Source organism: Pollachius pollachius, assembly GCF_949987615.1.
Source record: "Pollachius pollachius genome assembly, chromosome: 12".
In the NCBI taxonomy this organism is placed as follows: Eukaryota; Metazoa; Chordata; class Actinopteri; order Gadiformes; family Gadidae; genus Pollachius; species Pollachius pollachius.
Window position 1 is genome coordinate 1,122,359 of NC_136945.1, and position 72,089 is coordinate 1,194,447.

At 43.2% G+C, this 72,089-nt stretch overlaps 3 protein-coding genes across 4 annotated transcripts in view; all 3 read right to left on the reverse strand.

The window, feature by feature from the left end:
* optc (opticin) overlaps positions 1–5,502 on the reverse strand; it is a gene marked incomplete at both ends in the record, with an annotated part of 10,763 nt that extends 5,261 nt beyond the window's left edge. The window contains 6 exon segments of the mRNA XM_079747606.1: positions 453–655; positions 1,087–1,245; positions 1,333–1,501; positions 1,905–2,105; positions 5,324–5,478; positions 5,481–5,502. Of these exon segments, the coding sequence (XP_079603732.1) occupies positions 453–655; positions 1,087–1,245; positions 1,333–1,501; positions 1,905–2,105; positions 5,324–5,478; positions 5,481–5,502 (909 nt within the window).
* Positions 5,503–55,666: 50,164 nt separating this feature from the next.
* On the reverse strand, positions 55,667–58,074 carry golt1a (golgi transport 1A; the record flags this gene model as incomplete). Its single annotated transcript, XM_079748611.1, has 5 exons — positions 55,667–55,708; positions 55,914–55,977; positions 56,467–56,645; positions 57,735–57,826; positions 58,050–58,074. The coding sequence occupies 5 exons, from the start codon at positions 58,072–58,074 to the stop codon at positions 55,667–55,669; spliced, it is 402 nt and encodes a 133-aa protein (XP_079604737.1).
* Positions 58,075–71,337: 13,263 nt separating this feature from the next.
* plekha6 (pleckstrin homology domain containing, family A member 6) overlaps positions 71,338–72,089 on the reverse strand; it is an 82,695-nt gene continuing 81,943 nt past the window's right edge. For both annotated transcript variants that reach the window (XM_079747784.1, XM_079747782.1), the window contains exon 26: positions 71,338–72,089. This exon is cut by the window's right edge and continues 1,915 nt beyond it. The gene's annotated coding sequence lies outside the window, so the exon portion shown is untranslated.

The following is a 72,089-nucleotide window of genomic DNA, read 5'->3' on the forward strand; positions in this document are numbered from 1 at the left end:
CTTTCTTTTATTTTTTGGAAATCTTAAAACATATTGCTATGTTTAATGAGTGTCCTTGTGCCCTTCATGTAAACTGAGTATCCAGATTTATCTAGATATGTACATGTTACTGTTTACAACTTAGATATTCCTCTTGTTTAAACAGGGATTCATGGTGTGAGGTGGATTTTAAGTCATATTGTTTATGGAGAATCTGCGAAATGTTGCTATTAAAGCTTGGGATGGATCTCTGCTAGCAATTAAAGACATATGGCAGGCCTATAATTTTTGCCAATTAAACCAAATTTATTGAACAAATAAAACAAGTTTTTGAGAATGGGATTGGTAGCTGTTGCTAATTTCCTCTTCATCTTTTGATTATTTCCGACCCCGAGCCAGGACCCCAATGAACCTAGAAAAAAAAAAGAGGTGCATGTACAGAATTGTACATGGACCTCAATGCATGGGATTACCTTGAATCCTTCCGGATGCATCCCAGCAGAAGTCAGTTGGTTGTTGCGGACGTCGATGTGCCGCATGGTGACGGGAAGCCAGGGCAGGGCCTGTAGGAGGTTGTCAGACAGAACGATCTGCTCTAACTGTGGTGAACTCCGGAACACGTCCTGCTCCATGTCCGAGATCTGGTTCCCTGTAAGGTCGATTCCTTTCAGCTTGTCTATCAAATGGAGACAATGTTGCACATATTTTTATCTATATTTCATGTTTGAACTTTTTTTTTCCCCTACAGAGAGCGAGAGAACACGAGGGTTCAATCCATCGTCACCTGGACTCATATCTGGACATTCCCTTGCCGCTCAGGGACAGACAGATCAGTGGATCCCTCAAAGGAAATAAATCAACCCCACTAACACTCAATGTTAGCATGGATGTTTTCAGTGGCATGAGAGCTCCATTCATGAAGGTGTTGACCGGTAAAACATGGGAGCTCTGAGACTCACCCAAATGTCTGTTTCTACAGGAGTACTTTAGAATATATAACAGAACATGTTGATTTATACAATAACACTATAAATAAACACAAATAATGACAACAGTGACCACAATGATGGCATTAAGAATACTAAGTCTTAATGTTCTCTGTCTTACTCAGGTTGATAAAATCTGTGTTCCTGACATGCTGGATCTTGTTGAAGCGACCGTAGAAGTGGGTGGTGTCCTTGGGGAGGGGTGGGATTGTCTTCAGGTCCGAGTCATCGCAGTACACACTTCCACTCAAACACACACACAGCAGGCAGGTGGGCATGCCTTCAGACGGAGTACAGCATTGGTTCAGCTGAAGTGGAGACACAAACCTATGAAGTGCATCACTTTGTGTTGTGTGTCCAGACTCACCCAGGCCGGTTTCGGGCCCGAAGAGGCCGGGTCCCTTGAAGTCCAGTGGGACCGGAGCAGGGGCCAGGGACGGAGCAGCTGGGGCCCCGTCCTCCTCAGAGGGCTCAGAGGGCCATTGAGCTTGTGGAGGGTCTTCCGGTTGTGGAGGAGCCAGTGTACCAACCTCCATCTTCTCTCCACCCAGACAGTCACAAGAAAGATTTGGAAGTCAAATTACAATTAAACAGATCTATTTAAAGTAAATATGTGTACTCGATAACTCACTCTCCCAGTTCATCCAAAAGTCAAGGTGCACTTTTCAGAGAGTAAACACTTATAATACAAATATTCTGATAGTACTTCACATTTAATGATGTAAAAATGCGTGACATAATGCAAGTGTTTCCCGGTCAAGGTTAATGTTAAAGGGGAATAATCAAGGGTACCAATTCACTGATTATACTGTATATATTTGTTTATTTTTTAATATAATTTTCTATTAAACAGAACTGTAATACACACAAATAACTGCTTCAAGCATGTTATTGACCTGTCTCTATTTCCCTCGGCTAAACGGCGGTGGACACTCTTACCTCTTGGTCCAGGTCATCATAGTCGTAACTCTCTCCAAAGCCATTGGGGTCTAGGTTGTCCCAGTCCGGCGCATTGTTCAGGTCATAGTCGTCCCCTTCGATGTCCCCAACACTCGGTCGGGGGATCAGGAGGATGAGGAGCGCGGTCAGAGGAACCACGAGGGGGTGCAGAGCCATCATTTTGTCATGCGTTGAAGGTACCTGTCAGCAGAACATGGAATGAGAGTCGTCTTAACGTGCTTCACTCTGACCTGGCTGGTCCGGGGTTAAGGTACAAGTTTTCTGTGAACTCACAAAATGATTTCCGTACCCTCACATCGAAGTATACGCCAAACTATTAGGTGAATAGCACGATTAGGAAGGGTATGAATGAATTGTGCACCGATCTTCTTCCATGGGTGTTTAGTCTTTTTTCTCCTAAAGCTGCACAAAGCGGCGCTTCAAAAAGAACGCACCCCTTTTTTCGGGCGTACTAGCCCACACCGGCGCCGACTAGACGCCATTGTTCTATTCCCTAGTGTCGCCGCCCCTGAAAAAGCGTTTTTTTAAAGCTGTTCGGTACATGCCGGCTTGATACAAGGTCCTGCACATATGGAGATTGTTGATGCACTAGGTTAATAATTCCACAATGCAAAAGGAATGAGCAATGAAAGCAGTGGTGTAGTCTATTTTATATATATGCTGTGATGATTCCCTCCCAGCCTCGCACCCACCTCGTGTGTGGCGCTTATTGGGTGTCGCACCACACTCCCTATCGCAGGGGTCTACAACCCGCTGCATGGATTTAAGAGTGCAACGCTTATCAACACTCATGGAAAGCTGAATAGGCTTATCAGTTTTAATAATATGAACAAATAGAACACAAAAATGACAAGTTGTCCTTTTGTGTATATAGTAGCAATAGCACCTGCTAAACAAGGTCAAAATCTACTCAAAATAATTTGATGAACTGTTTACAACCATGGCTAACCAATGCATAGGAAGGAGATGAAAGGAGATTAATGTTCCACTGTTTCAATTGCTCTAATTATAGCTTTAACTGTTGTTATCTAACGTACACTACAGTAATTGAATTGTGTAAAAGTCTGAAATTACTTCACCTTAAAAATGACCATGAATTAGCTATACTCTCATTTGCATAGTAATTAACTTTATGAATGTATTAAATTGTGTATGCCCACTGCATGATGACTGACATTTACCTAACTTTCTTTCCCTCCACTCCAACCAAGGTTTTTAAATTGACACTCAGTCCGAAAGGTTGGTCAGGGGTCCTCGTCTAAAAGTAACAAGGAGATATACAGTGGGATCAAAACATTGTCTTCTGTTGACTACTTGTTATGTGGTATGCACATTAATATAGGGGGACTGGACACACACACACACACACACACACACACACACACACACACACACACACACACACACACACACACACACACACACACACACACACACACACACTTTTCTGTTGTGTCTTTGCTAGTCACCGTAGCTCTGGTAGTGGCGTCTGCTGCTGCAGGGTCAACCGAACGGCAGCAGTAGATTTTGGGCTTATAACTAGCTAAAACACTGAAATAGTCTAGTATGCTTTTCATATTATAATGTTGGATGTCATTGTAGCATGTAGCCTGGGACTCTTTAAGTGTTTGTGTTGTGTTTTTTTTTTATCGTTGTAACCAGTTGATTTAACTGTAAACTTTCAATCTGTGTGGGTGGCCAATCACAGTGCGAGAGGGAGGGGCTTGGCCCGCCAACTAACATGCAGAGATGCAGGGGGAGCTTCGCGCTTCAACAGAGACAGGGCAGAGCGTGAGCGCGCAGGGGGAATTTTATGAATGGTGAATGTAGGAGATAACTTCCCCTGCTAAAAGTATTTTATTGCAGTTATACCCAGACGGTATTTGCGAAAAATAAAAACTGAAGTAAAAGTTCTGTCACAAAACGATTGATACGTATCCGTGCACATTTTTAAGTGGGTATACGGAAATCGTTCAGCGTTCCTAGTGGGTATACGGCGTATACCTGCGTATCACGTAGACTACACCACTGAATGAAAGTAAATAAAGCGTGTTAAGTGACTAAACCGTAAACAAAGTGCCCGACAGTACATAAAGTAACTATGAATTAATGTGACTATCGTTGTAAGCACAAACAGAGGATCATAGGCATCAGGGCCATATATGTAGTCATTTCATCAATATAGGATTAGTTTTGTAGGTGATAATTACTTTAACATATTTGAAAATGAAAATATATGCATTGATCAGTGCTTTTAGACCTGTTTCCAATGGCTTTGTTTGTGCGAAAGAACGGGCTGCGTTCAATGAAATCAAAGCCAAAACGGATTGAGCCTTCTTTTTATGTCGACGATTGAGCCCCGTTTATAAACAACCCTTCCGGGTTTTGTCCGTTGGCTTGTGTCGATACGTCAAGTGTCGATACATCATCTGTAAGCGCAGGACCCCGAGTCGATCTGGTACCCACACCGGCTTTAGGCTCTATACCTCTACCTGCTTCATTGGCATCTACTATTGAAGATTTCAATTTCATTTAAAGATTTTGCTCAGATACTATTACGGGTCAACAAGTATAACTTAAATTCCAAAAAAATGTTTTATCAACTTTTATTACTTATTCACTTTCTCTTCTTAATCTCGACTCCTTTTGGCTGATTAAACATAGAGTATATGGTGGAATGTATCCTGGCATATCATTGTAAGAGAGCGGTTAAAAAGATGTTGACCTTTGTGTCATAGTAAAGGATTTTAGGAATAAACAAACGTAATACCTAGAATGTAACACCTAAGCACATCGGTCTACTTTATTAGCAATCAGCTCCCTTTGTCTACTTTAGTGGCCCATAAACAGCTGTATGTTAGAGTCAACAAGGACGTTCCTAAGAACAGATGGGAGCATACACACACACACACACACACACACACACACACACACACACATGAACACAAACATCAAGGGACTGGGTCCCCCTGGGGCCCTGGGTGGACCGGGGTCCACCCAGGGCCCCGGTCCACCCAGGGACCGTGTCCCCCCAGGGCTTGGATCAGACCGGGCCCCGGTCCCCCAAGGGACTGGGTCCACACAGGGCCCGGGTCTGTTCAGGTCCTGGGTGTGTTCAGGTCCCGGCCCCCCCAGGGACTGGTTCCACCCAGGGCCCGGGTCTGTTCAGGCCCCGGGCAACCCAGGTACATCATCACAAAGAAACACATTGTTCCACAAGCCGCCTTGATGATGAACCGCCTTAAACCTCCTCTTTGTGGAGAACGGTCCATCTGTCAACTTGTAATGCAAAGCAATAACCTGCACAGAATCGAATTACAGGCAGAGAAGGGATTCAAGGGGAACCAGAAACCGACCCCCATCAGGATCAAAGCCAAGCCCAGGGTCGCGGTACTCACAGACTCGGTTCTTCTGCGTCTTGCTCTTTGTCCTTGCGGGTCCTTGGTTCCTCGGTGTGGGGAGCGGTCAGACGGTTTCCCAGGGGAGGAATTTACTAGTTGCTTCCTTGGCCACACTGATAGGTGTCTGAGCGGTAAAGCCAGGTCATTATGGGAGGACAGTGAGGCTCCGTGGTCATTGTGGGAGGGAGGAAAGTTAGGCTCCGTCTCTCTGCTTCGCTGTTCCATTCAACACACACATAGGAAGGGACCAAAGCATCACCGTCCTTACCTCCAGGGTATATCTGTACATCGTTGATTAAGACAATGTAAATATATAAAGAATAATAAAAGACGATGATTTAGTTGATAAAAGATGATTTAGTTGAAAGGGAGGTGTGTTGACATGGAGTATGGGATGGTCAAAGTAAATACAGTTTAGCCCTCTTTACACAGGGACTACAAGGTTGAACGTGAACTGGTGGAATTCAGTCTGAGGCCTTCAATCTAAAGTATTGATCACTGTGGTTGATTTTTTTCTTTTGAATAAACAAGTTTTCTTAGCTGTGTAATCTTTCCAAATCTCCAAGTCTCTACTCTTGGTAGATGGTACCGATGGCATACAGAAGTTCTTTAGACATTTGTGATGTTTTTATTCCTGACCCTTTTTCGTAAATTGCATATATCATCAATGCAGAAACCAATTTAAAACACAAGGGGCCCTGTGGCCCTTCTTGGTTGTGCTGAACAAAGTACTTACTAAATTACATTTTTATACACCAATAGAATGCATGACAGCAAAGGTTAGCGTCTATGTTGGCTTCCTTACAGACGTAGCCTGGGAACCGGACGAACTGCCAGCTCATGTTTTATTTTCTTTTGCATATATGACTCTGGTCCCCTTCCCGTTCAGACAGGTTTCCAGCGGTTCTGGCCTGGGTCGGGCCAATCACAACCATTTATCTTATATGGGTCAGGTTTAAAACAATGTTTTGAAAACGTTGTCCACAGTGGAGCACTATGGGGTAAAAGTAGGACCTTGAAATAAGTTACGAAATGAGTCTCTGACACAACAGTTTTGAGAGATAAATAGGACTGGCTTTAATGAGGGAATGGCATAGCTATTTAACATCCTAATCAGCCTCTGGACTCAACTGGACAGACCTACAACTGTTTAGAGCAGTACAGTGTGTAGCGCTGAGCTGATTCAACTTTTCCAAATCCTGTTGCCGACACGACAAACACATCTTGTCCTCAAAAGCTTAACGCATGGGGAGGCCATCTGCCAGAGCAAATAAAACATGAGCCCGTAGATTCTGCTGGTTCCCAGGCTGTAGATCCCAGGGCAACGTCCATTCTGTTAATAAATGGGGTTTCAATTCGCTTCCTAATTTTGTCCCATCCTATTTAAGATGCAGTTTAGTTGCAGTTCAGAAATAACATTTATTATTTACATTTTGATTGAGAGGAGAATTGCACGAGAAGGAGATGTGTATCATTTCCCAAGGGACAACGGAAGAGATTAGGCATTTCTGCAGAGTAACCGAAAAAAAAACAGTTCCAACTGCCTGAAGATATCATTTATTTATTTAGGGTTTATTCATTACCTAAATGGTCTCTTAACAAACGTGCATGCATCGTCTCCTCTATGCAACCACCCTCTAGCAACTCCTTACTGGAAGGGGTTCTCTTCTGCACTTCAAACTCTCCTCTGAGTGATGAGCGATCTTACGAAATAGGAATGTTAGGAATGTTGCTTACTCTAAGAGGCTTGATAACTAAGGGCCCTGAAAGACTCAAGCATGGATTGTCTAAACAAGGGAACCCATTTTAATTTTTTACATGTCAACCTAAAAAGGTTTGTGTCGAGAACGATGAAGCATCCTCTCGAGGGGCTCTCGTTTATCACCACGTGGTAGTGATCATTAAGTAAGAGAGGATTGGTTTCAAGGGGTAGGCCTACCATCTTGGCCTGTGTCCTGAGCAATGCTTTAATGATACCTGAGATGGCTGCAAAAGGGTACAATAACAGCTGTACAATAATGCTAACTAGCTGCACACCACTGCTATCTAGCTGTACACCACTGCTAACTAGCTGCACACCGCTGCTATCTAGCTGGGCACCACTGCCAACTAGCTGCACACCACTGCTATCTAGCTGTACACCACTTTTACCTAGCTGCACACAACTGCTAACTAGCTTTACACCACTTTTACCTAGCTGCAGACCACTGCTATCTAGCTGCACAACACTGCTAACTATCTGCGCACCACTACTGACTAGTAACTGGATAAAGACTTTCTGGGTTTGAGTCAGAAACTTTCTGGGTATGAGAGCTTCTCAAAGCTCTGTGTGTCCAACCTTGTGAGACCATCCTGATGTTCAAGTGGTCCTTTCGCAATGTTTATCAGCCTGACCTGGAGAGCAATGGACTGGCGCAGCCCAACTTTGTTAAAAAACTGGAGAAAAAGACATTCTCCTCTGAGAAAAGCATTCAGCATAGCGTTCCTTTTTCAAGATGACCTGAAACTCCCTCCCTAGAGCACCGAGTGGAACAATCCTTTTTACATTTACAGTTAAACAGGCTGGAGGCCATGCTGACTTGCGGAGTGTAGAAATACTAGAACCACATCAGTGTCCAAGAACATTCTCTTTTCTTCCCACAGATATATCCTCTAAACACTTCCATATGTTGGGTATGGGTAATCAACTTCCATCCGCTAACAACACCAAAGGCGTATAATGGTATGTTAGGTGTTGGCTAACAGCATCATGAGATCATCAGTATCTCGCAAGTTCACATTCTGTTTCTCTCTGTAGAGCAGTCTAGGACCGGTACAATAATAAAATGTCCCATCAGCGCTTTGGGGAAGGATTTCAGTTCATGGGACTGTGACTGTGCATCTCTGGGTCCACCTGTTGTTATGTTTCCCTGTGTTAACCTGTGTTCAGTGGGAGTGGGCGTGAATGCACTTCTGTAGCAGTGAACAGTGGGATTATTAAGGTTTATGTTTACATTAAACCATGTTAACATATTCTACTAGAATTCCCAAATTAAATTATTAACCACAAAAAAAATAATAATATGACCCCTTTAATACCATTAGATATTTGAAGTGGTATTTCATAGTTGTTCTACAAAAGGAGTTTAGACTGGTTGCTTTTTAAGGGGGTAAATCTATCCTTCATTCCCCCCTGGGACATGTACTTGGAAACAATATTGGCCCCTTTGTGGGGGATGGAATGCAACCGATATTTAGATTATGGATGAGACAGAGGACCCCACCATCCAGGAACCAGCGAAGGTTCTTGCCATAAGAGCGTATTCCATGTTGAACATGGTACAGTTGTTCCTGTAGCATGTGCAGTGAATGCACTGGGAAGACAATCCCTCCACACGTTGGGTTCCCCAGGACAAACTTCCACCCTCATTTAATCAGGGATGACCTCCCTGTCTGTATAGAAACTGTAAACAGAACAGGATTGATGCAGGATGAAGATTTTTCAGACTTCTTTGGCCACTTTTAAACCCATAGCCTCTAACACAGACAGTCTAGTTGATTCTTGACAATCATCTATCCCACATATCCATGAACTGACTTTAGACGGGGATCTGGCACACTGTTCCCACAAGTAGACGCCACTAACCTTGAGTGTTTGGCCCTTTCAATAAAAGGTTTTACACCTTTTCGGACAGCTTGATGAAACTTCATCCTGGCACGACAATGTGTCTTAGTCGATGACATAACCGGGCGAATCAGGGACTGTATTGTACTTGATTACATCAAATACATGCAACCTCTGGAAAATTGCTCAAAACTGTTAAAACTGCGGAGCTTCATAGAGCAAAACGCGTTTTCGCTGTTCTTCCGACATGATTGTTACGCTGATTTGCTCAAGGAGTTTGTCTGTTAAGGCAAATACACCCAGGCTAGAGTTCCAGAATGATCCTTGAAGCAGGACAGAATGGGATTCCACATGACCAGGATGCTCTCCAGTAGATATCTCCCAGTCCACTCTTGGTTGTGGTTTGAATTTCAATGTGGAAGAAACAGAGAATGGATGTTGGCGGCAAGATTGCTGTAGTTCTGCATTTTTCATTATTTTTTTTACTTTGTTTAAAATTTAGTATGATTAACTTTGTTTTGCTACAGCTGGGTCTAGTGCTGCAACAAACCGAGAACGCCCAGGGACGGAGGATGTTTGGTCCATCTATAACTATAAACCCTGCTGCGATCTTCAGGGGGGCCTGGATTGTCCTCTGCGTTTCTAAGAATAATGTTTGTCGTAGCATAACTTGTCTCCCGCTGGATTCCTGTTGAACCAAAGTCAGGGTAGAGCAGAGACACTATGTTCATTCCTACAAACACAGGGTTCAGTCCATGGTAGTTGTTTAAGATGTTAAATACAATCAAATGTGAGGCTACTCTGTTCAGAGTATATCTAAATAATCAACTTGTCAACCAATGAAAGCGGAGGACCTGCCACTATCGGACAATAGGGGAGCTGTGCCTACTTAGTCACTATAGATGCAGTAGTGTATGGTAGTAGGCATAAACCATGTGTCATGTCCTTCCTTTGCCCTGATTTAGTTTAGTGTCCCTTCTCCCCTTGTCCACCAGATGTCTCACTACGTTTCCCTCCCCTCAAATTTCCAGCCTTCAATCCCCTCATTCCCCTCACCTGTGTCCTCGTCTATCATCCCACCGGCACCTCATTCCCCGGTCACTCTCTCCCCTTTATAGTGGTTCATCTCCGTTGTTCCCTTGTCACTTCTTTGTTGTTGTCATGTCCCATGTTCCTCCTAGTTCCCAAGTTGTAGTTTCTTTCCTGCCTTTACATGGAACAAATATTGCGTTGCTTAATCAAAGCCCTTTTTGTTTGGTCCAGAGTCATCTGCATTTTGATCCATCCCTCCTCGCTTCTGCTACGCCACCAGAAACCCACTATGACACTATTGTGGTACAATTATACTTCTTCTGAATTAATCATTTGATTTGTTCCTATCAAAAAAATATTTCTTTAACTTGGATGCCTTGGTTAATCAAGGTTAATCAATATAGGTTATTTTTCTGAACCACATAAAATTCTTTGTACTAGGGTTTTACTGGCACTTTTATTGTGCTGTAGAATTGCAGGTGTTTTGTGTTTCCAAGCAGTTAGCCTGGAGCATAGTGATCCATTTGTTCTTTTGTTGCTTGGAGTGAGACAGGAAAGGCATGCAGGAAGCAGTGTAAATCTTTCAACCTTGACAGAATGTGTTAAAAGACCAAAGATGAGAAAGCCATTATGTGACCCATCGCTATCAATCAAACATGACACAGGAACACACATTATGACTCACGTGGATTAAAAATGGTACTTAAGTACTTAGTATTTGATCCATTAGACATTTAACAAAAACAAGCTTTGAGCATTAGAGCATCATAGCATTTGATTGTATTTTACTTTTTAAAAGCCTCACTAAACAACTTTCCAAGTGGATTAATCTGTGAATGTATCTGATTTCTGTCATGATGAATTGAGCTGAACTCAGGTAGATGCTTGGCCATGCAACGACTTCTATATAATTTGCGTATATAGGGATATATATCAGTTAGCTAGACATACAATAGTATGGAAATTACATCATGTTGTGGAATGGCACACACACACATTGTGCACACACACAACGCGCACACACACACATCGCGCACACACACATGCGCTCAACCACGCACACACACACATACCCACCCTCCCATTCTCTCCCTGTTCCTCTCCACTGTTCGCTCAGCATGTATGGCAGTGCTGCTCTGGGATTCAGTTGGCCCGCTGGTCCATTCTGCTTCTGTACTACGCTACTCACCTCCCACTGACCAGACCTCTGTGCCAATGACTCTTAAAGTGGACTTTGCTATTCTTTATGTGCCCCGGTCAGCCAGATGAACACACACAATCTGGGATTTACAGCCAAGGTAAGAATTAGTGTCGATAGGGGAATTGCATTGAAAATCTGGTTGTTATATTTAGTTGAAAACTAAACATTAGTGTGGTTACTCACTGTTTATATTCAATCATTGGAACAGGAGACACTGGAGAAATGCATTGAGATATAATGCATCACCATGGATGATTAAAGAATCAGAATTTAGGCTGTGGAAGCCGGGACAAATTCCTTTCAAAGTCTTAGAGTTTCTTTGTTCAAAAAATTGTACTGATTCATCCTGTTTGGAAACATCTGCAGATGTTGTGTGTTGCTAAATGTGGTCTAGGATTCACGCTGGGAGGTAAATCTCTTTAAGGTGATGTTTATTAAGTATGAATGTTGTTCATACATTCATACTTTAAATCATTATATAAATAAACACAAAACAATGTACTATTAAGGCTATTACTCAGAGCTTATGATGTTACACCCTATACTTTAGTTACATAGCTCATATTACATCATAAAACTAAGTTTATGATTTAATACATAACGCGTATTATGTCATAATAAATTAGCTTGATACTATTGAATACATAGTTCGCATTATATCATATTAAATTAGCTGATGATGATGAACATTGGTATTTTATTATCGAAAATTATGTACTTTCTGTTTTCAAAGGGATAAGTTTAACTGCGATGGCCTTAGAAAAACCTATTTTAGGGTAAAGATTCAGGTAAGTTAGGTCCCTCATTGAAAGCTCCAAGATTCCAGTTTCATCGGACTGCCTTTAAATCATAGCTTGATGTACCAGAATATGTTTGCTGTGATGTATTCTAAAGCCAGTAAATGCAAAACATACTGCATTTTATATAATTGTAAAAAAAAATTGGGACAATGTAATACTGAGAAGAAATTTAAGTGGTCAATTTTTTCCAATCTAATTGAATCTTTTGGAAAGTTCCTGCCATTCATAATCAAACCGCTCCTTCTCCCTTCATCTCATGTGCCACATACTGAGGTCTCAATGCCCCATCTGAGCTTTCTGGGACATTCCTGTTTCATTGGTCAATAATTCTATCACTGCTTTTCCCATGACTCATGCCGTGCGGTTAATGCGTCTGCAAATCCGTCTCAAGAGTATCCCATCCTTTGTACTCGAGTCCCCCATTGGTCACATTGTCTTGGATGTCAACCTCTGCGTTGATCAGGGGACTATGAGGTATGCATAGTAAACCTTTGTCTCCTTTGTGCCCCTGTATCTTCAGGCAAGGCATCTGTGCTTCCTGCTCCCCCTGCTCATGAGCCTGGTCTGGGGCCTTCCTGGTCCATGTCGACACTCTGTGACAGAGGACCACCTGCATAGCCTCAGTCGCCTGGTGAAGACTTGTGCATCTGTTGGATTATAATATAAAATACAATTAGAACAACACAATATACATTACACTATTAATAGATAGTATACAACTATATTTACCTTCTTCACTCATATTTGCCTCCCAGATGGATAACCAATTGGAGAATGGATGCTCAATAGTATATGCATTCACAGAACGCCAGAATTTGGTGAGTAGTTATAAATGACCTGCTGTGTTTGTATTGCATTACATTTAGTTGTTGTTTAAGCTGAACAAGGTTTAAGTTATAGTGTTTCAACATGAACTACATTGGGGATCCAAACCTTTTTTACAGCAAAGAGTGTGTGGCATATTCACACAGAAAACAGTTAGAATAAATAAGACAAGGAACTAACTGTACGAATGTGAACCAACAAAATAATATTAGATGTAGCATTTCAAAGTTTTGGTGGGAGCACAAACGGAACTGTTTCTAGAAATGATATCTGCCTTAAAGGTTCAGAGAAGCAACATGTTTAAAAAGCAGAGGCAACACTTTACAATAATGGCATATGAATTAACCATTCATTAACATTAATTAACGCTGTATGTTGTAAATTCCCTTAGTTCCATTAGTTCGTTTATTATATTACGTATATAATGCGTATATATATATCGTTATTTCTGTTCAGACATTTGGGACAGCCCAGATAGCGCCGTGGGGTCCTAGAGTCACGTGGTGTACGGGGCTACGTCAGAGCTTGTTGCGCGCGACCGCATAGCACGCCACGATAAAGAATGCGTTCGTGAAGAAAAAATCATTCATTCATTCATTCATTCATTCATTCATTCATCAATCATTATTCATCGTTCATCCATTGCTTGATTCCTTGGAATTCCTTGATGTCACCGCAATATTGAAACAATATAAACAACCAGAACTGTTCCCTGTGTATGCGTCTACTCTCTGACCGGAGTTGCCGTCCTGGATAAAGTGGTCCCAGTAAAACACAGTAACACAAGCGTATTCTCCAATATTGGTCCTTCGAACCGGAATTACTTCACCCACGACGGAGCCATGGACGCACAGAGAACAGCAGCAACCGGAAGCGGAACACAAGGACAAGGAAGGCAGCGACAGCTTCCAGCACACATGCAGGGCTATCAGGTCAGCTTACCACAGTCCCTCATGCCTTATACTGCCCCCCTCCAAGACGACAGCGAGAGCGCCAGCGCACAGCAGCTGCGGTCACTCAGCCTGCAGACCGAATCTGCCGCTACAGGTGACCAGCCATACACCGCGCTCGGGCCTCCTCCCTGTCCCTTCTCGCCTGGGGCAGTCGATAAGGCGAGTCAATGGGACACAGCATCGTATGCTAGTAATCTGCCCAGCCACATGCACACGTGTGTGGGGCCCCAATCGCCAGCTCCCTCCGAACAGGGCTGCTACAGTCGGCGCTTAACGGAATGCAGCTACAATGCAAGCGGACCAGGTCCTCCTACGCAACAGCACACGTCACCTATCGGTCTGGGCGACCCGTCGAACCACTCACCTTGGTTAGACCCCCAACCAGACAGCCGTGTCTTTCAGCAGCAGCCATTATTCCCCCAGCTGGGACCACCTACCCAGCCTCAAGATAAGCTGCTGCCAACACCACCGCTGTGCACAACAACTGCAGCATTACAGTCTCAAGTGACAACAGCGACGCAAGCAGTGGGCCAACAGCTGTCAACAGCACCAGGTTACCAGCCTGCCTACCAGCCAAACCACCCTGCGTCATCGCCTGTGCAGACCATGTATGCCAGCACGCCAACGACCGTACAGCCTACACACCAACCCCAGGCTGCGTATCAATATGCTCCAGCTACGCCTGCACAGCCGACGTATCAACCCCAGGCCGCATATCAATATGCTCCAGCTACGCCTGCACAGCCGATATATCAACCCCAGGCAGCATATCAATATGCTCCAGCTACGCCTGCACAGCCGACGTATCAACCCCAGGCCGCATATCAATATGCTCCAGCTACGCCTGCACAGCCGATATATCAACCCCAGGCAGCATATCAATATGCTCCAGCTACGCCTGCACAGCCGACGTATCAACCCCAGGCCGCATATCAATATGCTTCAGCTACGCCTGCACAGCCGACATATCAACCCCAGGCCGCATATCAATATGCTCCAGCTACGCCTGCACAGCTTACCTATAAACCACCCATATGGGCAGTGGTGCCCTCACCATACACACCTGCTGTTCCCCCGCAGACAGCGTATCAGCCTCCACCAGTCATCCCTGCACAGCCAGTGTATCAGCTGCCACCGTACCAGCTGAGCCATCAATCACAACCGGTGTACCAGCCTCAGCCTGCTCCAACAACTCAACCAGCCTATCAGCTGGTGCCTCCAGCACCTGGTCCAGCACCGTACCAGCTGAGCCATCATCCACAACCGGTGTACCAGCCCCAGCCTGCTCCAACAACTCAACCAGCCTATCAGCTGGTGCCTCCAGCACCTGGTCCAGCACCGTACCAGCTGAGCCATCATCCACAACCGGTGTACCAGCCCCAGCCTGCTCCAACAACTCAGCCAGCCTATCAGCTGGTGCCTCCAGCACCTGGTCCAGCACCTTATCAGCCCGCACCAGCTCCGCTGGTCCAGTATGCCCTTCAGCCCAGCTATACACCAACACAAATGCCATCCACTCTCCAGCCTCCCAGGCAGCCAGTCCCAGTACCGAAACTGCCTAAGTTGGTCAACGACAATGAGAGAGACTTCACTGACCTGAAGATGGCGCTGGACCACCTACTCAGTCCCCACACTGAACTTTCTGAGCATTACAAGTACCGTGTACTTATAGAGCAACTGGTCCTGGACGAAGCCAGGTTGATAGCACAGTCCTGCAGGCATTATGCGGAGCCCTACACCGCTGCCATGCAGGCCTTACAGCGGCAATATGGACAGCCACATCAACTCGCGCAAAGCGAGATTGCCGCGATCCTGAACTCTCCTGACCTCAAAGCTGGAGATGCAAAGGCCTTCCAGAGCTTCGCCCTTAGTGTCGACCTGCTAGTGGGAATGCTTGCATCGCTGGAAGGGCCCAACGGGATGGAAGTGATGTCGACCGGCCATGTCGATCGGCTCCTCAGTAAGCTCCCTAAGCAATCGAGGGACGGCTTCGTGGAGCATCTACAGGCTCAAGGTCGCCTCAATACAAACAGCCTAAACCCGTACAACCTCCGAGACCTCTCCGATTGGCTCAGGGTAAAAGCTGAATCTCAAAGACTGTCCGCAAGAATGGCACAGCGCCATCGGATTGAAGGGCCACAGGCCCCCAACAGAGATAGGCAAGTTCCTGTGACCAGGCCTCGCAACCTCTCAGTTTATCATGGCTCCGACAAGCCTGAATCTGACAGTCGTCAGCTTTCAGACAGGTTTCAGTCGGAGGCCAAGCAGCAGAAGTTCGAGAAGATATGTCTCTTCTGTGAGAGTGCTGATCACTACCTATCACAGTGTCCAGACATCGTCCGACGCCCACCGGAAGAGGTCGAGAAGTGGATAGCAGACAGCAAGCGTTGTCGTAAGTGTGGTCGCACCAACCACGGGCAAGACGCCTGCACCCTGAAGAAACCGTGCAGTGAATGTCATGAGGTTCACCTCAGAGTTCTCCATACCATCGCCAAGCCAGGTCCCCGCGTCTACCTCATTACGCCGGAGGATCGCGCCTCACTCGCCAACTCCAAGCAAGGAGGAAAGGTGTACCTCAAGGTGGCGCCAATCATCATTAGCCATGGGAGCAAGTCGCTGCACACCTACGCAATCCTTGACGATGGGGCCGAACGCACAATAATACTGCCAGCTGCCGTTCGTCACCTGGAACTCAAAGGTGAAGCCGAATCTCTCGCTCTGCGGACGATCCGCCAAGACGTGGCTCGCCTCACTGGTGCGTCGGTCAACTTCCATGTGGCCTCCCTGGCACATCCTTCAAAACAGCACCTGGTTAAGGGTGCCTTCACAGCGGGTCGGCTAGCCCTGTCAGAGCAATCTTACCCCGTAACTGCACTTCAGAAGCGCTATCACCACTTGAGGGGCCTCCAGCTGCAGAACTTCAGTAAGGTACATCCGCTACTGCTAATCGGTGCAGATTGCACCCACCTGATCACAGCGAAGGAGCCTGTCAGGTTCGGCCCCAGAGGTGGACCCGCAGCTGTTCACACAGCGCTCGGCTGGGTGCTCCAGGGTCCAGATGGTCTCGGGTCTCATGCTGCTTCATGCTACTTCACATCTTCCAAGCCTTTAGGATACGTGTCGTCAGACGTTGGGGATCCGGATCCTGTGACCCCAAACATGTTGCTGATGGGGCGGCGGGACGCCTCCTTGCCACAGGTGTCCTATGCCCCGGACCCACTCACCAGGAGACGGTGGCGTCATTGTCAAATGATGGTGGATCACTTCTGGACGCAATTCCTCAGAAGCTACTTACCGTCTCTTCAAGTCCGTCAGAAGTGGCGCCAACCTACTGATGATCTTCTCCAGGACACTGTCGTGATGATCGTCGATCCTCAGCTGCCAAGTGCTCATTGGCCCGTTGGGAAGGTGGTCAAGCTGAATGCCAGTGCTGATGGATGCATTCGGTCTGCTGAGGTCCAAGTGGGGGACAAGACTTACCTGCGACCAGTAGCACGCCTTGTCAGGCTACCAGCTGTTCCGGACGACGACGCCGATCCAGGGATTGCTGTAGCACCTTAGGGAATTTATATTTGTTTACATAATAGCCATGCTATTCAGGGGGCGGCTGTTGTAAATTCCCTTAGTTCCATTAGTTCGTTTATTATATTACGTATATAATGCGTATATATATATCGTTATTTCTGTTCAGACATTTGGGACAGCCCAGATAGCGCCGTGGGGTCCTAGAGTCACGGGGTGTACGGGGCTACGTCAGAGCTTGTTGCGCGCGACCGCATAGCACGCCACGATAAAGAATGCGTTCGTGAAGAAAAAATCATTCATTCATTCATTCATTCATTCATTCATTCAATCATTCATCAATCATTATTCATCGTTCATCCATTGCTTGATTCCTTGGAATTCCTTGATGTCACCGCAATATTGAAACAATATAAACAACCAGAACTGTTCCCTGTGTATGCGTCTACTCTCTGACCGGAGTTGCCATCCTGGATAAAGTGGTCCCAGTAAAACACAGTAACACAAGCGTATTCTCCAATACTGTATAAGGAATAATTAACAATTAATTGACACTTGATCGATCTTCATTGAACAGTTAACTACTGGTCAAGTAATATTTACTAATTGTGTTCATGTTAACTATGAGGGAATGATATTGATGTTGACTAAGGTATTCATTGAAACATATTTAAAAGGATTAGGGTTAAAGGCAAATAACTAGATATCTGTAAGTTTGCCTGGCTTACCCTAACCCATTTTTGTTCTACAGAGTGAAGTCTGTTATGTCAAAGCAGCCTTTCCACATATCCTGGAGTTGCTGAACACACACTTCAACTATGCAAAGAACTCTGACAACCGGAGATATGTCAGCACTTTGAGAAGGGTCATCTTCAACCTCTATTCCCAAGGATGTGTACCAGAAATCAATGAAGAGATTGAGGTAAGGTCTACAGAACAAAGCAATCACTAAAGATTAGGATTGGTAAAGTCTACAGTGCAGTCTAAACAAAGCAATCATTAAAGATTAGAATTGATAAAGTCTAAAGTGCAGTCTTTACAAAGCAATCACTAAAGATTAGGATTGGAAATTACATGAAAATTAGTAGTATTTTTCGTTTTATGACATATTAATCAGATGTGACTTGACAGATGTCAATGAGTCCAAAACGATGCACTTTGTCTTAATTACATCTGGTGGGTTTTTGGATTTGACAGCTGCTAACAAATGACCTTTCACCGAAAAGTTTGTATGTGGTCTTAATTTGGGATGTGAATAACTCAATTTTATCATGGTCGGTATCAGTGGGCGGTACGAATGAAAATGTGCTAACATTCACAAAGGCCGCTATGGATCATTTGCAATAAATCTCAATCACATAAACACACCATGCTCCATTTAGAATAAAAAGTATCGCAGATTTAATTTAGTTTACCAGTATAAGGTCACTGGCCCTTCAAGGGGAATTGAGTTTACCAGTATTAGGTCACTGGCCCTTCAAGGGGAATTGAGTTTCTGTCTCTGATTAGAACCGTCAACCTATGGCGGCTTGTTTACCTAGGAGCTGCATGACTTTCTGCAGCTTCCGTGAAGTGATGTGTAAATTACAGATGTTAGTAGTAGAAGTATTTATGTAGATTTATGTTCGTTCGCTACTGCTACTTACCCTGGTGACCTTATATTTGAATCCGTCCCTGTCATTGTTTCTCCGACAGTGAGAGTCGTTAGATATGTTTTCTAATTAGTTGCTAGCTAGCCTGGCTATATATTTGTGGTGTATCCATATATCTAAATATTCATGGTGTATATTGTTTTTTTCTGTGCACGAATGGGGATGCAGAAACAACTTCAGTTCTGTCCGTTAATACGTGTTTTTTTGAAAGAGAAATAATTTTTATTCCAGACATAAAAAATCTACTTTGACCCTCATGAATGAATCATTGAATATTAGACAAACCCAATCCCAATCCCATCCCTAGTCTTCACATGGACGATTCTGTTATATTATAGAATTGAAGGCATCTTTTTGCTCTTATTCTCCTGTGTGTGGTGACTCGGCTGTGTCCTGTGTACGGCAGGAAAGCCCTGTGAGGTTCACCAGGGTCCTGTGCAGCTCTCCTAAGGAGGCTCTTCAGAAGGCCCGGGGCGTGGTGGAGATGTATGCGGTGGTGCTGCGGCAGCGGAACAGCCCTGTGGACTGGAGCTGTCAGGAGGAGTACGCTGCCCTGGAGTACGAGGAGGAGTAGGGGGAGGACCCACCAGCAACCATCACGCCACCAGCAACCATCACGCCACCAGCAACCATCACGCCACCAGCAACCATCACGCCACCAGCAACCATCACGCCATCAGCAACCATCACGCCACCAGCAACCATCACGCCACCAGCAACCATCACGCCACCAGCAACCCTGGGGTATGGGAGACGACAAGAGACACATCTCTAACAGAAAGCCATACAGAACACCACAAATGCACAGTCACACACACACATACACACACACACACACACACACCGACACACACACACACACACACACACCGACACACACACACACACACACACACACACACACAGTCCCACAGACACAAAACTCTTAAACATGTCGTAAAGTATAAATCATGTACCATTGTGGTTGGAAATGTTCAATGTATATTGACATGTTTTGACATTTCCCTTCATCAGACTTTTCTTTTTCCTTCAGGTATATTTGAATGCCAATGCCCTTGCCCATGGTTCCCTAAGGCCCCCACTCCGTCCTCCTCTATGGCTCAAAGCTGGAGTCCACGGACACAGCCTGCCCAAAACCAAACCACAGCTGCCCTGCCTTCGGGTTTCACCCGTCATCCACATCACACGGACACAACATTGTCTCCGGGGACCATCGACAAAGATAATCTAACGCCAAGTCCCTTTAAGACGGCAGCATTCTCTCACAGTCAGCCGTTTGAGGAAAGGGAATCGTCTGGCATTCCAGCAAGGGTGATCGAGGTGGATGAGACAGATGGACAGGCAGATAAGGATTTAATGTACAGAAGTGAGGCCTCAACCACAGGGCCCTCTGTGTTGTCTGAGAACGCGTCTGTGAGCCCAGCCCTGGGTCTGGCTGATGGACGGAGGACTTTCAGTAGTGAAACCACCACGACACACGGGTTGGCCAAAAGAACACTGGAGGCCAAGGACTTTGACTCGCAACACCGATATGACACTGGGTTACTCGGCCAGGAGGAAGTCCTCAGACTTGAATATTGTGAATCTAAGGCCACCAAAGAAACACACAGAGTGACACCAAAGAGCACTGCTGATTATCATGACGATTTTACAATTGATGAAATGGCATTTATGGATGTCAGGGCATTGAGAAGAAGACAGAAATATTCCTCAAAATACAGAATCTTCCCAAGAGATCTACGAACAAAAGCAAAGGATATTCCATCAACCGCAGCAGCAAAGTCTGAATCAGAAGAGACCAGGACAGCACACCAGGACAGGAGCAGGAGTCGTCATACGTTCCGATAGATACCAACACAGAACAACTTTGTTATTGGAAGAGGGCACATAGCATTGGTATTTAATGTTTCATTAATTATTAACTGTAACTTCTAACTATAGGTTTAGGGAGACTTTTTTTAATCTCTTCTTTTGTTTTTCAGGGGATACATATAAGCTTTATAAAATGGAGGTTACATTGTAGGAAAGACCCAGGTCACACTAACAATGGGTCTGCTCCCTTTCAGCATCAGGGCGCGGGAGTAAAGCTCTCCAAAGAGGAAGGTCGACTGCCCACGCTCTCCATTGTGAAAGTATAAGAACCATAATAAACTTTATGAGCCATACCTGAGTTTGTCCTACCATGATGCGCCAGTGAAAAAGGTCTGACCAGGTGTCACCAACCTTTTGGAACCTGAGAGCTACTTAAAGGTCACTGAGTAGTATGAAGGCTACTTGTTTGATACAAGCTTCACGAAAAACAAAGTTGCACGGCCCCGCAAATGAGACATAAATACTTGTCTTTCACGGTCATTAAAGATAACTCTTCCGCCCAATTATTGTGAAAATTATGTGTTCTTTCGCTTTTCCGCCATATTTTTCTATATTTTGGATGTAAAACCCGCATCTAGCGCCCCATTGTGCCTGGGCTTGCTAGCTTGTTTCAGCAAAGAGTGGCACGATATTGAACAAATGTGTTCAACCAAAAAGTATCCATCACTTCTTCAAAGTCCTACTTTCAGAATTTGAGGTTCAGAACAGTAATTCATGAATTATTTCAAGTATTATTTATCTGTAATTATTTGATTAATTCCAAATGTTGTGATGATGTATGAAATAACCCAGTCCATCAATTGAAGACTGCATTCTTCATGTTTGTTACGAGTGGCGGGGCGTGCAATTATTTAAAATGCCCGGTATTAAAGAGTTGGATTTAAACTCAATGCAGGAGCACTATTGGAGTGGATTGGACGAATATTGGAACAAAATTAATTGTTTGGAGTGCCGAGGCAGAATGAATCAAGGAATGGGCGCAGTTAACTTCATATCGGCCCAAAAGCAATACAATGCACTTTACAAAGAAGAAAGACGAGAATATAGCCTAGACCCACCCCTTTCCACACAAATTCTCGAAGGGGAGCAATAAAAATAAACCAAGTTTTTGCCCACAGAAGGCAAATCCATTAAACATATAGGGCCCTATTTTAACGGTCTGAAACGCAAGTGAGAAGCGCGAAACGAAAGTAGCTTTGTGGGCGGATCTCTGGCGCTGTTGCTATTAAGGCGCGTTCACGGTCCTGGTGATAACGCGTGTTCCCGACAGTGACCGTTCATGTGCACTCCTTTGGGAATCTTAAAGTTCTTCACAGCAGGTTTTTTTATCTGATAAAAAAAAAGTCAGAACTAAACAGAACTTAGTAGGATCAGTTTCAAGTTTCAGTGCCTTTATTTCCTTGAAGCCTATCACCAACTATCCTTTTGCTATTACTTATGAGAAGCACATTGTATTGCCACTGTATGGAAGGCAACACTTCCCCTTATCTAGAGCTGGTTTCCCAATGCACAACGTTTAAAGCTGAGCAAAGTCGATGCCAACAGACGGTTACGTCAACCAATACTAAAGTATGTGATATGATGGTTGATTATTTTATATTGAGTAAAGCATTCATGTTTCGCCATGTTCATGCGCGTCACTAGTAAACCATACGTCACAAACTGGGCAACTCTGTTATCAAAATCTGCAATAAACCAATGAGAGTGCCATCTCCCATCCCCTTAAAGAGCCATGAGCGCATTTTATCCTGACAAGTTGATATTTATATTGCCATGGACTGTATTATGCGTTACGTGTTTAGTTTGCATGTGTTTAAACAGATAGGTGCACACACACGCGGCCACATTCATTCATTCTTTTAAGCACTCGCGGTTAAAACAATGTTTTCTCACAATCAAATACTCATCAATCCTAAATCCTAGTTATGGGCTTGAACACGATGCCTGTGTGGCATTAGAAGAAACGGGGGTAAGTGACAACGCCACCCTAGGAATTGCACCCAGGGAAATATCAATCAATGAACGGAAAACAAGAACTTAGCACACACGTTCGTTGGCTAACGGCACCAGAGACGAGGTTACGAAAATAGGTTGTCTTTATTGACTAAAACATGTATGTTCCACACAAACATTACAATTACGATGACACTGTACGTTGGGGAAAGAAAGAACGATCAGGGCTGAGGCTTACCGGCAAGGGGGGGGGCAAGATACCAGGAACGCGGAGGGGAGAAACCAGCGACACCAACCAGTCACTCGTGTTCGCACATACTCACAACAAAAGCAAAACGCAGGTTCAACATGGCAAAATAAAAAGAGAATCCAAAAGGGCACACGTGACAGACACTCGGGAAGAAAGGGCACCACCACCTATGGGATCTAGTTGCCTCCCTGCCGTGGGCACTCAGCACCTGGAAACAAAAGGAGTAGAAGAAGTATATACACACGACCAAACTCACAACTTGTAAGTCACAAAAAAGAAAATCAATAAGAAATAAAAATAAAACCCAAATGCACCAAACAGGCCCCAAAAGATATTACACATGCGTGATAGCCCACTGGCTATCCGCAGCTATAAAAGGCCTCCTGCCAGTGGCTTAACAGAAACTGGACTCAAAACCAAATAAAGACAGAATCCTCCAAATTAAACCAAACACTTCCCCAGGACACACACGCACACGCACACACGCACACAGTCTACACGCACACAGACACACACTAATTGCGACACGGACAGGTGGAAACACACAAGGACAATACAAACGGATCAGGTTAAAAAGGAGTGGTTGTTAGCGTCTTCGCCGCTATCTTCAAGGCTAGCCCGGGACAGCTAAGGCAGCCTTGCAGGTAAGCGAACGGGTGGCAAAAACAGCAGTCGGCAATGACGCAATCGGAAGTACCAGGAAGTTGGCAACTCCCTACTCAAGTCAGCGAGCTCACGGAGCACCGCTGGATTTTAACGTTCGGTAGGGGATCGAGGATGTTACACGATCAATAATCCCGCACGCACCACCAACCAAGGCAGGGCACCAGCAGGCGACAGGCAGAAGCGCTGCAAAGCGACCAGTGCGAAAAAGTAATCCCACACGCACCACCAACCGAGGCAGGGCACCAGCAGGCGACAGGCAGAAGCGCTGCAAAGCAACCAGTACCCAAAAAGTAAATCACCATGCTACAAACAAATCAGAGTCAGAGCATCCATAACAGCGTGCGTACATACCGGCAGCCGGTTGACGGGAGGGGCGCAGCCGGAAGTAACGAGGAGACCAATTGTGGCACCTCCCGACACAAGGGCTACTCGTGAATAAATAAGGTGGAGACGCAAGCCATTGGCTGTGCCGGCCCCGATCATTAAGAAGGGCTCTGCCCCCTCCGTCTCACCACAATCTACCCCCACATTTTCAGTCGGCGTCCCGACGATAGACCGGTTGGCAGCCCCACCCTAACCCTCGGTTTGAAGGGTAGCACCAACTGGACCCGACACAGGATCATTGGGGCACACCCCCTTCTGGCCAGCTGTCTGAGGTAAATGGTGAATGTTAGAATGTTGGCCCGCCATGGCTCTACCTGTCCGGCGTAGAGCCACTCCGCCAATGCTTGGCTCCGGAACCACTGGCACCCTGACCTCTACCGGATCCAGAGTCTCTACCACCCAGACTACGGGTGTACCGTCAGTATGAACCACTCTGCTAGTACTAGGTGAAGTGTCTAGACTAGGGGAGGGGCTGGCTGGGATACTGGTGTTTACCGTAGTAGGCCTAGGTCCAGCCGATGGTGTTGGGGGGTCAGCAGGCACCACCTGGGGGCCCGGACAGGCAAGGGCAACAACCGGCGTCTCTACTGGATGTAGCAGTGACTCCGGGGGCAAGAACGCCAGATCAACATCCATGTCGTCCTCCATCACGACAACAGTCTCAGCGACTGGCGGACTTGTGTAAGGCGGGCCTACCGGTGCATCCCTCACTACCCGGGCTTTAAGAAGGCCACGATGTACCTGTCGGACTTTGCTCCGATCAGTCACTGGAGCAATTGTGTACACGGCCCCGTTGCCTGGGGGGGCTTTGATAACCTCATATACCACTGGGCTCCACAGGTCCTGAATTTTGTGGCAGCCCCTCATACTGAGGTTACGGAGATAGACCAACTCACCCTCCCCCAGTGGTAGATCTTTAACCTGGCGGTCATTGGCCCCTTTCCGTTTATCGGCTGCAGCTCGGATCCGGCCTTCAGCCCCCTGAAAGGCGACTTGCAGCCTTGCTTGGTGTTCGTCAATCCAATCATGCACCGTCCCTGCTACAGGGTCAGGTACTGTTCCCAGCAAAAAGTCAAGCGGCAGGCGTGGCTCCTGGCCGAACAACAGAAAATAAGGGGACTCGCCGGTTGCTGAATGCGGGGTGGTATTATAACAGAAGAGCAGCTGTGGGAGGCACGCAACCCAATCTCTTTTTCGAGATGCTGGCAGAGTACGGAGAAGGTTATGTAAGGTACGGTTAAACCGCTCACACTGGCCATTACCAGCAGGATGGTAGGGCGTGGTGCGTGATTTCTCAACACCATAGAGCTGGCAAAGTTGTTGGATAAGAGTTGCCTCAAAACAACGACCTTGGTCGGAATGGATGCGAGCAGGGACACCAAACTTGTAAAACCACTCGTGGACAAGCACTCTTGCCACGGTGGAGGCACGCTGGTCCTGGGTTGGAATGGCTAGCGAATATTTGCTGAACACGTCAGTCATGACTAGAACATTTTCCACACCCGACCGAGACGGTTCCAGTGACGTGAAATCCACAGCAAGTACCTCATTTGGCCGTGAGGCCAACAGATGCCCCATGAAGCTACGTGCTGGGGGTTTAGTGTCTTTTGCAGTTTGACATCGCTCGCACTCAAGGCACCAACGAGCCACATCGGAGGACATGCCCGGCCAATAGCACCGTTTACGGGCCAAGTCCAAGGTGCGCTCCACCCCCTGGTGGCCATGCTCCTGATGCAGCTGAGTCAAAACATCAGACTTCAAACTAGCAGGAAGTAACAGTTGGAAATATTCCTCTGCTCCGTCTGAACGAAACACCCTACGGTACATAGCACCTTCCCTTTCCACTAGTCGGTCCCACTGGCGTAAGAGAACCAATGCCGACTTGGACATTCGCTGTCGCTCAGTAGGCCCAGGTTTAACACCTTGCCTCCAGTGTGGCACAACTTCCTGGAAGACGGGATCTTGTTCCTGACTAGAGCGCAATTGGGAGATGTTGTTCTCCGGTAATGCCGTGACCACCGCTTGAACCACCTGCGTTACTGGCTGTGCCTGCTCAACTTGCTGTAAGGAAGTTGGAAGGGTCGTGCCCAGGGCCAGATCCGCCAACACAGGAGGGTCCGAGGGGTTCTGCCTCGATAGAGCGTCCGCATTGCGGTTCTGTCTGCCGGAGCGATATTTGATCTCGTAGTTGAATGGGGCCATCTGGGCAACCCAGCGCTGCTCTAATGCTCCTAGTTTTGCCGTGGACAGGTGACTTAAGGGATTGTTGTCCGTAAAGATGATACAACGTTGCCCCAACAGATACTCCCTAAACTTTTCGGTGAGGGCCCACTTGAGCGCAACAAACTCCAACTCCATGGAACTGTAGTTGGACATGTTGCGCTCAGTGGGCCTAAGACTACGGCTGGCATAAGCTATAGGGCGCACCTTCCCTCCCTGTTCCTGAGATAGAACGGCCCCTAAGCCGTTGTAACTCGCATCCACTTCTAGGATGAAGGGCAGGCTGAAATCAGCATAGGCAAGGACAGGAGCCGTGGTCAGCCTTCCCTTTAGGGCATCAAAGCTTTGCTGGCACTCCTCAGACCAAAGGGAATGCAAACTTTGGCTTGGACCTCGCTTTGATTTAGTGCCACCCAGCACCGCCACCAGTTTATGGAGGGGGGCCGCCACCTTGGCAAACCCCTCCACAAACCGGCGGTAGTAGCTGGCGAACCCCAGGAAAGAACGCACCTCCGAGACGGTGCTAGGGCAACGCCAACTAGCCACTGCCTCAATCTTTTTAGGGTCCGTCGCCACCCCCTGACTCGAAATGATGTGACCGAGGTAGCCAACCTCCTGTTTGAAAAATGCACATTTGCTCAACTTGGCCTTAAGGCCCTCATGCTGTAAACGCCCCAAAACAAGTTCTAACCGTTCCAGGTGTTGGGAGACGGAGGTAGAGAAGACCACAATGTCATCCAAGTACAACAACAAGGTTTGACATTGCTGGTCCCCAAAAATCCTTTCCATCAACCGTTGAAAGGTCGCTGGTGCGTTACACAAGCCGAAGGGCATTCTCTGCCATTCGAAAAGGCCGAAAGGTGTACAGAAGGCCGTCTTTGCACGATCACCCACCGCGACAGGGACCTGGTGATACCCGCTGGCTAGATCCATAGTGGAGAACCAGCGGGCTCCTGTTAGTGCATCGAGGGACTCCTCGATGCGAGGAAGAGGGAAGGCGTCTTTGCGTGTCTTTGCATTTAGTTGGCGGTAGTCAACGCACATGCGGAGACTACCGTCCTTCTTTCGGGCCAACACTATAGGGGACGCATACGGGCTACAACTGTCAGTGATAACCTGTGCCTCCATCAATTGGTTGATATGAGCCTTAGCCATCTCATATTCCGATGGTGGGATACGCCTGTATCGTTGTCGAACTGGCGCATCATCGACTAGTGGAATCTGATGAGAGAGGAGGTTAGTACAACCCAAGTCCCCATCATGGGAGGCAAAGATTCCGCTGAACCGCTGTAGTAAGTTCCGGACCTGTTTCTGATCTGAAGCCGCCAAGACAGAGAGGTCAATTTCCTCAATCTGGGATGATACTGATGGTGTAACCATCTGGGAGGTAACAGTGGCCGTCACAGTGTTGACCTCAGTGACACTTGCGGGCAAACTCACCACTTGCACACAACTCAAACTACCCAAATCAGCGCGAGGATACAGTAACACATCTTCCGTGCCCACATTCACTATCGGTATGTAGCTAGTACTACGGCTCACCCGGATCAGGGATGGAGAGGCCAACAAGCCCGCAGGGAGTCCTCTGTCCGTGGGTTCAAACAACACCGAGGTGTCGGAAAACTGTGCTGAACATGTAGCAGCTACCATAACCATAGTGCCACCCGGGATACGATGGGCTCGGCCTCCACGGACTTTGACCCTCCCTGGCCTTATGGGGTGAGTTTCCGCAAAATGACACCGCTGTAGGGCCTCAACAACAGCACTATGAGCCTGGGAGACAGAGGGCAGCCGGAAGAGGGCAGGACCATGTTGCCCAAAAAGCTCATAATAGCATTTGTTCAAAATGTTCATGCCGAGCACACCAGGTGCCTGGAGGCCAACCCCCCCAGGTGGGTCTTTCACAACCAGAACACCACACTGCGCTATGGACTTTCCACAAAGCTCAACATCCAGTTCTAAGTAGCCAACATATGGTATGGTCAGCCCATTGGCTGCCCGGAGTTGTAGCCATTGACAGGAGCGCAGACGGTCAGGGCCCCAGGGCTCAAAGTGGTTCAAAAAGAAGGTCTCGGTGACGGTAGACACCATTGACCCGGTGTCTATTAGGCATGGTACAGGGACCCCACCCATGAGTACATCTAAATGGGGACATGACGAGATTAAACTAGATCCGACGGACATGTTACTCGAGCCAGGCAACCCCCCACCAGAACTGTGGCTCCGCAGTTCGGTGGGTGCTAGTTTCCCGCCGACGGACGAGGGAAAAACTGTCCATCGTTCCTAGGGTGGCCTGCCGAGAAGGTCTGGGCACGAGGGGGGACCCTTGGCCCGTCACAATCCTGGGCAAAATGGCCAGGCTGTTGGCACCGCCTGCATATAATGGGGTTACCACGAGGCCTTTGATGAGGGCGCTGTAACATGTCAACACTCTGGGACAGTTTATTAAGCTGCTCTTGTTGACGTCTCAACATGTCCTTTAGCTCTGATAATTCAGACCCCTCTGTAGCGCTGCTAGAAACGGGCTTATGGCCTCCATGCACTGCATACTGGACACCATGTATGGATGGAACAGATTGACTGCGACCCCTCGCGCCACCCGGCATACCCTCGTACTCCCACCGGATAGCCCCTGCTCTGAGCTCCAGCATGGTGATTGTTGGCTGGCACCTTATAAGCTGCTTAAGTTCCCTCCGCAAAGCACCATCGATAACATGCTCAGAGAATTGATCGCGCAACAAAACCTCAGCATTCACCAAACCATCGGGTGCACGATGCTTGACTCTGTCCATAAGACTCATCAAAGCCAAAGAGAACTCCAACAAGGTTTCACCGTCCTGCTGCTTTCTCGAAAAGAAAGCCTCTTGCAGGGCAACATACGACTGAGAGCACCCGTACAATTCCCGGAGAATACTTTTGATCTTTTTGGGATCATTTTTATCGGTGCTCGGGCGATATTTTATCTCCTCTCTGGCCTCCCCTTCTAAATGGTCGAACAGAAAGAAAGCTTGATCATTCACAGAAAGGTGACGTGCCCGCATGCATGCCTCTACCTCTTCAATCCATTCATTTACCTTAATCCCTGACTTGCCTTTAAACATGGGACACTTTCTATCACGGGGGACGAACACCAACCCAGGCTCGGCACGTGAGGTATCGCCCGAAGATGCTGGATTCAGTCTTTGCTTCAATATCTCATTGTCTGCTTTAAGCTGTGCCACCAATTCCCTAAGCTCTTGTAGCTCTTCCATGTTCATAGCTAAACTATGACCTACCTGCGGCAGCAGGGTTTTTGGTCCACTGTAAAAGGAGCACAGTAGTCAACTGCTACGACGGTCAAGACAACTGCTGTTTTTGCCAACTAACACAATTGAAGAGAGAAAGGTCAATCCAAATGCCTGAAGTGAAAAATAAGCAGGTTTTTACACCAACAACCACAGTAAAGACAACATAAATATCGGAACATACGCCTCTGGTGTTTAGAAAGTACATCCTGCCGTCAACGCCAAATGTGGCATTAGAAGAAACGGGGGTAAGTGACAACGCCACCCTAGGAATTGCACCCAGGGAAATATCAATCAATGAACGGAAAACAAGAACTTAGCACACACGTTCGTTGGCTAACGGCACCAGAGACGAGGTTACGAAAATAGGTTGTCTTTATTGACTAAAACATGTATGTTCCACACAAACATTACAATTACGATGACACTGTACGTTGGGGAAAGAAAGAACGATCAGGGCTGAGGCTTACCGGCAAGGGGGGGGGCAAGATACCAGGAACGCGGAGGGGAGAAACCAGCGACACCAACCAGTCACTCGTGTTCGCACATACTCACAACAAAAGCAAAACGCAGGTTCAACATGGCAAAATAAAAAGAGAATCCAAAAGGGCACACGTGACAGACACTCGGGAAGAAAGGGCACCACCACCTATGGGATCTAGTTGCCTCCCTGCCGTGGGCACTCAGCACCTGGAAACAAAAGGAGTAGAAGAAGTATATACACACGACCAAACTCACAACTTGTAAGTCACAAAAAAGAAAATCAATAAGAAATAAAAATAAAACCCAAATGCACCAAACAGGCCCCAAAAGATATTACACATGCGTGATAGCCCACTGGCTATCCGCAGCTATAAAAGGCCTCCTGCCAGTGGCTTAACAGAAACTGGACTCAAAACCAAATAAAGACAGAATCCTCCAAATTAAACCAAACACTTCCCCAGGACACACACGCACACGCACACACGCACACAGTCTACACGCACACAGACACACACTAATTGCGACACGGACAGGTGGAAACACACAAGGACAATACAAACGGATCAGGTTAAAAAGGAGTGGTTGTTAGCGTCTTCGCCGCTATCTTCAAGGCTAGCCCGGGACAGCTAAGGCAGCCTTGCAGGTAAGCGAACGGGTGGCAAAAACAGCAGTCGGCAATGACGCAATCGGAAGTACCAGGAAGTTGGCAACTCCCTACTCAAGTCAGCGAGCTCACGGAGCACCGCTGGATTTTAACGTTCGGTAGGGGATCGAGGATGTTACACGATCAATAATCCCGCACGCACCACCAACCAAGGCAGGGCACCAGCAGGCGACAGGCAGAAGCGCTGCAAAGCGACCAGTGCGAAAAAGTAATCCCACACGCACCACCAACCGAGGCAGGGCACCAGCAGGCGACAGGCAGAAGCGCTGCAAAGCAACCAGTACCCAAAAAGTAAATCACCATGCTACAAACAAATCAGAGTCAGAGCATCCATAACAGCGTGCGTACATACCGGCAGCCGGTTGACGGGAGGGGCGCAGCCGGAAGTAACGAGGAGACCAATTGTGGCACCTCCCGACACAAGGGCTACTCGTGAATAAATAAGGTGGAGACGCAAGCCATTGGCTGTGCCGGCCCCGATCATTAAGAAGGGCTCTGCCCCCTCCGTCTCACCACACCTGCATGTGTCAAGAAAATATGTGTTTGCTGTACGGTGTTTGCAGATGCATTGATTTGAAAGTACAACTTATTACCGCTGTATTAGCTGTTCTTTCCCAAATAATTTAACCAAAGATATAATTTACACTAAAAAGAGTTTTGTTTTTGAAGGCTGGGGTTAGCCTGCTTTGCTCGAGGTTATTATTGTTATTATTATTATTTTAACGCATGGCATAGCCTACTATAGTGTTCATTCATGCAGCCCCTACACTGATAAAAATATTGAGCTTGATCTACTTAAAAAAGGTAATGCAACTTTTTGCATCAGATTATTATGTAGATAAAGCAGGGCTAGTCTTTCTATAGGCTACTTAATTTCTTGCATGTAAGAAATGAGTTTTTGTAAAGTCAATATTAATTTATCAAGTAAAGTCAAATTAATTTTTCAAGTAAAGTCAACTTAGTTTTGCAAATGAGTTAACTTACTGTTATAAGTTATGTCTATTTGATTAAGATAAGTTGACTTTACTTGCAAAATTAAAATTGACTTTACTTGCAAAGTTAAGTTCACTTTACTTACTAAATTAAATTGAATTTACTTACTAAATGAGGCAGACTTTACATAAAAAAACTCATTTCTTGCATTAAAGAAATTAAGTAGCCTATACAAAGACTAGCATTGCATTATCTACATAATAATCTGATGCAAAGAGTTGCCTTACCTTTTTTAAGTAGATCAGGCACAATATTTTGTATCATGCTTGGTCTACTTAAAAAGTTAAGTCTGTGTCATCTATGTGTTGGAAATGACAATCCTCTTATCACATGTCAAGATAAGCTGCCGTGGAGCCAAGTGTTGACCATACTGATAAATAGACAGGAGCTACAACGATTAGTTGATTAATCAATTAGTTGCTTACAACTAAATGAATCATCAACAATTTTGATAATTTTCTTTGAGTCATTTCTTTAAGAAGAAAAATCCCAGATTCTCTGATGTGAATGTTTTAAATTGTGGACTGTTGGTCAGGACAAAACAAGACCTATTAGGTTGCATCTTGGGATTTGGGAAACAGTGATTGATTTTTTACAAACTACAAATCGATTTATCGCACTGTATAGTATGAACAACACTTGCGTGAGTCAATCAATTTCAGGTATAATTATGCATCTTAACCCAAAACAAGACTTGGAAGTTGTTCAGCTCAAATAAACAAATTTATTTGACTATGAAATATGAACTCCATTCCACAGAGTCATGAACACTGAAGGGATAATTGCCGTCACCACAAGACAATACTATCAGAACCCTACTGACAGTCTTTGTTAGAGGTCAGAACACCATAACGAAATGAAATCCTAGCTAATCAAAACAGCTACATTCAAATTCACAGCTACATTCAGAAACATTGATAAGGCAAAAAAACCAACCACAATCCAGCAATTCTCAAAATTTAAAAATGTAGTAAAGAAATTTCCATTATTGCATGGTTTCTCTGTCTCTTGTGGCAGTACTTAAAAAGCTGCTTGAAAAATTGAGTTCAGGTTACTTTAAATGCTTTACTTGAGCTGGAGCTGAATTATGTCTGTTAAAGTGCAGAGAACAGATAGAATTCACAATACATGACAAAATAAAGCATGCATCAGCATCATCAAATTCAATCAAATAAAATATTTTCCAGCATCATAGAATAAAAAAAACGAGTTGTGTAACCTGAGAGAGTGCATTGGGAGAACCTAAGAATGTGCAGTGTAAAACTAACTGTAAAACTTGATAAGAGTGAGCTCACTCAAATCATACACCTTCAACGGCATCTGCATGGCTTTTAAGCATGCAAACAGACCTTGAGGTCATGGACCTTGGAGGACATTTTTTTGTTTGCATCCTCCAGCTCTAGAAAGATCTTCTGAAAGACCTCAAATGTGTATTTCAGTTTATTAGGGTACCTTAGTTCCAAGGCATAGATAAGGCCCATCAGATAGGTGCAAGCATGTGCCACATCTGGGATACCAAAAAGGACTTCTGCTCCCTCGATGGCTATTCCAGCTTGCTTGGGGAGACCATCCCTGGCTTTGCTGACCACAAAGATGCCGAGGACAAATGTAGTAAAGGCTTTTTGGACAGCTGCAGCATTGTCGCCATCGAAAACCTGTGAAATACACCAGAGAGAATAAAATTATTGTACAGTAAAATTGTACAGTATTTATTGTACAGTATAGTAATGGATGCATAACTCTTTGTTCCCTCTCAAAACAGAGGATCAGATTGTTGAGGTAGCATTGTAGCTTAGCAAGGGTGTCTACAGGTATAAGAGTTCAATTAAATGCCATCCAAGGCCATTTTAAGTCAATTTAAGACCTATTGTTGGAGAAATCATCTTTCGCTCATTCAATAAACAAAGCAATGCAGCTTTATATAAAAAATATCATATATTTGGTTCTGTTAGCTACATTAATCTATAAATGGTTATACATCGGTCATTATTTTTTTTTTCTTTCACTACAGCGTTTTTAATAATCATATAGCAAAGCAAAACCATATTCAAATAGATTCCAATCTTCAAAATTCCATAAAATAATCATATCCAATTGTAAGCAGCAGTTAGCAGCAAACCCCAGGCTTTTCTTGTACATAGAGTACAAGTAGTCTCTACCTGTGATGATTTTCCATGTTTCACTGCAGCATTTTTAATAATTAGATGCTAAAATATTATGAAGACCACAATGGAAATAAGCTCTGGACTTAGTGTTTTTTTTATCCTCGATTGTATTTTGTCCTTCATGTGTAAGGCATGTTGATACAAATAAATGAATCAAATAGAATCCCATTAATTTCTACATAGGCACATTATTAAAAATCTACAAAAAAATCTTGTCAAATTATCATCAGCAAGCAGCTATTTTGCACAAACTTATTGACAGGGCTTTGAATCAGAGTTATATTTTATTTACCTGGTAGTCCTTGATTAACTCTCCAGTGTTTTCACCAAGGTAGAGAGTGAGGCCTCTGATCACAACTTCTCTTTGGGACTCAATGTTGCTGTCTTAAAACAATATGAAATGAGATTACTCATTAATATGAGAGATATGCGATTAATATAAAATATGAGATTACAGACGTCAGAAAGGAACTAAATAAAACTAACTACTACTACACTGTTGTAAATACATGCCTCATTTAACATGTCAAGGGTCTCATCAAGTTTCTTCCCAATGGCTCCACTCTTCCTCCTGTACAGGCTCAACAGCTTGGGTGTGTATTGAGATGTAGAAACATAATGAGATACAGAGAGAAAAGAATTACAGACACACATGGGCCAGAGAAACAGCATAAAACACAGAAAAAGTAATCTAAAGACTACACTGAAATCAACATTTAAGTGATAAGGGATGCTGCACCAGAAGCGAAGAATACTGCTTATTTTTTCCACAGGTAATCAGGTAAGAATAGCTTTCATTCTGGCAGCCTCATCAGGTAAATATATTGCTCATTTCCCCCCCCCCACAGTTAATCAGATAATATTCTCAGAGCTTCATGAGCTAAGCATTGTGCTCATTTGTGGTCCCAGATGATGGAGTAAGCAAAGTTTTTCTTTACAGTTTAATTTTGGCATGCGATCGCTCCCTCTTACACAGAAGGACGCCCTCAGTGTTCAGCCAGGTATATGCTAAAATTAAGCAGCTGCATACAGCTATGCCACTTACATCTCAATGTTGCACTTAGGAATTAAAAGCACACCCAAAACACTGTTGAATCTTAAAATACAGGAAGATGTGTGACTTTCACTTCAGAAGGTTTCACATAGGTTACAGGATAATGGCAGTGATTATGTCAAACAAAGAAATAATGATTAATTCAAAATAGTGAAATTCACTTTGAAACTTTGCCACACAACACCCTATATTGGAGAAGACATGATTAAAATGTACCTGGGAAAACTCAAACAAGGCAGGCCATCAAGCTTTGAAGACAATCACAGGTGATTTGTTGAGGATTACATCATTTTGACGCAGTGAGAAGGTTTTTGCCATCTTCTCATTTATGAGCTTGTTATTGTCCCTCTTATTGTACTCATAGAGAAGCTCCACTTGCTCCTTCTCAAGGGTTACATCAGTTTCACCTTGAGGTTGAGGTGGGAGGTAGTTTACCTCAGACTTCTTCGCCTTTTTCAATATTCTACCTGGAGCGCTGGAGTCTGCAGCCGAATTTCTCTTTCGGGAGTTTAAATTTAGCTCTGGTAGTCCAAGGTGTCTCACCAATGCTCTGTAATTGCCAACCTTATGCTTCAAGCTGTTGTGCCAACTATATAAACCATTGAAGGATACTGGGTCCCTCAATCATGGGTGCTTCGCAACCAGGGCCTCAGCAACCTGCTCTCTTTGTGCTTGTGAAGGATAGGCAGTGTAGACAAAGATGCTATCTGCTAGTTTGTCCAGAATGTTTGATTTTACTGCAGGATTGTTGAGTAAGGTTCTGTCCTTTCTGTAAGCTCCATTTGCAGCTTGTAGAATAATAATTTCATCTCAAACTGAGCTGGCCAGGACTCAGAACGAAGGGAGGAGGTGCTCCCTGGAGAAGACAGAATTATGGTGGATGCTGTGGAACAGGCATCTTCCAATGACTCTGCACAACTGCTATCAATGCTCTCTTGGAGTCGTTTAGCATTCAACAAATCCTCAAATGTTAGTGTGATCACTGGTTCAAAAAGAACCACCTTGATATTGTCTTTGTCCTTTATGTCCTTAGTTTCAAGGAGACTAAAATACTGACCTGAAACTCTTGGTCCTGAAACTGAATATTAAAATCTTGTTCAATTGCAAATATCTCTTGTAAGATATCCTTCAATTCAAAAAGTTAGGCATGCAAATAATGAATTTACATCTTATTCCAAAGTGATTACTTGAAAAGATTTTTTTAAAGATAGAAGTAATGGTATTGAGGAATCAAAAACAATTTTAAACATGTCAATATATACTGTATTTACTACCTAATCTTGCAGGGGAATGTGACGCTTCAAGGTGACGAATCGCTTTTGCTCAACAGTGTATGCTGCAAGAGAGTAGGAGTCTGTTAATTCCTGTTGGTCAAGGACTGTCACATGTCTTGTGGATTCCAATTCGAAAGACCTAAGGTGCTCACTGTAGCATGAATGTAGACATTTGACAGCAAATGCAGGCTGGCCTTGCACAATGAGGATTAGACTTGGAAGCCCTCTGGTGGATCCATAGGGCAAGATCATTCCCACTGAGTAACTGGTGCCATAGCAAGTCACTGTATTGGCCACCTGAACACACGTCTCTCCTGAAAACTTTTTTGCACTGCTTCCTGTAAGTTTTCCTTGAGGACATCCAAAGGCACTGGGGACAGATTTGAGACACTGAGGGCAGGTTTGAGTATGTCTGTGCCATGCAGATGCCATGCTTGAAAGCAAGAGACAGTAAAATGTTGCGAAAACAGCTGGTATGTCAAACGACTCACTTAAAAAAGCTATGTTTCGCTTCAAATCACATCGTCCACAGAGCTACAAGGGGTCCAAATGCCTTGATCAGTTGAGTATAACGCTCCAGGAAATGGTGCTTTGGCCGAAGTTTTACCTTTGGGAAAACTTGCAAGTATCTATGCCTGTGTTCTGATATCTTGGTGTCCAAGTATCTAATTGTGTCATCTGTGTGAAATGGAGAAACCACTAGCTCCACAATGTCTTTCAGATCCATTAGAATATGCCATGCTGGTTCACTCTCTGGCACTTTGAAACCAATGATAAGAGGGAGCAAATGCAAGATGCACCAATTTTCATGAGCGTTTCCACCTATGCTCTTCCGGCTGGCAAAAGTCAGTGGTACAGGCTGTGGACTGTCAGCTTTGTCAGTCCACTTGTAGGGGAACTGTCTGATTAAGTCATTGAGTTGAATGAACGTAAGGTATTTTTTCTTGATCAGAACATTAAGGCACAATGCAAACTCCACAGGTACTATTCCCTCGAACAGGTTGTGTAGCAGATCTGGTGGATACCCTTACAAAACATGAAAATATTTCAATTTATCAGTTAAGGCACACTGCCTTTTTACACCAAAGCATTGAGTGAAAGTGGGACTTTCTGAAGCTGCTTGCAGATGAAGTGAATGTTCCTGCTTTGTTCTGGCTTGGAAGGATCCAGTTCTTACTTCTTTTTCCTGAAACTCAGAGAGCTGCCCCAAAAAAAACCTGCAGACATGCGATCCAGAAAAGCTTTCCAAAAAGCCACAGATTGAATGGGCACCTAAAATATCAGCTATTTCGCTAACTATTGTGCCCTTGATTTTCCTTCCAAACACAGGGAAAGTGTATAATTCTACTTTATGTTTATTATTGAGGTTTGATGGGTGGTGCTGGTGTCCTGGAGTGCAATATATTGAAAAGTGTTCATATTTTGTCCCCCTCAAATATGTTAATGGATTGGACAAAAGTACAAGGATCTCTGCTCAATATAATGCACTCCAGTACACTACCACTATGAACTCAATAATAAACATAAAGTAGAATTATCACCTTTCTGACAATGTCAACAAAAACCAAAAATGTATTAGCTTCGTAAAAATAGACTTTATGGCAGAACTGTTGTATTGGATTGCATTAGATTGCACACGTGTTCCTAATGAAGTGGCTGGTGACTGTAGATCGGTCAAATATTACAGATTATATTGCTGAAGCCTATTGTTCTGAGGCATATGTATGTTAAAGAGCATACGACTGTTCAGGAAACTATGAAACTCAAGAATTGGCTTTTATTCTGACAGCCGCCTCACGTAAATATACTGCAATTTTTTTCCCCCACTGTCAATCAGGTAAATGTAGCTTTTAATCTTAAAGCTTCATGAGCTAAGCAATGTGTTCATTAGCTTGAACATATATTGAAGTCAACAAATATTTTCTTGGCAGTTTAATTTTGGCATGTGCCTGGCTGAACTTGGGAATTAACAAGTCCCCCCAAAACACTCTTGAATCTTAAAAACAGGAAGATGTGCGACTTTCAAAATTGAGAAAGTAAACTAATAAAGCATTTTTAGCAAATGTAATGTTTTTTAAACATTAATTTAATAGCAAACTTTCTCCAGCTACTAACACACACATGTTGCAAATACATTTACAATAAAGTTATAATAAATCACGCTGTTCTGGATACGGAGGAATTACAAACATAAAATATATATAACCAACTTTTTGTCAGGCCCATGAGTGAACAGTGAATCAACTTTTTGCCCCCCATTCGATACTCCAATTAACCAAGTGTTTGTATATACAAACCTTCATCCGTAGTTATAGAGTCACCTGGTAAGGATACCTCCATCCAGTGTAGTTGTAGAGACAGTTGGTAAAGATATGTCATAGTTAGTTACCGACCATGGCAACTAACCTAAATTACACTATAATAAACGTCCAAAATAAAATGCATGAAAACTAGTAACTCAATTTTTCAGATTTGCTTTGACCTAAACATCTTTATTTTACGTCTTCCACATGTATAATTTATTTAATGTTTATTTTTTACTTCTTTGCCGATTATTTCTGTTTCTTGCATGCATTCACATCTTTTCTGAAGCACATTGTATATTTATTCAGCTGTTACTTTATCAGCAGTTGATAGAATAAATTAGCTCTTTAATAGGGGAACAATTTCAGCAGTTACAGAAAAACACACATTTAAAACAAAAGACAAAATTAATCTTCCTGCTTTAAAATAATAATAATAATAATAGATCAGTTTTTTATAGCGCTTTTCTAAATACTCAAAGACGCTTTACAAATAAGAAAGGGATACATACAGACAGTACAGACACCCACAAAATAAACAACACCACAACAATAGGCAACACATTAAGAGAGCGGGAGAGAGTGGAAGATGGCGGAGGATGATCTGTCAAATGTTGTAGGTGGTCCTGAAGAGATAGGTTTTAAGTTGACTTTTGAATGAACAACAATGAGTGTCAGAGTTTGGGATGGCCAGAGGGAGGGAGTTCCAGGGGGTAGGGGCGGCGATGGCGAAGGCTCTGTCCCCCAGGGTGCGATACTTGGTCTTGGTGATGGAGGTGAGAAGGTTGGCATCAGCGGAGCGTAGGCGGTGAGTGGGGGAGTGGTGATGGAGGAGATCTGTTATGTACGAGGGTGCAATGTTGTTTAGCACTTTGTAGGTAGTGAGGAGAACCTTGAAATTGATGCATTGTTTTATTGGAAGCCAATGAAGTTGACGGAGGATGGGAGTAATGTGTTCTCTGGAGGGGGAGTTAGTAAGCAGTCGGGCGGCAGAGTTTTGTACATATTGCAATTTTTGAAGAATAGTGGAAGGGAGGCCATACAGAATGCTATTGCAATAGTCGAGTCTGCAAGTGATGAAGGCGTGGATTAGTGTTTCGGCAGCTGAGGATGAAAGGGTGGGTCGAAGGCGTGCAATTTCTGACGCTGTTTATGTGTGACTTGAAGGAGAGCGTGGGGTCCATGATGATGCCGAGGTTTCTGACCAGGGGGGAGGGAGTGACAGAGTGAAAATCAATGCAAAGTGAGAAGTTCTGGGAGGTGGGGATGATGGTTTTTGGGCCGAAGATGATAATTTCAGTTTTATTGCCGTTGAGTTTGAGGAAGTTGTGGTCCATCCAGGTTTTGATGTCCGTGAGACAGTTGGTGAGAGTGGATAGGATGGCAGGAGTAATGGCTGTGGTGGTGATGTATAGTTGGGTACGTCGGTGTGACAGGGATATTGAAGACCATGGCGGCGGATGATGTGAACTAGTGGGAGCATGTAGAGGATGAAGAGGATGGGGCCAAGCACTGAGCCTTGGGGGACTCCGTGTGAGACAGGGATGGTGTGGGATTTGTGGTTGTTGATGGAGATGTAGTGGAATGTTTCAGACAGGTAGGAGGTGAACCAGGAGAGGGCGGAGTCAGTGATGCCAATGGATTGCAGACGACTGAGGTGGATGGAGTGATTAACGTGTCGAAGGCAGCACTGAGGTTGAGGAGGAGGTGAATGGTGAGGGAACCAGAGTCAGAGGAGAGCAGCAGGTCGTTTGTGACTTCAAGTAGGGCTGTTTCAGTACTGTGGTGGGTTCGGAAGCCAGATTGGAATGTTTCGTACAGGTTATTGGAGAGGAGGTATTGCTTGAGTTGTGTTGTGACGGCACTTTCCAGTAGTTTTGAGAGGAATGTGAGGTTGGAGATGGTTCTGAAGTTGTTGGGGTCGTCGGAGTTGAGGCCAGGTTTTTTAAGGAGGGGGTTGACGGCAGCAAGCTTAAGAGGTGGGGGAACGGTGCCAGAGTTTAGGGAGGAGTTGATGGTGTCTGTTATGAGTGGGGCGAGAGAGGTGAAACAGGCTTTGATGAGTTCAGAAGGCATGGGGTCCAGGGGGGAGGTGGAAGATTTCATGGTGGAGAGTATTTTGGAGAGGTCTGCTGTGGTTATGGGTGAGAAGATGGAAAGCCGGTGGTCAGGGGTTGAAGGAAGTGGAGTTTCTGAGTCAAGGCTTGTGGCAGAGGAGGTGGCAAGCTGGTTATGGATGAATGAGGATGAGATGTTATCCTGGGGTTTGAGGAGTTTATTTATGGTGGAGAAAAGAGTGCGTGGGTTGGAGGATCCAGAATGAATGATGCCAGAGTAGAAGACAGAACAGACTTTGTTGAGTGCTGATTTGTAGAGGTGCATGTGCTCTTTGTAGGCGAGGGCGTGTACTGTGAGACTGTGAACGTGACAGTTTTAGTTTTCAGTGGGGCCAGTTTGTTGAGGGTAGACAGTGTGTTGTTGTAGATGTTGACGAGGTCTATGGGGGCTGGATTTACAGGAAGGGTGAAGCCGGAGAGAGTGTTTGATATGCAGGTGGAGAGAGAAACTGGATAGATGGATTTAAGATTGCGGAAAGTGATTTTGCGGTCCTGTTTGGGTTTGGGGGCGGGAATGTCAATAACAAGTGAGATGGCCAGGTGGTCAGAGATGGAGAGGTCGGTGCTGGAGACATTGTGGATGTGGAGGCCAGTGGAGCAAACCAGGTCTAGGATGTGCCCACGGTTGTGGGTGGGAAAGTTGATGCGTTGGGTGAAGCTAAAGCAGTTGAGTAGGTCCAGGAAGTCCATAGCGTTTTTACATTCCGCGGTCAATGTGGAGGTTGAAATCACCGAGGAGTAAAACAGATGGCGAGATTGAAGATAGTGTGGTGATGAATTCAGAGAGATCTGGTAGGAATGATGGGATGGGTTTGGGGGGGCAGTAAATGATTGAAATTATGAGAGGTTTTGGGCCGGATAGTTTGAAAGCCAGGTGTTCAATTGATGGGGCAGCATGGATGGAGAGTGGGGTGGGTTGGAGGTCTTGATGGTAAACAGCAGCAATACCCCCTCCTCTGCCCTCAGAGCGTGGGTTGTCCAGGTAAGAATATCTAAAAGGGGTAGTTTGGTTGAGTTCAAAGTAGTCCAGGGGTTTTTGCCAAGTTTCATTTAGACGGAGGAGGTCAAGTTGCTTGTCGGTGATAAATTTGTTGAGAATGAGGCTTTTATTGTTGAGGGATCTTGTGTTGAAGGGGGCGAGTTTTAGGTACTTTTGTTTTGAAATTGATTGAGTGGAAGTAGGGATTGGGCGGAGGTTGAAAGTGTTCACGCTGGAGTCATTCTGATGACGTGTGTTGTTGTGATGACACGATGAGGAAGTGCTGGAGCCGGTGTGTGAACTGCGATCAGACCACAGCGATGGAACAGTGTTTACGGCAGTGGAACTGTACATACATTTACGGCGGGAGCCTCTGTGAATGTAACGGGGACAGAGAAGAAGTCGAGAATTCTTTAGTGTGGCGATGAGGTCAGTGGAAGGAGGCATTTGGGGAAAAAGCTGGCGGAGCTGCATGGTTGAGTAGTGAAGTGCCATGGCCGAGGCTGTGAAGAAGCAAACGCTGTTGGAGGTGGATGGTGGCCTCAACTGAGCGGCGATGAAAGACGTCCGCCAGATGGGAGCTGGGTTGGCTCGAAAGGAAGGAAGCGGCCTGGCGAGAGCGAGGGCCAACCGTACCTGTAGAGGTGGAAGCCCGCCCGGGTTTACCTTCGACCAGGTTACGGCGATGGATCCTGTAGCAGAAGTCCAAGTGTCCAAGACGGCTGGTCGAAAAAGCTTTTTAAAATAGGAAAGTTACTAGGCAACTACGTTGCCTAGTTACTAGATTCTAATCTAGTAACACTCCAAAATAGTTACACTCTTCAAGAAACTGAATGTGATGCTTGAATGTCTGATATGACAGCAGTGTTTCCACATTACTTTTATATGACTTCTGGCCACTGCTTAATTAAAAAAAACAGTTCTCCTGTTCATACATTAATAATCGCAATAAGTTTAGTTTTTATTTCTGCAACATTATGAAAACTGGAGTCCCAACCGGCTGGCACAGTCTAATTTCTGGTGATCCCGTTAGCGCTTCGAACCAAGCCTTAAACATAGCAGGAGTGTGGTTTTTCCTTATAGCCAAATACTAATGTTAACTTCAAATTACACTAGAATCAACTATTTTCTATTTTTTAACAAAGTCTGGCGGGCTAAACGCTTGCTTCTTAAACGCTCCCGGTAGGTTTTGAAGTCGTGTGCAGGACGGACCAAATACGCGACGCTCATGCAACGTGCCGCGGACGGGCCCGGTGGATTTTCGGTGCAAATTAACGTCACACACGAGGCCTCGAGTAAAGCCACTTGCTAACGTTCATCTTCCAATTAAACGAAAAGACTCTACAAAGAAAACTAGAAACTAGCGTCCTAACAGACTAGAAACTAGCGTCCTAACAGACTGGAAACTAGCGTCCTAACAGGCTGGTGCCATCTAATTTCTAGCCGTCGTGTTGGCTGGCGTTCCAACCCAGAACACGGGTAAAAAACCACAAACAACATTCTGAAAACTGAAATGACAGTAATATCTAATCTAACCAGCTACTTGGCAAAATGTATTCTTACCTTAAAGTTCAGTCGACTCAACCATAAGCTCGGCCTCTGGAAATGTGGCACTCCGCAGCTGTTTTCATGCAGGAGGTACCCAGAATGCACGTGTCAGTTGGCGGCAGTGGCGTGCACAGGTAGACCCAAGGTGGTGCTATAGCACCTGCCCTTTGCCCCCTGGCCCAATCAAGTGCCCTTTTGAAAAAAATAAAATAATCGGAAAGTTTTTTTTTTTTGTTTTTTAAACAGTGTATGTGGCCCATGCCTACGTTATCATCTATAAATGCTCGACGATTAAAAACGTGTGATAATATTGCCTCAATGGTGCAGAGTTTGTCATTGGTACAGCATGTGAATCTATCAGTATGCTGAATATTTAGTGTTGTGTAGGTTTGCATTAGGTTACATAATTAATACTTACAGTCATTTATTTGCTAAACTGACAAACAGGCAATTTCCAATTGCCTGCAGAAAAAATTGCCTTGTGCCTTGTTGTAATGTAACCAAGCAGTCTTATTCATATGGTTGGTCTCTTTTTATTTACCAATTGCAGTATAATGCCTTGAAAGGAGAGGTTAAAAAAAGAAAAAGAAAGGGAGCTACAGCAGGCAGCCCATGGGAGCAGCTCTCTGCTCTCCTGGATGAAAGCACCCACCAGCGTCATGTTAACTGTTCCGGGCCTTTTAAAGCTCAGATTTTAATGTTGAACTGTTCCTCAAATTTTATTGAAATATCTTAAAAGCTGTCCAAACATTTTAGCAGCAAAGTGGGTTGGTGGTACTAAATCAGTCATGAAGCTATATAAGCTAATTATATTATTTTGTCCCAACCATAAGTTATTTTTATGTTACAAGACTTGCAGTAATCTTCTATTTACCTTAATAGGATATTATTAAAACAATTATTATTTTATTCTAGGAAGCTACAGCAGGGAAGCAGCTCAGTTCTGTGCTGCAATAGGGCCAGCCTGGCCAGGGCATCTACCAGCATGGAAGAGGAGGGAGATGAATCCCCAGAATATAAAGATAAAGCAGAGTCCAGTGCAGCACTAGGTTCAGAAACAGAAACAGTGCTCTCTGATGACCAAGATGAGGGAGAACAAGAATGGCACGTTGAAGCAGCTGAATGTGAAAGTGATGACACAATTAAAAAGATAGCTGCTATGCAATATCCAACAGATCCTTCACATGTTGACACATTTCATATCTAGTGCAATGACAGCTACATTTCAATGTGCTGCAGTGTAGGCCCATGTCAACCAGATATGCCTTACCCAAAAAATGCTGAGGGGCGGTCGTTCCAGAAACAATGGTTTTCTGGGAATGTGTGGCTGGAATACTCTCCCACTTCTAATTCAATCCACTTTTTTAGTTGTCGGCTTTTCCTTTCTGAAGAAAAGTATACAGACAGAACAGCGTGGACAACTGATGGCATAAGAAAGTGGAATATCGCTCTTGAAAAAATCAAGCAACACTCCATCTCAGAGAAGCACATGACAAGCATGGTTAGATGGACCAATTTCCAAAAAAAGGCCCTCCAGTCTGCATTTGATGTTTCAGATGTAAAGGGGTTGGAAGTTAGAGAGCGAGAGAGGCAGACAAATAGAGAAATCCTGACAAGATTAATTGATCTTACAGTATATCTTGCACGTCAGGGACAAGCATTCCGAGGTCATGATGAGAGCGTGTCCAGTAACAACGGTGGAAACTTCCTTCGGCTGGTGGATGTGTTTTCCCGGTATGACAGTGTGCATATACATATGGAAAAAGTTGCCAAAGTTAAAGTCTCCAAGGCAAGGCCCCAGGTGTCACTGCTTTCTATCAGAAGCCAATGACATAATTGCAGCACTTGGTACTTACATCAGGAGGGAGATACAAAGTGAAATCAAAAAGGGCTGAACTGTACTCCATCCTACTTGATGAAACCTCTGATGTTTCACACAAAGAACAAGTGTCATTTGTAGTGCGATATTTTCATCACATGCAAATAATGGAGAGATTCATTGAGGTCTGCAATATTGATACAACTACAGGCCAGGAGCTGGAGAAAACGTTGTTCTTGCTTCTGCAGAAGAACGGCCTAAGAGCTGAAGAATATGTATGGCCAAGGATATGATGGAGCAGCCAATATGGTATGTATAAAGGTCTTCAAGCCAGAATACGTGCACACAAAAGAAGGCCCTCTATGTGCACTGCAAGGCACACTGTCTCAATCTGGTCCTACTGGAAGCGTCAAAGTCCAACAAGCATTTTGTGACATTTTTCAACCTTGTGGAGAAATTGTATGCCTTTTGCACAGGCTCCCCAAAGTGCAATGCTGCCTTGGTGAAATGGCAGCAGTCTCTGTATCCTGGACAGCGTGTTATGGAGCTCCAGCAGCTGTCAGATACCCGATGGGCTTGCAGGGAGAAAGCACTGAAGGCCCTTCAGAGAAATGTGAAAGCTATTTTGAAGCTCCTTGATGACATCAGTGACAGCGACCCACCTAACATGGCCAGAGGAGATGCTCAGATGTACGGAAATGCCATCAACTTCATGTTTATTCTTTGCCTAGAACTCGCCACCCCAGTGTTCGAAGTCACTGCTGTGGCATCAGATTCTCTGCAGGAAGAACACTTGCACCACTCCACTGCCTACAAGGTTATTGATGGTTTGCTTCACACATTGCAAACCATGAGGTCTGAGGAGAAGTTTGGGGAAATATTTGGATGTGCATCAGAGAAGGCAGAGAGTCTCAACATCCCAGTACCTACTGTAGTGCCTGGTCAGGAGAGGAAAAGGAAAGTGCCAGTGCGTTTATAACAAAGCCCAACAGTGTCTCAAGTAGGTGCTCAGTTTGAGTCTGTGGAGTTATACTTCAGGAGTAGTGTTTTTTACCTTTCTGGATACTATGACTGAGGCGCTAAACAGGAGATTCACTGGAAGTCCCACTGCTAGAATCATTCAGTCCTTCCACCCCTTAACGGTACATGCCAACTGGGTAAGGAGCCAAACACAGAAGCCAAGGAAGCTGTCCACATCCACTGTAATTTCTATGGAGAAGACGAGGACCAGCTGAAGACAGAACTACAGGTGTTCCACTCCAGCTTTCCTGCAAAAGACCTCAAAGAAATCTTTGCCATGCTGAGGGAAAACAGTGGCCAGCTCATCTTTCCTGCCTTTGTGAAGATGATAAAAATCGATGCAACATTGCCAGTGACAACTGCTTCTGTGGAGAGATCATTTTCAAAGCTGAAAATTATCAAAACTAAACTAAGAAGTCTGTGTGGAGAAGAGCCACAGAATAACAACAGTCTTATTTGTACATACCATAGGCCTGTGTGCAGTTGTTAAATTGCACATAACATGTTTGCACATTTAGTCTTCTTTTTCTCGACTCTCCAGCATTCTCTCAGCGTTCCCTTAATTAATGGCGTCAGTGTGCAAAGTCAGGCAGGATTTCCGACGCTCCTTTTACAGTAAACCACTTCACAATGAACGTTCAAATAACCCCCAGAGTTCAGTGTCCATAAGTCCCAAAATTTAGAAATGGAATCGAAAAGTCCAAGCATGAATTGGGTCAGTGGAGATTTTGAGAGAGACTGGAGAAGGGCCTTATGTCTTGGGCCAAAGATCCACAGCGAATGAGGGTCGGCGACTATCCCCAATGACGAATGTCAGTGTAGGACACTAAAGCGCATGAAACTAAGAAAAAATCAAATGAATTAATGAAAGTGCAATGATAACAGTAATGAAATGTACAGTATATTAATAACCTCATGTCGGAATGGCGGGACGTTTGAAAAAAAGTAAAGTACCGTCCCCCCGACAATGGAAACAGAAATTGTCAGACATTTGAAAACAATGGAAGTGCCGCCACTCCGACAATTAGACATCAAGGTCGGAGTGGGGGGATTGTCGGAGTGGAAGGCGGTCCCCATTCTTCATTCTACTAGGTCTGCATTGCACCCTTCCTTCTTCAGGGTGAACATGCACAAGCAACATGATGCACCAACGTTGAGACCGCTGGTGAAGTAGTCCCCTCCAAGTCACTTCCTTCATCAGGATGTCTGCGCTTCACGTCCATACCTGCATGAAGACGTGACAGAGAAAAGTGTTCAGATGCTTCCTTTTGGTTTCCTCTAAGTTTTGTCTATTCAAGTTGGAGACGTTTACTCTTTGGAATGGCCTGAATCCAATGGGTGAGGATCTACAGTTTTGTCCACATTTTGGGACACTTTTGGTTTTCATCCTAGCTTTGTTTTTCAAGCAGCTAATTGGTGACATTATCAAATAAATATTTTAAACACCATTATTAATTTGCTATCAACTTGCAAACAATGTGAATGAACAGGACCAAACTATATTACATGTCTTACAGAAGGTTTTGTTCAAAAGCACACCCTTTTGGCTGAATAAACTAAACTAAATCACTTCCTGAAACGATCAGTTTGTGGCAGTTCAGCTGACTTCTCAGTCAGCTGCAGAATTATGTTGTTTGTTTGCAGGTAAACTATTTCTTATGATTCATTACTTTAAATAACTGCTTAATAGCAACATCTAATATAACCTCAATTGGCCTTTGGATTAAGTTATTTGTTTTTATTTTATTTCCACAGTGGATGTCATCCATGGAATCATCAAATATAATATAATTGTTATTGTTCAGTCACTAAAAAGACATTCAATCTTTGATTGAACATCCTTTCATCTCAAATTATATACATTTTTAAGCTTCATTTTCAATTGTGTAATATATTCAAACTTTTATTTAAATTTAATGGCAGCGATTTCTTTATGATAATAAAGAATCTAGAACAAATAATGTAATTATACTGACATTGCAATATGGTTTTTGAACTGAATTTGAGGAGATTACTTTCCCCGTCATATGTTACAAACCACTGAAAAAACCACTGATGATTTTACAAGGACGTGGATGTTTGAATCTCATCGGCTAATTAAAGGATCACCCTATTGACATATGCCAAGGCAACAGGATACAAGTTGTTGAAATTTTTATATATAAAAAATGCATTTTCTTCCCACATAATTTTTTTCTTATCACATGAGTACATGTCAGAGTATCCTCCATGCAGATTGATGAATGATGATAATTTATATTCTATATTGTTATTTTCTATATTGGTGTTTTCCTTTAAATAACACAATTACCTTTGGGAGTTTTCTATATTAGTGGTTTCCTTAAATAACACAATTACCTTTGGGAGTTATTTAAACCGATCTAAACAGATCTGTGGACCTTACCCTAACCCTAATCCGAACTGGCCAGAACAGTCAGGGACTTTGGGTTTGTTTATGAACTGAAAATTTACTCCAACACATCTAATAACAAATGTCCCCAAACTGATAAGATAAAAAATACCTGTCTGAAACACCATCTGGAGGGAGCAATGTTATTACTCTAATTTCGCCACTGCTGTAGGAAACAAGGAAAAGGGTAACACTTTATAATAAGGAGCAATAATAAATAGCAAACTAGTCATTACCCAACCTAATATTTGGTAATTGTTACTAAAATATCTATTTAGCACAAATTAATAGTTTTTTTTCACTGACCACAGAGTGTCGCCGCGGGTTAGGGCCGTGTGTTAGGGTTAGGGCCGTGTGTTATGATTAGGGTTTGGGCCGTGTGTTATGGTTAGGGCTGTGTGTTTTGGTTAGGGTTAGCGTTAGGGTCGTGTGTTAGTGTTAGGGCCGTGTGTTAGGGTTAGGGTTAGGGTCATGTGTTAGGGTTGGGTTAGGGCTATGTGTTAGGGTTAGGGTTAGGGCTGTGTGTTAGGGTTAGGGCCGTGTGTTATGGTTAGGGTTAGGGCCGTGTGCTAGGGTTAGGGTTAGGGCCATGTGTTATGATTAGGGTTAGGGTCGTGTGTTAGGGTTAGGGCCGTGTGTTAGGGTTAGGGTTAGGGTCATGTGTTAGGGTTGGGTTAGGGCCATGTGTTATGATTAGGGTTAGGGCTGTGTGTTAGGGTTAGGGCCCCGTGTTAGGGTTAATGTTAGGGTTGTGTGTTAGGGTTGGGTTAGGGTTGTGCAAACAACTAATATTTAATCAATAATGAAAAAACTATTAACTTGTGCCAAATAGATATTTTAGTAACAATTAACAAATATTAACAAAGGGTTAGGTAATGACTAGTTTGCTATTTATTATGGCACCTTATTTTAAAGTGTTACCAGGAAAAGCACTGTCGTCCCCAAGGGCCTTTGTCCTCCATCACTCCTCCAAACACCCATTGATTATAGCGCTCCCTGTCTACAGTGAAGCTGTGCTGTTGCGTTGTCAGGTTTTTTCTTTCTGGGTAACCCACTAAAAAAGGCATTTGTGAGTGGTATTTGGTCTTGATTTTAGTTCTGTGTTTGGTTCTGAGTTAAAAAAAAGAACATGGGGGTCAGATTGCGGGTGTTGGATAATAAATCATGGTCAGCATTCTGTTGAACCAATCAGTTCATCGATTTCCGTCAGTCAAACTCCCAGGTGAACAATGAAACAATCAGATGCAACAAAATCGTATAAATAAATGTATTCATTCATACCAGTCAATCTTATATACGTGCAGCATGGACATCTCTTAACTATTATTAGTGCAACCAAACCACAGGTACTAAAATGGTCTATTCATAGTGTGAAGATGAGAATTAGAACGTCTGGGCCAGCTAGTTTGCTGTAATGCAAACACCCAGTCATGTTCTCTGCAATCAATTGTTACCGGCCATGGATGTATTATAAAAAACATTGACTGGCTTGAAGCCCAGGGCGTTTCTAAACACTCTGGGACATAGCACCCTTTCGGACCCTCAAATACAACTCGAATGATTCAAAGCTTGACGTTTTTTATACTTTACTTCTCGGTTATTATTGCACTGGCAACATGAAGATGTGTAACCTACGTGGGTTCATGTTATACTCTGAGTTTGAATAAAGATTATTTGAGGAGCGTTGTGTGGCCTGGAAGCTTGCCAGGGTCACTCACAATCAGTCCTGATCATAGCGCTGATCAGCAAAACCTTATTTTGATCCAACATTTCAAATATTCAAATGTTGGTATAGTATATGAACAAAGAAAAAGAAAAGTAAGGCTAGGAGTGAAGCTGGTTGAGGCACAGTGGCGGTGAGTTTGTTGTGAGATTTTTTTCCGCACATTATTATGTGCAGAGATTTAGGCCAGCAGTGGATCGCAGGGTACCACGATTAATTTGCCATATGAGGTAGCATTTGGGTTCCTTCGCAGGGACAGGTCTTGAGTAGGAACAGAGTTTCAACACAGGTTTTAATTTATTCTAGTATTGAACATAACTTTTGTGAACAGGAAATAATTATTTTGTTTATTACGTATCATTCACGTGTTTCTACATACAAAACTACATATAGTTTTACATCTCTACTTAATACTTTCATCCAATTACTTGATGTCCTGACTTGATAGTTATCATACTTTAGAAACTGACATTATTATCAGACATTGCAGGTAACGGTGCTAAGTGCTTCTACCAATCTGTACAATTAAAGTGTTTTTTTTAATGCAATTTGTTCTTGTTCTTTGATCTTGCTCTCTTCTGCTATTTTCTTCTCCCACCTACTGAAGCTTCAAAACAAAGATCTCCATAGAGGTTAAGTAGTTAAATCGACTGATTGGTCTGCATTTTAGACATTTTGAGTTCCAATTAAGCATTTCAAATGATTGTCAAATGCAAGTGTAAACATCCAAGTATCTTTACATTCTTAGTATTTGACAAGTTTATATGAATCATTGCACAATTTTCCAAATATTGCCACTGATAAATTACAATGGAGGCTCTTTGTAGATGTGAGGATGCCTGATCTTTTTTCTTCTTTACCATATGGAAGTGTTTGGGCACTAGATGATGCTTGGATGTGTAAGATGTATCAGATGTTTGGACAACCTGATTTGGGCTTTTATGCTGCAATGTATTCACATAGGGGACAAGTTAAACATGTGAGCCTTTAAAAATGCATGTCCAATCCCTGCAAGGTTCACACAGTTTTTTCCTTGAGAGCATAAACCGAAATCATTTCATCCAAACCGGGAGAGTATGAGGGTAAGAAACGTAAAGGTTGTTCTGTGCATTGTCCCACACCGCAGGAGTGTAAATCAATATGCCTAACTCCATTTACTTTGTGTCTTGTGTATCATATACACTGACCAGTCCGGGTTTCATAAGACCGTGACGGGCTGCCAACATTCTAACTAAATAATTCTTTAATTTAATGACCACCCAGGGGGTGCCATTCCCTGAGAGGGAGGAATCTGAGTTTGCAGTCAAAGTGAATTTTCCGGCGGGCAAAAGGGCTTTTACTTCAACTGCGAAGTCCGGCCGTCTGTCGCCCTCTTCCACTACTATCACAGGTCATTCCATGCTGGGGTAAAGGGATCCACCAAGAACTGATTCATATCAGAGTGATTTGATCAGCAACAATGTGATTACACTTTACTGCATAATTATTTTAAAGCTTGTTCTATTTGTCAACCTTTATATTGCTGTTTACCGCTGTATGATTAATTAATGTGAGTGTAAATATTTTTTACCCTCTCTCCTTTTCTCCCTCTCTCTCCTCCCTCTCAGACATACGCACACACACATGTCTACAACTTTATATATAATAAACTCAGTATGAAGAGTTCAACAGCAAATCCAATAATCCTTTAATGTAATGTGTTTGAAGGAACATCTTAAGGACTGCTTTAGGCGTGAAGGAACTCTCCTGTGGTTGCTTGCCCTTTTAAACAGATTTCATTGTATCACAGGGATGAGGTAATTCTTTCATTTCCCAGAGAAAGTCTAAGCCTCTATTCCTCGTCTATGAGCAGCACAGACACCAAATGCTGATTTTAATTCTTAAATATATTCAGTATACAAGAAACACCTTCAGAATTCTGCTAGGTCGAATATCTAAGTTTCCCAGGAAATGCAATAAATTTGCACACCGAATAAAAAATAATTCTGAAAAACATGAAAATGTACATATATAAAATATATAAATACATACATTTTTCTGAAATAAATGTTCAGACGTCAAATGCAAATCAAATTTTGTAACAGACAAAGAGTGTATTCACATGAAAATGCACATGAAGCTGGAGATTCACATGATGAAGTGTGAAGTGAAACTTTCCTCTGAAATGTTTTGGAATTCACCTAAAATGCGTTCAACCATGAGAATACCAACTTCATTCAGACTATCAAGGTACATCTAGTGACTACTGGCTTCTTCAACAGCACCGAAGGACCATCTATTGTGTTGGTCTTACTGGTTCCTGTTTGTCTTTGGAAACCGCCGTTCTCCTGCTCCGGGGAATTGCAGAGAAAATGGGTTGTAAATTGAAATGGTTCACTGCAACTTGCCAGGGCTGAGCACACCATCGGAAACAGGACTTCCGTATTAAGAGAGCAGGATTGGAAATGAGAGTGAACACCAACCCAAACAACAGATTAGGTCATTTGTCAATAACACATCCCATAATAAGGCTTGTTGGTACAGGGTTGAAGAAACCACAAACTCGTCTTACCAGACGTTTATGTATTTTCTAGAGAGAATTGTGCTCTTTATTTTCATAATCTTGGTTCAATGAAGGTAGATGTTGTTTAGTTTGTTAGTCAATGCGACGTCTTCGTTGCGATGGTGATTGATGTGAGCACCACTACTCCTGAACTCACACAGCTTGATTGTTGTTGAATCAAAGCTTTGTGTTGTATGTTCTTGTTATATATTCTTGTGGGCCAACCCGGAAGTTCAGGTTTGTCCATTCCAAAGATAAGATTAATAAATTAATTTGGTTTACTAAGATAATCCTGCCAAATGAATATCGCTTTAAGGGTTGTTCTTTGATTAAGGGCCTCAACGACATTTAACATTGTATATTTTCTGGCTCTGGCCCTACAGGAAGGGGCTCACAAAGCCTCAGCAAATGCTCATCTTGTGACGTTTCAACCCGCAGCTCGATTTCTTTAGCTGAAATATTCCCAGTCCTGCACCCCAATGATCCAACACACATGTTTGAGATCAGGCATGAGTGTTGGATCATCATACTGTAAGGGATATGGCACAAAAATCCCTTATGGACCTTTGACGACAAATATGAAAACTTGCCGGAAAAGTTTCAGTATGCATCTTACCTCAAATGGGGAATTGAAACTGCAGACGTTTCATACCTATTTATTGCAATGTCTTTTTTTGTGCATTTTCAAGCATGACTTCAAGCATGGCTAGAGATGCCATTTCACATTCTTTAGAGCTAGAGCATCCATATTGATCAGAGGCCTGTGGGCCTCGTACCACAGAAGAAGAATGAATCCCTGGGTCACTTGGAAAAGGTTTTTATTCAAAGAACATAAAAAATGTTAAATTAGCTTATCAATTAAACATCTTATTCTTTAACTGAATGAAGCCTAAGAAAATAAAAAAAATAGTTTCACTTGAAAAGTTCTCAAATGCATTTTAGTTCCAAAAATTATTTTAAAATATAGAATTTTAAGACACGTGACCGATGGGACATGGCTCCCTCGACCACTCAGCGCTGGTACAGCTGCGCTGATTGGTTCATTTGGGTCATATTGACAAACAAGCCCTTCTGTCATTGGAGAGTGGGGTGGAGAATAGCCAGATGCCTCCTCTTCTCTTACGTTGTAACACAAAGCTTACGAAAATATTTAGTGGGCAGCAGGAGTTGAGGCAGCAGGAGTTGAGGTTGACTCTTGGGCTCTTGGGAAGCTGCAGGAACCCAACCTGGGTGTGAGAAGTGATTCCCAACTGCCCTCCCTGCATTTTGACTGCCCTCCCTGCATGTGGGCTTCCCAGGGAACCAGACTGGGTTAAAAGGTTAGAAGTATTTCTACTGGCAACAGCCCAGGATTGAATCTGTGTTCACACAGTGAGGGGGATGGGTCACATCCTACACATTCTGCACAATACATCCACTTATTTTGACATCCAAAAGAGTTCATAATTGAAGGAGTGTTTTATTCTCTCCTGTTTTAAACATAGATCTTATAAAACCAACGGTGACGTTAAAATTGATCCTCCTTTAAACAGCACAGATCGATTGTCATCCAAAAGAATTAACTCCTCATTCGTGTGTGAGGTGGCGGTGGCCTGTGGCATTCAGTTCCCCCCATGCTAACGCAGTTCCATCCAAACAATGCACTGCCCTGAGGCTGCAGGCTAAGGGGGGCTGTTAACAGACCCGATGAACACAGTTTAACGCAACAGCTTAAGCCACGGGTAACTACCGTCATAAAAAGATAAAAGAAAATTGTCAGTCAGTTACACACTGTTCTGTAAATCATCTGGAAAATTCGCAATATACTCATTACCTTTAGAGATTTAGAGAGTTTAGAGATTTATATTTTTAATGAATCCTTCAAAATCCCTGGAGCAATTCATGCCACAATGAAGAGCATGCTGAGAAGGCTGTGATGAGTTGAACATTAATAAATAAACATGATCTCACCTGTGTGCAGGCTGCTCTGTGGGAGGGCTGCTTCATACCATCCAGTGGCTGAGGATTGCTTTATAGCTTCTCTATCCCCCCTAATCTCCACTGGTGATGACGCGGGATAGTGTGGTGCACAAAGATTTTGCAATATTTGAGTGTAATCATGGATTTAACATTTTTTAGTGGTGTTTATTTATTGATATGCATTCAATGCAAATTGTAAGAGATTTTGTTATGTGACATAGAAATGCTTAAATACATTACAGTATCATTCACATAGACATATAGTAAATCCATGGCCCTCCCTTTTCAATGGGATCTAGGTTCAAGAAAGAAGACAACTATAAACAAATTGATATGCAGTCAAGTCTGGGAGTCAACGTTCTTTACTACTGTTCTTTGCTGGAGCACAGGCTGCATTGCAACTTGTTCTCAACCTAAAGCACAGAATAGGTTGTTCATGTCGTCCAAAACGACCCACGTGAACGTGTTGGTCCCCTATTGACTGTTTTAGAAACAGCACTACCTTTACAGTGTAACAATGTTACGATACATCAGTATATCAGGGGTCAATGTCAACATTTTCTATCGTTGCCATTGGGATTCATATGGCCGCTGCTATCCCTGAAACCACGCAGCTTGCATGTTGTTTGAATCAACGTCTTTGCATTGTTTAACGTAAGTCATCTGAGCTGCTAAGGCACGTGTTATTTTATGTAAGTGGTGGATGATGCTAAAATGTAATTTCCAAGTGACCAAGGGATGACATTTATTGTTAATCTTTCGGACGGACTAGGATGAAGTGTTTTGCTTGAGCACAACAGAAGTTTTTGTCGGCTTTGCTACCTCTGGACAATCCATTTCAAAGGTAATTTGGTAAATTTTGTTGATCAAGATAATCATGACAGATGAAACTACTTTGGGTAAAGATGTTTGTGAGTAAGCCACAGGCTTGCTTCAATTATTCACTAGCAAATACACTATTTGAACATCACTGGTGCTTAGAAAGAGAAGGCAAATAGATTAACATACATATTTAATAATAAATACAACTCATTTCTATAATAATACAAATATATTTTTTTTTCCTTATTCAAACCATAGAGGTGTTGCTTCCGAATAGTTTTTTGAACAACTGGAAGAAAAGAGCAGAAAGGAATCAGGATCATTATATCAATATGATTATATCATTATATCAATCCCCCAATACAGTTAAAACTGTATTGGGTGACTTTCAAATTTGGTAAATTTAATACGTTTAAGAGATAAGTAGTTGAATAGAACATTATTTCTAGAGATTGGTATACCAGCACCATAGTTCAGGGTTACATTTTACCCACCGCATCAAGGAATGGATTATTTATTATTGAGAACACAAATCCAAAAACCATTGGAAAGAATGACCTATGGGGATAGAAACAGCAAAATGTTACAATGATGATCTGCTTACTTTTTTAACCAAGCACTAACCCAAATATTATGATAGAGGGACTTTACTTTGATACTGTATACTAATTGAGCTTGTATTTTTCTAACACTTAAAAGAAGGTTAACTCATAAGCCATTTTTAAGCTGTTAGTTAATAATGAACTTATCAGTAACAAAACATGGGTTCTATGTTAAAGGACCGCTATTTGACCACCATGTGTGATGATGATAAGCCATTACAAGCTATGTCAAAATCGACTCAGTGGGTGTCCACCCAGATGCATGATGTATGACGTCTGATCCGCCCACCAGTTGGTGCAGTCAACTGCCTAGGCTGGTCGGTTGGTCTAAAATGTTATGTTTACGGTTTGTTAATGGTTAGTTACTCACCCTCTAGAGACTTATGACTAAATGACATGACAAAGTGTTATCTAAACATCATTTCATACAGCCTGATGAACTTACCTGAACAAAAGAACAAAACCATAACTCTCCACAAGCATGCCGATGATTGGCCAACGGAGCAGGACCAGAGCCACGCCCCCGAGAAAGAAGGAAGATGCCCTAAACTTCTGCCTCTGGAAGAAGAAATGGGCGGTCCTCCTGGGGCCGATGATGAAGACCAACCCGGCCAGGAAGAGGATCTGACAGAGCAACACGGTACAGGACATCATGCTCAGGGGGTCGAGAGCAGCGTTAATATCTATTGAATGTATGTTGTTTTGGTATAGGTGGATGATCAATTATACAATCGATCTAGACTCCAATTATTGTTACTGGGGTAATTTTGTCAATAGTAACATACTAACAACACAGCAACATTATTAAAGTGCTATTCTCTGAGGTAACTTTTTGGTTGTCTTTGGCGCCACCTATGGCAATCAGCGCTAACTGCAGGTGTTTTCTTGGACCTCACTTTCCAGAGGCCCAAACAGTGTCGTCTGTGTGACGTCAGTCAGTTGCAGTTGGTTCAGTGGCAACACTAGCACCGACCAGAATAAAATAGTACGTTACCTCACACACCAGTGAGCTGAATTGCGAGTCTGTTGCCAATAACTAATGTAGTGAAGGATGGAGAGACAGAGCCAGCTTCCTCTCCCACTTAATGATTATGAGCATATTATCATAAATGTCAGCCCCGCCTGACTTCTCTGGTGGAACCACCACTGCTGGGTGACGGAGAGCATGTCACTGACTGTGGCGCTTGGGACTCCCAGGAATGTCTCCGCCCTCTCCCAGTTTGTAACATTGATTATACCGTAATGCCACGCTTTAATCAGTGGGCCATGGTTCAATCACTGTAGTGTTAGCTCATACGGCGATAGATGATGACTTTACACAAGTATATACAGGAATATGATCGCGATTCCTGTAAAAATACTACAAGAAATAAGTTCACAAAAAAGTAAAGTGAATGTTTACTGATTCCCACTTGCTTTGCTGATAAAGTAAATATTGTACAATTTGGCCAGCTAACTAATACTTTCATTATGAATTAATAAAAGTATTAGTCAGTGCATCATGTTCAGGCATATATGAAAGTATGAGATTATATTGTTATCACAATAGATGAAACCACAACAAACTACTTTCCATTCTTGATTTGTTTCTAGATTTAAAACCATTTGAAATGATTAAGAAACATTTTGGAGTGGACTGTTTCACATTGGAAGGTTACATGTCTACATATGAAAGGAATGTGAGTTTGTTGCTGATTAAAAAACATGACTTACATTTCCAAATGCCAACAAGACTGAGTCAAAGTACAACATTACACCAAAAAGGACAAAAAACATTCCAAACCCTGTAAAACCAATGCCAATCTCTGAAAAAAAAAATGAAATAAAGATTACCGTGGTTAGACGTAAAACAGTTCACTATTGTATTACCTTGTGGTTCAAATGCATCGATGAAGTTTCATCTCTATATAACAGCAGCTTCTAAAACTAATCCCAAACATCATTTCATTACAATTGTATTGCTGCTGGTAATGGGAAAAATACGTGAGTCGTACTAGAGTGTATTCTGAATTATAATAAACCACTTACTCTGAAACTGTGTGACCTCCATCATAAGCTCTCTTGCCTTGCATAAATCCTTATTCTGTCTCTTTACCTGTCACGCTTCTGCTTTCACATTCAGCCCTGAGCAGCCGGCGTTCCCCTCTTTTTAAAATTAACCTTTGAACCTTGATTCATGGCAGCTGAGTGAACATTAACCAGTAAGTCATAGCAGGAGCAGATAAGCTGGAGATATCCCCTGACACGTCCAAGGAGGACCCTGCTGTGCGGGGCAAAGGCCTTCAACACAATAGAAAGGGAAAACATCCAAGAATACTGATTAAAAAAAACCTTCTGAAGCAAGTAGTTTATTCATGCCCAATGCATTTCTTGCCTTCACAATTGAATGCTGGCCTTGGTATAATCAATGTTTAGCTGCCTACATTGTGTCATGCTTCCCCTCTTGTGGTCTCACCTTGTAGAGTCCTACCATCCCATCCAGCAGAGGAACCCAAAGGCCATGTAACCTTAGAGCAGGTGAACAGCTCTAAGCCAGAGGGCTTAGACCTTGAATTCTTTGAAGGTTTTTTTTGCTATCGGTTGTATGTGAAGCATGCCCAGCTGTATGAAGGCCTTGACTCTCCTGATAGCTTACTGAAGCTTTGTTTGACACTGTGGCTCGTAAACATGTGGCGAGGAACCCGTAAGAGCTAAGAAGGAAAAAACTACTAAAATATAACCATCATTCAGACCCACATAGAAATCTGTAGGGTCTAGCAACGAGTAATGAGAATGGCCTCACTAAAGTGGCGACACCAAGCGTGCATTTGAAAATATCACTGCACGCAATTGGATAACACTACGACCAATCAGATGTATGTGGTGAGGTATCCAGACCAGCGGATCTAAACCATGGACATAAAAAGAATGGACCACTGACCACATTCCTATGAAAACTGCTCAATAGCGCTGGGGAACATCGAGGAGAGATTTGCTTCCGCATCATGGGCGCCTAGACACACCCTAGTCCGTGACGTACCGGATGCAGAAATATTCTCGTTTTCTAGCATTGTAGAATCTCGAACGAGTACAGTCGCATTGCTTACCGACCATGGAAGTATAAGTTACTAACACCACCGATGATTCTCTATATGTGATCTTCAAATTACACTCCTCCTGCCATCTGGGCAACAATTATTTTTTAACAATAATAAAAAATATATAATTTATATTATTATTTTAGGTTAGTTTGTCAAATTTTGACCTAATAAAAAAAACGCCTTGTAAATATTTTTTCATTTTTGTATTTTAAAACAAAAATCTTAATTACAACTCCTTTTTTTAATATATTTTTCAGTTTTTCTGTTTCTGAAAACGAGAATCAAATGACCAAATATATACACAGACCCATCAGAATGACAGAAATACAATTGTGAGAATCTTTTTATTTCAATATTCAGAGGAAATCCGGCCTACTGTATGTAAATAAGATTAAAGATGTTATGGAGCCGTGCACTTCTTTAATAGGTCCATGCACACTGAGCCGTTTGTTTCACTACGACTCCTTTCAGCTGCCCACCCCTCCTTCTCCAGCAAAAAAAATAATACATGAAACGGCTAATAAAACGCTTGAGGAGGCGTTTTGAAAAGAGAAAACTTACATTTTTTTTAGAATGGTATTAATTAATTATATTAATACCATGTATTAATATAATACCATGTATTATATTAATGGTATTAATATAATTATGAGCCTTTGATTGATATCAAGACATTTTTTGTGGAGACACATTCCTGTTCTCCACTTGTATTGGAGTGAACGGCGATATCTACTTCCGGGACTCCGTGAATTGACGGACCCGTCCACAGCCCGCTGAAACAGGTGCAATACCAGGCTTGGCCGCTGAGCACCGGTGGATTGCGGAAGTATGCACTCTAGGGGGCCTGATCTATCCAATAGATAAGACTCTTGCCGTATCCGGTGGGTTAAACAGCAACGCTTTCAGCCCGCCTATTTCAGATACACCGATGGGATTGGTTAATTGTCTGGGCCAGGGAGATCGGGGAGTATATTGCTCGTTGCCAGAGTGACTCGCTGAGCAAATTCAAACTGTGAATCACTATAGCCTTACAATCCTGTCATACTTAACCACAACTCAAATATTTTATATTGAATAAACCTAAGATTGAAAATGTATTCATTTGTTGCTCTAATTGGTTGTCTACCAATCCAATTGGGTCCAGAGGCATTTGGTTTGTAGCCGTCGACAACGCCCCTTGGCAGTGGAAGATAAACTGAGAGGTTCTCCACTACTAACATTTGAATTGGTCTGGGGATGTCATTCTAACGTTGAGCTAAACAGATTGGTCTGGATTTAATCACCGAGACCGGTTTAGCACAGAAGAACCACAAGGGTGGTGTTGATCAATAACTTTTATTATTGATCATTCTATAGTGCACAATGATTAAAATACACCAGCTTATTTTATTGCAAAAAAAATCCATATTCTTTATGTAATTACCAACATCCTACATTCATCAAAACACTGACATAATTGTGTTTTCTCGTTTGATAGTGTTTTGAGTTTGGTTGCTGACATTCGAAACTACATCGCAGATCGGAGTAAGGTTAAGTATTTCCAGTATATTGTTTATTTTATAAAAATTGTAATTGTTTAACCTCAACAGTCTTCCAATTATATATTAATATGACATGAGGTTCAGTTAGCTTTGCAGTACAAATGTCACAGGGCCACTTATATTTTTGAGTAAATATCCGAGTCTGTACTTTTCCACTCTTACTTAGTCAAGCAGTTGAATCAGCACTTCTACTTTTACCATTATTTTTTAAAGAAATATCTGAACTTGAGTAAGGAACACGTGTACTTTTCCATCCACTTATAAGGCAGTCTGTATAAAGCGAAAAGACTAGAGTAATGCAGCCGGCCATTTAACATTTAAGGAAAAGCATAAAAGTACCGGAATGAATAGAGAAAGCCAATATACTATTCCTCCAACTACCACACTAATGCCCTGTTTCCCACACAATGACCCTACTTGAGCTGGGTTTTATTTTGATGTGTTTTTTTTTCTTCAGAGAGAACAGCGCTAAACGTGATTGATAGTATTTCCCATACACTTTTTTTTTATGGACACAATCTAATTACATTGTAAAGCTGAACACAAAACACACTGATCTTCCCCCCCCTCTCTGTCTGAATGACATGATCATCAAGGAGGAATGTGTTCTTCTTTTCCCTCCATAGGAGACGGCTGAGCGGATTCATTGGATAAATCCACAGTTCAAAAATCTGTTCTGACGGATGCCAGAAATACCAAAGACTCTGAACAATGCGGTTGAAATCTCAACGTAATCATGTATTTATTTTCTAGGTCATTTTTCTTGGTGTGAATACAATCTGTAATAGTTTCTACCAATGTACACGGATGAAAGCCAGTTTAATCCTTATTATATTAGTCTATTTTAAGTCAGTTTAAGATAGTGGGATTCACTTTAAAACAATGATTTTAATCCATTGGTAACTTGGATTAAACATTGCAGAGTTTTTTCACACCAAGAGAAAGGACATAGAAAACGGATACAAGATCACGTTGAGATTTCGACAATGTGATTATTTAGAGTCTTTGGTATTTCTGGCATCGCTTAAAACAGATTTATGAACTGTGAATTGATCTTCTTAATGAATCCTCCCAGCTGTCGCAGGATAAAGAAGAAAACATTCCTCCCTGGTGGTCATGCTGATTCAGACGGAGAGGGGGGGGGGGGCTGATCACAGACGTCTGATCACAAATCAATGTGTTGCACAAAGCTCACTCAAGAAATATGGAAAATACGATTGAATAAGTATGTTGTCGTTGTCTCGGGATAAAAGATATATAGGCTATATAATGGCGAGAGGCCAGGGAAGGACCAGATATGAGCCAAGGTTATTAGAGAATTACAACTCCGTGCCCCACACACCGCATCACTCCGAGAGCTGCCTTTACTCAAGACACAGAACAATGAAACACCCACAACACATCCCATGGACATAGGTGTCTCGGAGCCGGTGTCGCCCCAGCCGACCCCACCCGTCACCGAGGTCCAGCCCCCCCACAAACCATACTCTGAACTACAGAGGTGAACCAGAACCAGGCGGTCCTATGAGTCCAAACAGCTCGATCGTCCATCCCTCCCAGCAACCATTGTAGCACCCGTAGCACTGCGAATATAATGATGAGCTGCGCTAGTAAACTCATGTGGGGGAAACACTAGTTTTGGGGCTGGCCAGAGCCAATTGTTGTCGAACCTGGCTATGTCTCTATTGAGAGAGAGGCTTGTTCTACCCAATTAAAACATACTTATGTTGTACTGATGAAGAGAAACTTATTTTTAGGACACGCCGGCCAGCGAAATATTTGATTTCATATTAGAGCATGATCATGGGAAAGTACAGGCAGAAAAGTTACAAAGGATACATTTAGTGAGGCAATAGGTCAGCATTACTCATTGCGCGGCTCGCAAGCCACATGCAGCTCGCCAAGCCTCTATTTGCGGCTCGCATTGCGGTAAAAATATAGTAATATGATCATGCAGTGAATACAGATATTTAAAAAAACAATACAAACAATTATTTAAAAAATAAATCAACAGCGGCATTAAAAGGTGGAAATATAGCCATGTCTAGAAAATATTTTTAAACTTGCTCGGCTCTACGCTGACAGCGGGGTTGCCAGATTGGCGGTTTTCCTGCATAACAAGAGAGAATGTGCTCTTTGGATGGACTTATTCTTATAAACTTATTCTTCAATAGCTTCCATGTTATGTGACCCAGTGTCTCCACATTATTCCAGAAAATAGCACACAGTCACACAAGTCTTAACTTTCCTCTCAAAGTGCACCAGATTGATGCATTCCAGGTTAAAAGGTACCAAATTTTCTTCCGGGGGAGCATGCCCCCGGACCCCGCTAAGGACCAGATTCCCTCCACAGTTTCACAAAATTCTGTGGGAAACACTGCTTCAGGGAGGACATATTATTAAGCAGGCATACTTATTTATGACTGGATTTATAGCTTTTGATAATTTGCGGTAAAAATGGCTCTCCTGTTGACGTCGTCCTGTCAGTGCGGCTCTCCTGAAAAAAATAGTGAATACCACTGCAATAGGTGAACAAGATTCTTATAGGGAAACGTGGGAGTGGGAGTGACCATAGCGGAGAGTTTAGGATTGGCGGGAGAGACCAAGTTAATGGTGTGTTCCTGAATACTCGGACGCCAGCCTTCCGAGTTGCACGTTTGACGTCATTTCCGGTCTCAGAGCATTTATTGCGTTTCCGTTCGTCTTTGTGATTGTGTCATGAAATTGGCTAGTCGTTGTTTATTGTAAGCTACATTAGCCTCTTTAGCAAACAAGCCCATAAAAACAACTTTACATTGTGTTGCACGCACAGCAAGACGTGACCGGAATAAAGTAGCAATGTAATCAAGTGTGTAAGAGCATTTAAAATCAACATTAAAATGACCAACTTGCTACAAATACAAAGAAAATAAATCTCTTCACGGGCGCAGCCATTTTTGTTGGGAGGGTTATCACTGCTCTCGGTCTACTCTCAGAATTACGAGAGATGAAGACAAAAAGGGGGCGTGCCTTCGAGAAATGCCGCAAGAAAGCTGGGAGACTTCTGACCAGTGGCGGTTTTAGGCACGGGCGAACCGGGCAGGCGCCCAGGGCGCCATTCTTTTATGAAATATGGGGGACGCAACGAGCAGTTAAAAAAATTGTTTGGCATATTGGCGCCCCCTGCAAGCGCACCTGCTTGTTGAGAAGGTGCCGTGCACCCACCCCCCACCCCCCCCTGCTTCCGACTTCCAACTCGGAAGGCTAGCGTCCGAGGATTCAGGAACACACCATAACTGCAATACACTATGGGGGAAGTGGACATGTCTGCAAGTCTGCAAGCAAGGCTGCAAGAAGGCTAAAGGAATCTACAACAAAGAAGTCACACGATTGGCCTGGTCTTCAGTCGATTGGCATGGCCTTAGAATCAGACATAGTGGCTCCATTGGGAATGCAAATGTGAACTATCTTAACCTCTCTTTGTTAGAGAGAGGAAGGGATGTATCTTAAGATACAGGGAGAATGTACACAATTCCTTTTGATGTGAATTGTAATTATATAAACAAGGTTAATATAATTTGTATATAATTGTATATTATAGTTATTATTGATATTTCCACGACATATACCATTTTGGCCAAGTCTGTTCCCCAAGAAGCCTTTTAAGTCTTTACGTTGCAACTTTCAGTGCACATTTCACCACGATAAGTTAGTTACAGTTACAAATTACAGTGTCTCTGCATGAATGCGTTTGTGCGTGCGAGCGTCAATGTGCTACAGAAACATCCTGTTTCCTCCAGAGGGGCCCAGCTCACTGGAGTTGCATGACCAGTTTGCCTGAATAGAAGTCACATGCAGTATAATGAATCAAATTATTAACAGTCATAGCTCTAAAATGACAGACATAGCGGCGTGTTGTTGTCTAAAGTAAGCTAGGTCTCTCTCACAAAGTGTACACCAGAGTTTGACAAAGTGGCCCTAAGCATGTGTTGTTGTTTTATGGTCCAAAACAAGTCTATCAGGTGGTTTTGTTGGTTAATCAGGTCGTGATTTGCATTAAAAACCATCGTAGAAATTTGTCAAAGTTGGATGGGTTATTATATTAATGCTGAGCATACTCACTGTGGCAGTTTTCCTCTATGGCAGGGTAGGTGTAGGAATAGTTGGCCTGAAGTAAGTTATTATGGGTTATCATATTCCTGCATACTCACTGTGGCAGCTTTCCTCTATTGCAGGTTACGTTATGCCTTTGCTCAACTCTTGATTTTCTGCAGTATAAGCAAAGAAAATAAAAGCAGAAATCAGTAACCAATACAGAAAATCAAGTTATCTGTAGTTAAGGTAGAAATGTAATCAAATGTATGGTCCCAAACGTCAATCAAACGATAAGCGAAGGAAAGTTAAGTCACATTTTAACACATAAGGGGGGAAAGGCTGAACGCCTGGTCTGTCAGCGTGATCACTGTTCACCTGAGTACACCTGTAGTACCTTTAAATCAATATCATTTGAAATGTTTCCTCTATTTGAGCCCTCGCGACCTTTGAGATCAACTGGGACCAGTCTGCTCACTGATCTATCCAGCACACATCTAGGTGGACACGCCCACTTGCGATGTCATAAGGGGCAGATTTTCAAAACGGCTTGTAATGGCGCATCTCCACCGGAGGGTGTGGGTCGGTTCGGTGCGGCTTGGTAGAGTAGTGAAGGTGCGGTTCGGTGCGGCTCAGTTACGGCTCGCGTTTCCACCGCCGACAGTACCCTTATGGTGGGGGGGAGTTAAGCCAGATGGCGATAGCCGCGGCAGCTGCGGTAGCATCGTGACCTCATAGCAGCCCGACACAGTGTAGCCTTCTAATAAATCCAAGGAAAAAGAAGAACGCGCACAATGAACAAAGATCAACAATGTAGGACGTCCAAGAAGGACGGCAAACTTTTGCCCAACATTTTCTTCAATAAACGAAGCTTTCGCCGTTGTCTAGAATTACCTTGAGGATGATGTGTTTGTTTGTTATTATCCCTCTGTCGCACGGAAGTGCGATTCTGTCAACCAATCAACGGACGGCGTATGTAGCTCGAACTTGCCAGCACCTTTTCAGGCGTCTCAGTACCCCAACGGAGGAGTACTGCGAGACGAGTACGGCTCAATACGGCTCAGTCCTGGTCACGCCCAATTTTGCCGGTGGAAACGTGATCCGTGACGCACCTTTGCGCACCGAACCGACCCGCACCCTCCGGTGGAAACACGCCATAAAGGTAATCACACTCACACCTGGTGCCAAGGGCGTAGGAACCGGGGGGGACGGAGGGGACGCGTCCCCTCCAATATTGGAGACAGGCGCATTTGTCCCACCTAAAAATTATACCGGGGTTAGGAAAATATTTTATTTTATTTTTTTATTTTCATTTTTTATTTTTCTTATTCTAAAAAACTGGATGATTGAGCGTGCAATTAAAGGATTGATTTGATATTCATCAGTTCATTACTGCTATTCAAAATGTGTTTTCCTTTACATTTACAAATGTATCTTTTTAGTAGAATAAAATATATTTGTGAATTTTTTCAGTGTAGTTAATTTATGACATATTTCTGTTCAAACCATTAACGGATCTGTCAGGTTTCCGATATGTGTCCCCCCTGCCTGGTGCAATGCCATGGATATGGAAGTAAATCTGTGCCATCGGATTTTGAAAATAAAGCCATTGAATTCTAAGCACTGAATATTTATGCATTGAAATAACGTATCTGGATTTTTTTGCCTCTGAATTTAACTCAATAAATCATATTGAGCTTTATTTTTCAATGTTAAAAAATTCAAAATCAAATATCCAATGTTAAAAAATTCAATGTAAATATTTTCAACGTCTCCAAATTCAACTTGCAAAATTCAGCTGCAAAATATAATGTCTGAAAATTCAGTGTTAACATCCGGGGACCCAAGGAAGAGCAATCGGTCCTAGATGCTAGATCGCGGTCAAGCAAGGAGGGCGGGAATAACACCCCTTGCTCACTGCATCCGTCCGTTGACGGATCTCATTGACTTTGCATGGGGCCATCCCAAAATGCATTGTGGGTCCGCCCGTTCTGTCGGCTCCGTCTCTTGCGAAACTTTTTACTTTTCAGGCTGCGACGGATCTGTCAGCCAATCAGATCGTGGCTGTGTCTGGCTCCGTCGGCCAATACCACTCCCCCTTCCGTCAGACACACCTTCCGTCGTCCGTTGATGGACGGATGCAGTGGGCAAGCTGGGTAAGAGCGTCACTCGCCGGTTCTTTCTCTCTTGATACAAATGTTAATTCTAAACAGCGTTTTACACAGTAGCCTATAATAGGAAATGCTTAAAGGTAAATCAACGCCATTAAACACTGACTGTAGCTTTTTATGGGGAGAGAAGCCACCGAAGAGTGTGACCCTAGGGGGCACTGTTGCACATTTTCTGCAACATGCACAAGTTTGAAGCGTAGACAGGCATGAAGTCGTTCTCGATCACTCGGATTTGGGGTGATCTTTTTGTGACACCGGATGCACGTTAAGTGGCTGGAGCAAAACGGTTGATATGCCTCTGTGGTGGCATAACAAGAGCGCAACGAGCGTGCAGAGCCAACACTATTCCGCATCGAGTGACATGATACAGATATGAGGATGACAAATTAAAAGCAGGTTGCTGTCGGGCGCCTCTTCCCGAGGCACGCCGTGCTTCCACTGGAACTACAGGCTGCTGCAGCTTCAGTTGAGCAATACTGTCGGCTCAGCTCTCTTGTTCCTCAGTGGGCAGCTGGCTTCAGCATCACATCACAGATCGCCCCAGCATCACACCAAACGTAGGCAAAGTGACCTCGGTGGATTGCCCCAAATTGGTGCCCTAATAAATTGGGCATTATGATCATCTCATGAGCATTTCCTATTATAGGCTACCGTGTAAAATGCTGTTTAGAATTAATGTTTGTATCAAGAAAGAAGAATCGAGTGACGCTCTTATTCCCGCTCTCCTTGCTTGACCGCGATCTAGCATCTAGGATCGATTGCTCTTCCTTGGGTCCCCGGGTGTTAACATTAATTTTTCCGACATTGAATTTTTGCAGCTGAATTTGGCATGTTGAATTTGGGGACGTTTCAAATATTTACGTTGAATTTTTTAACGTTGAATATTTGATTATGAATGTTTAACATTGAAAAATATAGGCAAAAAAATCCAGATACGTTATTTCAATGCATAAATATTCAGTGCTTATAGTTCAATGGCTTTTTATTTTCAAAATCCGATGGCACAGATTTACTTCCATACATGGGACCTTTATTCAATTGTCTTTAATGCATTATTTTGATCATGTGGCTTTTAATGATTAATACAATTAAATTGTTAAATGTCTTTTTTTTTAATCTTGTTTGATTTATTTTTGGTGTTTTTATTTGAAGCACATTGAGTCTGCCTTGTGTTTGAAAATTGCCATCTTACTACTATAATAGCAGGCCTGTCGCACCAGTTACTCAAGTTACTCATGTGCACACGTGCCAAGCAGGCTGCAGCTCACACACACACAGCACGCGTGAACGTATACATACACCGCAAGCACGCACATACACACCGCACAAACACACACATGCACGTGCATCGCCACATGTGCAGGTTAGAATCCACACACCCACGCACACACACCGCAGCAACACTCGCCCAGATAAGACGTTATGTTTTTACACATAACGGCTCCGCTGTCGACAAACTCTGCCAGGTAAGACGTTCTGTCTATAGACTGTAGAAATTGCGATAAAAGAATGGAAGAGACAATTTCTCACCTCGACAACGGCGAGGTCGATTTTGTCATATAAAAACCGTTAAATTCCAATTCAGACACACCGGCAAATCAACACATAAGTCACGTGATCTTAAAGAGACAGTGTCCCTATAACACAGAACGATAACATGTCAATATCCTGTCTTGGCCAGGACACTGGAAGAGATGTTTAAAGGAGACATATTATGGTGTTTTCCCAACAAGTAAACATAGTATTTGAGTTCCAGAAAATATGTTTTTGAAGCTGTTTGCTGGAAATAGCTTTTAGGAAAAAAAATATCGTCTACCGCTATTCCCCTCTGTTTTAGTCCCTTCAGAATGCGCTGTTTCTGGTGTCTGTAGCTTTAATGCAAATGAGCTGCTGCCCATTGACCAATGAGCTGTCAGACTGAACCACAGCATGGAGGAGAAGGGATTGTTGCCGTTTGCTGACTCCTGGAGCTCTATATCTATATAATATAACATAATAATTATATTATATACAGGTATTTATATAATATATCTAACATCACGGTCAAAAGCTATGTGTGCCTCGGATGATATTATGAATAATAAAGACTGTGTCTGACATCTCTGGTACTTCCACAAGTAAAGACTCGTAGTGGGGGATGTCTCGGCCATGGTTGAGAGGAATTGGGGGGAAGGAACTTTGGCCTTGACTCTCTGAAGTCCATGAACCGCGACATTGAGAAGAAAGGGATCGTACTCCCGGAGCTTAGCTGCAGGGCTAGCGCCGAGTTCCCCCCGCCGGAGCTGCTCGTCCACTGGTACACAAAATCTTAGCGATGCTCTGATTGGAGGGGAGTGGGGAAGTGGGAGGTAATATATTCATAATATTCTGGAGGCAGGCTGCTTCCAGAAATGCGTATTTCACTTAAAAAATCATGTACAAACTTTTTTCGAAGTTTGTATGCGTGTGGGAGCACCATATACCCACAACACCCCAAATCCCAGGAAAAGTGCTGTTTTCATAATATGTCCCCTTTAATCTCAATGATGATTATTATTTTCAACTAACCAATAGCAGTTGCCTTGCATTTTAAAATGTCAATGCACTTTTCAGCCCTGAATAACAGTAAAAGCTATTTAATAATTGATTTGCATGCATAGTATACTACACTTTCCATTGAACAATTACCCCTGTTACCATAAATTGACTAATTTTATAATGTAATCAAATGCTGACACACTAGCTGCTTTCAGGCACACGTGTAATTCCTGATATTCTCCTGATGGGCCGTATGTGTGAACAACATATATTGACATTTGTACCCTGAAAATCTCCTGAATTATACTACCCCTGAGGTAGTATTTTCTCCGTAGGAAATGTAAATTACCGTATATGTGAATGAGGAGTAGAAAGTCTGTATTTCTCACACCACTTCAGTTGGCGTGTTGATGACTCTTCTGCATGTCATTGAGTGGCCCCCTAAATGATAATCAGCCTGTTGCCTTTGGTTCGCTGAATGTTTAAAAATATTTAAATGTTGCCACTGCTTTTAAGAGTCATTGGTGGTGAACGAATGTTTCATGGAGGCAAAATGTTATTATATTATACGCTCAGATATTTGTTACATTATCGACTGGGGTTTCCACGTTATTGCTATGGGTTTAATTACAACTAGAGGTTGAGTGCGCGCAAAAACTCTAGTATAAATAAAGTTAAATTGAAATAGGCAGGTACAGCCAACCAGAACAGTATTCACACAGCTCATTTCATTAACTAATATCTAACAGATGGCTATGCCATTTCTAACAAATAACACTCAAAATCATTGCTGTTAATTGTTAACACAATCTCTGAATACTTTATGACAAACATTGCATTATTACTTATGTCAATCAAATCACAGAGCCTCTTGCCCAATACTGTGTGCCAGGCACGTGCAGAGGGGGGGGGGGGGGGAATGAGCCCCTTTGCCTCTAAATGTTCAAAGTGCCCTTTTGATTGGCCATTTAAATTAACAATGCTTCGTAAAATTACACATGAACATTTAAAAATGAACATGTGAATCAATTATTCAAGAATAAAAAAAAGCAAAGTTGGTAGCCGCGTCTACCTGCGCTGCCGGTAGGTGACGTAAGACTATCAGCGTCACCTTTCACATTTGCCTGCTTGCAAGATGCGCATCGTAGGCTATAGTAGTTGTTTTAAGAGACGGTGAAAAGCAGGGTAAGATCACTACAAACTGTTTCCAAAACAATTTAGCTGATGTTGAAAAATAAACTAACATTTATCTCGTTTTGTAGCCGGTAAAAGCTAGCAGCAGGTTTGATATCTGCCGGATATTCGGTTTTGACACAGCAATTCGATTCATCAACACAATTTCTCTATATACAATGTTCTATTGATTGACCGACTGTAATTCAATCTTTCAGATATCCAGTGCAGGCCAGCTGCTCAGTGTTTTACTTACCTTCATTTTGTACCTTCATTCTTCTTTATGTTAGTGTTCTTATTATCGTGGGTGGGTTCCTACTCTAACCTGTAGAATCTCTCCTGTGTTACATTCTTATGCTGTAGCTCCTATGACACCTGGATTTCCCCTTGGGATAAATGAAGATCTATCTTTCTGTATTCACTGTACATGTAGGCCTAAAAATATTTTGTATTTTTTATCTTACATTTCAAATGAATTGCTAAATAAATGGAAAATAAATTGAAAGTGATTTCAGAAATTATTATTTGTCCAAAAATGATATTTTAATCTAAATTATGAACTACTGTTTATATAATTTACTTATGAAGGCCTGCCTACATTGAAACACACATAAGTAATGGTTATGTTATGGTACGGTTAAGAGATACTGCAGTTATATTATTAGCTCAATGAACCACAGGCCTACTTATGGAACAGAAGGCCTGCCTACGTTGAAACACACACAAGTAATTGTCATGGTATGGTACGGTTTATTGGTAACTTAATACAGAGCAGAAAGAGCAGAGGAGAGCAGCATTTCATCATTCCTTCCCCAGCTGGCTGTGGTTGGCAATGATTATGGTTTACCTGTGCTGTAGTGTTTGCTGAGCAAAAGAGTCCATTCATCCATAATGCTACACACCTTACCAGGTAACCCAGGATTTATTCTGCCAAATTTCATAAAGTAATTCCATCCCTGAACATTCTATCTACGTTGGACTTTCTCAAAACCTTTCCAACATGAAAATCAATCAAGAAAGCCAAACAATGATATTGACAATAATAACTATACTTTAATTGTGTTTTAAGTTTTGATATCTCAAGTGAAAAAGTCTGCCTTTTGATGTGTTTTTATTTGACTTTATTATTCAGATATACATTAGGTTTGATGGAGCACATTCAAGGTATATAAACAAAGAAAGCTATTGAGAAAGAGTTGCTGAGCAATTAACTTCAGTAGTAGCAATATTTTTGGCAGTGATAATCATGATCAATAAAATAACAGCAAGATAATCATTCCAGACAGCAAGACATGTATTATCATAAATGAAATACTGTGGGGACCCGAAAGCTTCTAGAGAAACACTTTGTATACATTCACTTTATTGCAGGATATTCCTTAAACAAGCAGACTCATTTTTTTGACGTTTGCATAGTTCAAGCGGTTCTGTGTAGCAATGGTTAAATGATATCAAGATGAAGGTGGTTGGAATGGGAAATATTATTGACCAATACAGTTTCATTTTTCATCAGCC